Consider the following 71,266-nt stretch of genomic DNA (forward strand, 5'->3'; position numbering starts at 1 on the left):
AAAAGCAAAGATTAATAAAAAGTACTGGCATTAATACCAGAAACTAGGAGGATTAGGTTGACCAAGGAGAAGGGAACTAGCACCTCATGGGATTTGGAGACTCTTCCTCTCTTAATGCAGCCTAAATAGAACTGGTCTTTTTTGCAGCCACATCACACTATTGGCTCATCTTCAACTTGTGATCTAAGACGATTCCAAGGTCCTTCTCGCTCCTAGTAATGCTGAGCAAGGTATCGCCCGTCTTGTAATGGTGTGAAATAGTACGGGAAACCATGGAACCCAGAGATACTCCAGAGGCCAAGAGGTCAAGGAGTGGAGCAGGACTCACCCCGCAACCACTACCGTTCACTAAGCGACATCCCACAAGGGGAAATCCCAGAAGCTGACAGTCTGACAATCCACCGCTTCTCTCACAAACTGAAGGCAAAGGTCAGGGCTGTTTTTCAGCAAGTGTGGATGGCAGTGGATGGCAGGGAGCAGAAGAGAGGGTGTCCTGGGTAGACCATCTTCACTGCTCCCAGTCCTGCTGTCAATATTCAGGCTGCCCTTTCCTATGGGGAGCCTGGCAACGTTTTCTCCTGCTGGCAACACATGTGACCTTTTTTTCGAATTGTGGCTACAGAAGCACAATATCCCACATTCAGACTGTCGGGTTATATAAAATAAGCCAAATAAAACAGAACCTGAATTTTACAGCCATGAACACTCGGTACAGAGACCATGTACACAGTGTCAGCAGGTGTGCCCGACAAGGACACGGGAATACACAATTTAAGGGTGACGATGATGTCAGGCCTCTGACCACCGGCTGGACAGTGTGGGATAATCTATATGGCCACTGGGTGATGACTTCTTTCTCTTGTCTCATCCAGAGGGTTGTGGACTTTTACGCTGTTGCTGCTGTATATGAATGGCAATAAACTTAATTGCTAGGGTTCTAGTGCCTCTGCCTGATTTTCTTGACTGCTGGGACTGGAACAAGGAGGTTTGGCAACAGGAGCTGCTGAAAAACAGCACCACTCTGACATAAGCACTACTGATGCTGATGAAGAGTTCTGGAGGTCTCCAAAGCTTACTCACCAGGCTGGAATTTCACAGTTGGCCCTAATGAAGGAAAGCTTACCCACACGACCACCAACTCCTATGTGCACAGAACAGACCTCCTTGGCCTTTCCTTTTTCATTTACTTTCTTCCCAAAGTAAAGATCACTTGGAATTTACAAGATGAAATTAAAATGAATTTGGATAGGTTGAGGAACGAGATAAGTCAAAAGATAAAGGAATACAATGGTGCCTCGCAAGACGGGCGCTCCGTTTTACGACGAAACTGCTTGACGTCGACTCTTTTGCAATCACAAAAGTGATCTCAAAACGATGTTTCCTATGGGGGAATTTCACTTGGCGATGATCGGTTCCCTGCTTTGGGAAACGATCTTCAAAAAGCGACAATTTTTCCACAGCTGATCAGCGGTTTCAAAATGGCTCCCCGCTGTTTTCTGGGACGGATTACTCAGAAGACAGCCACCAAAAATGGCCGCCCCTATGGAGGATCTTCGCTGGACAGTAAGTTTCCAGCCCATCAGAACACATTAACCGGGTTTTAATGAGTTTCTATGGGCTTTTAAATTTCACTTTACGATGTTTTTGTTCTACAGCGATTTCGCTGAAACGAATTAACATCGTAATGCGAGGCACCACTGTGTAAAACATGAAACATTTTGTGGTTTGGCTCTCCTCCATCTTTCCCTCTCCAACAATCCCCACATGCAGGAGTGAATTCTTCACTTCACCCTCTTGGATTCCAGAAAAAGAAAGGAGACATTCAGGGGAGGCCCCATGCTAGGCTGTCCAGGGTTGGAATCTCACTGACAGCACCTGCTCTTGGTGAACACAGGGTTGAGCCCAGCAGGACTGGGAACCAAAAAACCTCTGCACATGTTCATAGAGGAACTGCTGCAGACAGTAAAACTGGGACCCACGCAAGCCGGGTTCGAACCTGCACTCAGCCATAGAACTGACAGTGTGTGCTTCCTTTCACAGACCAGAGGTTGCCAGAACTGGGCAGGAAGTTGACAGAAGGAAGTTGACTGGCTGGAAGGAAGTTGACAGAAGAGACTCAAAGTGAACTTCAGAATATGGGGATTTCACACCAACTCAGTCTCCTTTGCACTGTCACGCCCCATCTCGGTGGCCCCTCTTGCCCTCACCAGGCACCATGGAAGGTCTGGTAGAAGACGCTCTCCGAACGCTCCCGATGCTTCCTGCAATTGGGCTACAATTCTCTGAAATACTGATGTAATTCAGGATTAGCGTCCTGCTAATGACAGGGTTACTGTTTAATAAATAAACAAACACAGTGATGTTTCTGTTCCCAAAGAATGAAAGAGATCTCACCTGCTATTCAGGTTTTCGGGGGGCTTCAGAATTGGATTCTTGTCTTTTAATCCAGAGAAACGCCGGAGAGCATTAGCTCAGTCTCAGTCTGTCCTTGGGAGAAAAGGGGAAAAAAAAAAACCCAATCATTCTGGAGCCTTCTCAGATGGATAAAACCAAAATCTTTCCCTTAGCATAGAAGCCTTTGTTTGTTTTTTGACAATCTGGAGAATTCAATTCTTCAAAAATTACCTCCAGGTTATGAGTTGGGGGGGCTGGAATTGTGTGCTTCTATACCCACGATTCCACAGATTCACACAAGGGGGGCCCCCGGGGGGGGGCGGTTGCTCGGGTCCTTCCTGCCCCTTCCGAGCCCTGACCTCCCGTCTCTCTTCCCACAAAGACACAGAGAGAGAAGGGGAAGAGGAACGGAAAGGCCCCTCCTGGGACCCCCCTCCCACCCCCGAGCGAGTGGGAACCTCTTTCTAGGGACCCCCCCAACCCCCACTGCTTTCTACTCCCTCCCCCCTCCCTCCCCCCCTTCAATAAAGGCCCCCAATCGCCCCCACCTCCCTCCAGATCCTGAAGTGGGAAAGGCTTGCGCGGGAAAAGAGAAAGCGGGGGAGGGAGGGAGGGGGCACGGCCGCCACTTCCGGTTCCGGTGGGGGGGGGGACGCAGCCCCGGAAGCAGCCCCTTCTCCCACTCCTCTACCATTTTCGTAGCTCCACGTTCTCCCCTTCCAAGGATGGAGACTAAAAGTGACCGATTCTGTGCCCCGCCCTCCCGTCCCCTGGTTAGGAGGGGGAGAACGTAGAGCTATGAAAGTGAGAGATGAGTGGGGGAGAAGGAGGGGCTGCTTTCTTCTCTCTCCCCCCCCCCCCCACAAGGGTCTTCTCCTTCCGCCTTCTCCTCTCCTGACCCTCCATCGAGGTGAGAAAGGAGGGGAGGGAGGCCCCCCTCGATCTCCCGCAAGGAAAGGTTTTTTCCATTCGCTTTATCCATAAAAGCCTCCAGGATGATCTTTTCTCTTTCCTCCTAGGAAGGGGGCGAGACTGAGCTGAATTCCCTTTGCCTTTTTTTTTGGGGGGGGGGGCGAAAACAAAGAACCAAATCCAGGATCCCTCCAACGTTTGCAAGGTCAGTGAGATTTCAAGAGGTGGCTGAAGTAGCCTTGCCCCCCCCCCCCCCACTCACTCTCCTCTCAGTTTCCCTGGCCCGGCAGGGATTTGAATCCAGGTCTCCTGGTTTCCCGTCTGGGACTCCATCCATGACACCACAGTTCTTCTTTGAACATGTGCAAAGTGCGGGTGTTTGGGGGTACGGTTTTCTTTGTATCGCATTTAGGTGTATTATTTATAAATGAAACCTCAGTCCTGCTCACCCCGACCTGATGCTCACCAAGGGCAGGTCCTCTTGGCAAGAGGCAAACCTTGGTCGTCCTGAGTTGGGGTGTGTATGTGTGTGTGGGGGGTGTTCCCCTTCAAGGCTCCCTTCTTCTTCCCCCTCGACAGACAAGCCAGACTGGGGGGTTTGGCTTTGCACCCTCCACCTGTACTTTGAACCCCGATGACAATTGATGAACAGGGAACGTCATTTCTGTGCCCACCTTCTCCTTCATTGGGAGGGGGGAAAGGGACAATAGACCAAGGCTGAACCCAAAGAAGATGGGGGGGGGTTCCTCCATCTGGGTGCCCCTGACGTCTGTGACTTGGGTGGTTCCCAACGCTTGCTGGGCCTCCTTCTGGACACGAGGCTGCCAGTGGACAACCCGGTGGCGTCTGCGGTCCGATCCGCCTGCATCCCTCTTAGAGCGGTTGCGCAGCTGCTCCCCTGCCAGGACGCCCTGTCACTCCCCGGATTGGTCCAGGCACGGATATTCTCAAGATTAGACTCCCGTAATCCTCTTTCTGTGGGGCTTCCCTTGAGGCTGACACCGGCCGATGCAAGATGGTCTCCTAAGTCCACCGCTCTCCCACTCCAGCCGTCTCCTCTGGGAAGGCGATTCCACAATTCTGCGTGGATGATGGTTATTCCGTTCAACATTCTCTTTTTCCTCCTCTGCTATTTGCATCCACTCTTCCTATATATTCCGGCTCCATCCTCTACTCTCCCGTTTGCCCCAGTAGAAAGATTGAGCGAGGGTTCCTTCCCCTTTCTACCTCTTCTCTTGGTCTCATCATCCTCCCCCAGATAGGAATCCACGGGTTCTCCATCTAGAAACCTTCCCACCCTTCTAGCAAGAGCTTGCTCTGTTCCCATCTACCGTTCTGGCCTCTCACTTCTCTCTCTCACTCGCTCGCTCTCTCTCTGCTCCTCGTCCTTCTGACTCCTCGTCTCCTTCCATTTCTCTTCCCCTCATGTCCGACGGGGGTGGGTGAGTTTCCCCTTTTCCTCTTTGTCCCCTTTCCCTTCTTTGCTGGCTTGGGCTCCCTCCACTTTCTTTGGGTCGGGGGGGTAGGACCGTCTTGCCCCCTTTCTCCCAATGGGGCTCTTGTGAGTCTCTTCTTCCCCCTTTTGGGATCCTGAAGAGGGAACTGAAGAAGGAACTTCTGCTTTGGGGAACCAAAGTAAGGATTTAAAAGTTACGTAAGAAAGGGAGGTGAACGTTTCAGCCTGGACTTCTCAGGACTTCACTCCCAAGCCTGGAACAGAAGTCAGCAGATGGGAGTGAGGCAGAGCGATGCCTCCAGCTCCCTTCTGGGTTTTCTGTTTCGCCTATTTTGGAGTGCTCCGACCCTGGAGGCATTCAAGGAAAACTTAGGCCATCCCCTGGCAGATCTGCTTTGACAGTATTCCTGCCTTGAGCAGGGGGCTGGACTTGGTGGCCTTCTGGGCCCCTTCCAACTTCACTGTTCCATGATTCTATGGTTCTACGTGTGTTTGGCCTCTTGGCGGCATTCCTAAATAGGCCACCTGCTAATGAAATTTAACAAGGAGAAGGGAAACGTCCTGCACCTTGAAAAAAAGAAACCCATCACCCAGTTACATGATGGGGTATCCTTGTCTCAGCAACACTATAAGCAAAAAAAAAAAAAAAAGAGAGAGAGAGAGAGAGAGAGAGAGAGAGAGACATCTTGGAATCATCACAGATGACAAGCTGAATAGGAGACAGCATGTGATGCAGCTACAAAAAAAAAAGGGTAAATGCTATTTTAGGCTGCAGTAACAGAAATATAGTTTTGAAATCCTGCAAGGTGCTAGTCCTCAATTCAGCACAGTTTTGGCGTCGCCTTGAGTATTGCGTCCAGGTGTAGATACCACCCTTCAAGAAGGATGGTGACAAATTGAAAAAAATGGAGTGGTGGGGCTGCTAGAGAACACGTCAATGTAACTGTTTAAGTTACATTGGCTACCAGTTGCTGCCCGGGCCCAATTCAAAGTGCTTGTTTTGACATATAAAGCCCTAAACGGCTTGGGCCCTGGATACCTGAAGGACCGCCTCCTTCCATATGAGCCTACCCGGCAGTTAAGATCTAGCCAGGGGGCCCTTTTGAAAGAGCCATCCCTCAAGGAGGTAAGAGGAAGGGCTTGTAGACAAAGGGCCTTCTCAGCAGCTTCCCCCAGACTATGGAATGCCCTCCCAACTGAGATTCATCTGGCGCCGATTTTTTTTTTTTTTGGACTTATATACCGCCCCATAGTGCTACAAGCACTCTCCGGGCGGTTTACAATTTAATTATACAGGCTACACATTGCCCCCCCAGCAAGCTGGGTCCTCATTTTACCGACCTCGGAAGGATGGAAGGCTGAGTCAACCTTGAGCCGGCTACCTGGGATTTGAACCCCAGGTCGTGAGCACAGTTTTAGCTGCAGTACAGCGTTTTAACCACTGCGCCACGAGGCTCTTGTTGATGACATTTCGGCGCCAGGTTAAAACCTTCCTGTTCCAGAAGGCTTTTAATTGAAATAATATGAACTGTGGGTCCTGATGGCAATTTTTAGAGTATTTATTTTAATTGTATTTTAATCATCTTATCTTTTATTGTATTTTAATTGAATTTTAATTATGTAAGCCACCTAGAAACCTTTGGATAGAGTGGGCGGCATATAAGTCAAATAAATAAATACATAAATAAAATGTCAGGTCTTTACCTGCAACCTTATTTCAGGGATTTTCCCACAGGAAACACTTGTAGTCCAGGTAGACAAGGTAGGAGATGAAGCTTAGGAAGAGGGTGAAATGGGTTGTCTGGAATCATGGGATCACCATCCATTGTTTTTTTCTTTCTTTAAATCATTAGCTAGCCTAATCAAAAAAGGACAGAAAGAAGACCTAGCTGCCCAAATGGGAATCCAGCACCATTTTGCTAAAAATGCTGTAGGTGGAAGTGAACTTGATCTGAGGAAGCTCTTGAAATTCAATACTGGGGAACCCTTACAGACGTCCCTAATGATAGGTGATCATTTTGTTAATTGCCATAATGTTCTTACCTTGTGACTCTTCTAACGAGCAAACACTTTCAATATTTGATTTGCATACAGTGGCAGGATGTGACTAATCTTCAGAAAAGCAGACGCAGATTCCAATTTGTCTCCTAATTCGATATTTATTTATTTATTGTATTTATACCCCGCCTATCTAGTCATTTCGACCACTCTAGGCGGCTTACAACATAAAGCATAGTAAGTTTTAAAAAAAATTATAACAATTAATTAATTAAATGATTCAGCAAGATGGCAAAAATACAAAATAAATCAAATAAAGAGAGAAAAAAGGAAAGAGGACAGGAATTAACTGGCAGGGAAGGCCTGCCTAAACATCCACGTTTTTAATTGGTTTTTAAAAGTACCTAGCGAGGGTGCAGCGCGAATCTCCGGAGGCAGGTTATTCCAGAGACGAGGAGCCACTGCCGAGAAGGCCCGGTTTCTAGTTCTTCCCTTCCGGGCCTCCCTCGGCGTCAAGCTCCTCAGCCTCACCTCCTGGCTCACACGAGCGACACGGGTAGAACTAGTTGGGAGTAAGCGTTCCGCCAAGTATCGAGGTCCCAAACCGTTTAGGGCTTTATAAGTAAGCATTAACACTTTGAAGTTGATGCGGAAACAGATGGGCAGCCAGTGCAGCATGGCCAGAGTAGGAGAGATATGTTGGTGTTTTTTCACTCCAGTAAGGAGTCTGGCCGCCGCACTCTGCACCACTTGAAGTTTCCGCATCAGCTTCAAAGGAAGCCCCACGTAGAGCGTGTCACAGTAGTCTAATCTAGAAATTACGAGCGCATGTACTAAGGTAGTGAGCGCCCCCATGTCTAGGTAAGGTCGCAGCCGGGCAATCCGCCAAAAGTGGAAAAAGGCGGTGTGGACTACCGATGCCACCTGCGTTTCCATGGTGAGCATCGGGTCCAGGTGTACCCCCAGGCTGCGGATCCCACTCTTCATGGCCAGGGCCACCCCCCCCAAACATGAGGGAGTTTCCCAAGCCACCATCCACAGGGCCACCCACCCTCAGAACTTCCGTCTTGTCCGGGTTCAGCCTCAGCCCGTTCTGCATCCATTGCTGTACGGCCCCCAGGCAGCGCTGGAGGGACAGGACGGCATCACCTGCAGTTGGTGAAAAGGAAATATAGAGCTGGGTGTCATCAGCATATTGATGACATGATACTCCACACCCCCTGATGACCCCACCCAGCGGCCTCATATAGATGTTAAACAGCATTGGGGAGATGATCGACCCCTGTGGAACCCCACAACTGAGATTCCACGGGGCCAAAATACTCTCCCCAAGCTGCACTCTCTGGGGGCGGTCCTCCAAGAAGGAACGGAAGCAGGCCAGAGCCAAGCCACCGATACCCAACTCAGCGAGCCTCCCCAGGAGGATACCGTGGTCAACGGTATCGAAGGCCGCTGAGATGTCGAGGAGGACCATATGGCTGAAATGGAGGATTATACAACGCTGGGCATCACTCACCAAGAAGTGCCCGTGTCCTTTACTCTCATGGCCTGAGCTTGGCATGAGTGGCACCATTTTGAATGGAGCAGAATATTTTCCTAGAAAGCACCAGAATCTGTTAATTTGCAAATGCTTGCCATGCCTTTCTGCTCCTCTTTCTTCTCTTTCCCAAAGAACTGGAAAAAAAAGAATTGAGTGGCTAAAGGTCACCTGTTTTTTCTCCCCTCCTGCTCCTTTCTTTGCCCCCAACTCCACCACCTTGTCTTCTGCCCCACTGATGACCCCTTGCCATAATTCCTGGTCTCTTTGCAGAGATGGGGGGAAAGGGACCCCCTTTTTATGGGTGGATTGGTCTTCTAGAAGGAGTCGTCCAAGTCCCATGTTTGAGTCAAAGTCCTTGAATCCAAAGTCTGAGTCCTTGGAAACAAGTTTGGGGCCCTATTAAAAAAAGTTTTTTTTTTCCTCAGAAAAAGGGGAGAGGTTGGGTGAGTTCTGAGTTGAGCTTGAATGATTGGGAAAGAAACCGCCCAGAAACCCGGTCCAGTTTGAGTGGAGTCAGTGGTCCTTCTCCACAGTGAGTTCCCTCTCCACTCCTGGCCTCCTTTCTGGGGGGGGGGCTTTTCCCCCCAAACTCCTAGATGTCAATGCCCCCCCCAAAGCCCAGGGCTGGCCCACGTCTCCTTCGTACCACAACTCTCCCGCCCAGCCTCGTCCCTGGGGGAGAGGGATTTGTTCTCTTGCCCCATTCAAACGTGTGGGGAAAGAGGAGACGGTTGGGACCGGAGGAAAAGCCCCGCCCTGTTGAACTTCTGCCTGTCACGGAAGCCTTTAGAAGGGCAGGGTGTGGACAGGAGGACACACAGGTAAGAGGCGGGCACGAGTGAACCCCTGAACCCCACGGAGAACAACAGCGCATCCCCCCCCGTTTCTTTCTCTTTCTCTCTCTGTCTCCTGAGGGAGGAATTTTTCAAAAATGAGCGGTTACTAAAACTCGCCCAACCGCCTTCCTGAGGCGAGACGTTCTGGCCGCCTTCTCCACTGCGCAGGCGCCACAGCCCCTCCCCCGCCCCACTCCGAGTCCGTCTGCAGCCTCTGGCTCCGCCCAGGGAAGAACAATGGGGACCTTCATGGATTGCTGCCTTGTCGTGGCGAAGGGGCTTGAGTAACTCAGAGAAACTATGGGCTATGCCGTGCAGGGACACCCAAGACGGACAGGACATAGTGGAGAGTTCCGACTAAACGCAATCCACCTGGAGTAGGAAATGGCAAGCCACTCCAGTATCTTTGCCAAGAACGCCCCATGATCAGAAACAAAAGGCTAAAAGATATGACGCTGGAAGATGGGCCCCTCAGGTCGGAAGGCGTCAAACATGCTACTGAGGAAGAGCGGAGGACAAGTACAAGTAGCTCCAGAGCTAATGAAGTGGTTGGGCCAAAGCCGAAAGGACGCTCAGCTGTGGACGTGCCTGGAAGTGAAAGGAAAATCCAATGCTGCAAAGAAAAATACTGCATAGGAACCTGGAATGTAAGATCTATGAACACTGGGAAGCTGGAGGTGGTCAAACAGGAGATGGCAAGAATAAACATCGACATCCTGGGCATCAGTGAACTAAAATGGACAGGAATGGGCGAATTCAGCTCAGATGATTATCATATCTACTATTGTGGACAAGAATCCCGTAGAAGGAATGGAGTAGCCGTCATAATCAACAAAAGAGTGGGAAAAGCTGTAATGGGATACAATCTCAAAAATGATAGAATGATGTCAATACGAATCCAAGGCAGACCATTCAACATCACAATAATCCAAGTTTATGCACCAACCAGCATTGCTGAGGAGACTGAAATTGAACAATTCTATGAAGATCTACAACACCTTCTAGAACTGACACCAAAGAAAGATGTTCTTCTCATTCTAGGGGACTGGAATGCTAAAGTAGGGAGCCAAGAGATAAAAGGAACAACAGGGAAGTTTGGCCTTGGAGTTCAGAACGAAGCAGGACAAAGGCTAATAGAGTTTTGTCAAGAGAATAAGCTGGTCATCACAAACACTCTTTTCCAACAACACAAGAGGCGACTCTATACATGGAAATCACCAGATGGGCAATATCGAAATCAGATTGATTATATTCTCTGCAGCCAAAGATGGAGAAGCTCTATACAGTCAGCAAAAACAAGACCTGGAGCTGACTGCGGTTCTGATCATCAGCTTCTCATAGCAAAATTCAAGCTTAGACTGAAGAGATTAGGAAAAACCACTGGGCCACTCAGGTATAATCTAAACCAAATCCCTTATGAATACACAGTGGAAGTAAAGAACAGATTTAAGGAACTAGATTTGGTGGACAGAGTGCCTGAAGAACTTTGGATAGAGGCTCGTAACATTGTCCAGGAGGCAGCAACGAAAACCATCCCAAAGAAAAGGAAATGCAAGAAAGCAAAGTGGCTGTCCAACGAGGCCTTAGAAATAGCAGAGAGGAGAAGGGAAGCAAAATGCAAGGGAGATAGGGAAAGTTACAGAAACTTGAATGCAGACTTCCAAAGAATAGCAAGGAGAGACAAGAGGGCCTTCTTAAATGAACAATGCAAAGAAATAGAGGAAGATAACAGAAAAGGAAAGACCAGAGATCTGTTCAGGAAAATTGGACATATTAGAGGAACATTTTGCGCAAAGATGAACATGATAAAAGACAAAAATGGGAGGGACCTAACAGAAGCAGAAGACGTCAAGAAGAGGTGGCAAGAATACACGGAGGAATTATATCAGAAAGATGTGGATATCCCGGACAACCCAGACAATGTAGTTGCTGACCTTGAGCCAGACATCCTGGAGAGCGAAGTCAAGTGGGCCTTAGAAAGCCTGGCTAACAACAAGGCCAGTGGAGGTGATGGCATTCCAGTTGAACTATTTAAAATCTTGAAAGATGATGCTGTTAAGGTGCTACATTCAATATGCCAGCAAGTTTGGAAAACTCAACAGTGGCCAGAGGATTGGAAAAGATCAGTCTACATCCCAATCCCAAAGAAAGGCAGTGCCAAAGAATGCTCCAACTACCGTACAATTGCACTCATTTCACACGCTAGCAAGGTTATGCTCAAAATCCTCCAAGGTAGGCTTCAGCAGTATGTGGACCGAGAACTCCCAGAAGTACAAGCTGGATTCCGAAGAGGCAGAGGAACTCGAGACCAAATTGCTAACTTGCGCTGGATTATGGAGAAAGCCAGAGAGTTCCAGAAAAATATCTACTTCTGCTTCATTGACTATGCGAAAGCCTTTGACTGTGTGGACCACAGCAAACTATGGCAAGTTCTTAAAGAAATGGGAGTGCCTGACCACTTTATCTGTCTCCTGAGAAACCTATATGTGGGACAGGAAGCAACAGTTAGAACTGGTCATGGAACAACTGAGTGGTTCAAAATTGGGAAAGGAGTACGGCAAGGCTGTATATTGTCCCCCAGCTTATTTAACTTATATGCAGAATACATCATGCGGAAGGCTGGACTGGAAGAAACCCAAGCCGGAATTAAGATTGCCGGAAGAAATATCAACAACCTCCGATATGCAGATGATACCACTCTGATGGCAGAAAGTGAGGAGGAATTAAAGAACCTTGTAATGAGAGTGAAAGAGGAGAGTGCAAAAAACGGTCTGAAACTCAACATCAAAAAAACTAAGATCATGGCCACTGGTCCCATCACCTCCTGGGAAATAGAAGGGGAAGATATGGAGGCAGTGTCAAATTTTATCTTCCTGGGCTCCATGATCACTGCAGATGGAGACAGCAGCCCTGAAATTAAAAGGCGCCTTCTTCTTGGGAGGAAAGCGATGACAAATCTGGACAGCATCTTGAAAAGCAGAGACATCACCTTGCCAACAAAAGTCCGAATAGTCAAAGCTATGGTTTTTCCTGTCGTGATGTATGGAAGTGAGAGCTGGACCATAAAGAAAGCTGACCGCCGAAGAATTGATGCCTTTGAATTGTGGTGTTGGAAGAGGCGCTTGAGAGTCCCCTGGACTGCAAGGAGAACAAACCTCTCTGTTCTGAAGGAAATCAACCCTGAGTGCTCACTGGAAGGACAGATCCTGAAGCTGAGGCTCCAGTACTTTGGCCATCTCATGAGAAGAAAAGAGTCCTTGGAAAAAACCTTGATGTTAGGAAGGTGTGATGGCAAGAGGAGAAGGGGACGACCGAGGATGAGATGGCTGGACAGTGTCTGCGAAGCAACCAACATGAACCTGACACAACTCCGGGAGGCAGTAGAAGACAGGAGGGCCTGGCGTGCTCTGGTCCATGGGGTCACGAAGAGTCGGACACGACTAAACGACTAAACACACACAACACACACAATGAGAACGCGGTCCTCCTGCGTGTCACCCGTTGCTGGGCTCAAGCAATTCCGCGTCCCCCTGCGTTATTATGCCGTCCATGAAGGGGGTTGCCCGGCAACCCAGCGACGGTCAGGGGAGAGATTCTGGCTCCGCCCAGAGTACAATGGAGGCCCAATGAGAGCTCGCTCCTCCTCCTGCTCCTTTCGCGTCACCTGTCTCCGAGCAGAAGCCCCTCCCTCTGGAAGGCCTGGAGGGCTGGCTGGGCAAAAAAACCCGTTTCCCCCTCACCCCCTTTCTTCCCCGTCGAGTGGCTGACAGGCTGCCCTCCAAGCCCCACCCAGGGCTCGGTCTGCGCACGCGCGAGATCCTCTCACTGGCGGCTCGGCTCTTACTCCTGCGCATGCGCTCTTCTTCCCCACGGGGGGCGTGGTTTAGCCAGTGAGGGAGGGGGTCTGTGGCGCGTGCGCAGTGGAGAAGGCGGCCATAAGGTCTTCCCCTCAGGAAGGCGGTTGGGCGAGTTTTAGCGGCCGTTGATTTTTTTAAAAAATTCCTCTCTCAAGAGAGACAGAAAAATATCTTTTCTGCCCCCCCCCCCGTTTCAGGCTCCGCCCCTTCTGCTCCGCCCCCCTCCCCCCACCCACTTCGTCCTCCCCCTCCCCTCCCCCCATCGCCCCCCCCTTTCCATTCAGGGGAAAAACAGGAAGAGGAAGAAGAAGAAGAGGAGCGGCGTCGAAGGGGAACCGGAGGTGGGGAGCCCCGCTCTCTGCCCCCCCACCCTCTAGGATCCGGGGGGGGGGAAGAAGAGGCCGCTTTGCAAGGGGGGAGGGGAGGGGATTCCTCGCGAGTTTCCCGCCAGAGGACCGGGAAGGAGGGGAGCCATCTTCGGTCGGGGGGGGGGGAAATGCAGGACCGCTGTTTTTTTTTGGGGGGGGGGGGTTCAGAAGTAGCCTCTTCTCCCCCCCCCTGCCAACCCCGGAGACCCCCCACAATCCGCTCGGTCTGCGAAGCACGAAAGGCCTTGAGGGGGAGGGGAGGGGGAGGGGAGGGGGGTCCCTTTGTTTCTCTCCCTGCCCTCCTCCTCCTCCTCCTCCTCTTCCTCTTCCTCCTCGTATGGAGGCGGGGCTACATTGGGAGGGGGGGCCGAATGGGAAGTCTGGGAGGGGCCTCGATCCCACCGTGTCCCCCCCCCCCGAGCGAGACACCCGGGCCCTTCTCGCTGTGCGGGTCGGGGGGGGGGGTCCTCCTCGACCCCCGTCTTTCCCCAGATCCTGCAGGCAGCCTCTTTTGGGAGGGGGTGGCGGATATGGGGAAAGGTGGGGATCGGTCCCCCTTGCTGTTTCTCTTCCCTCCAATGTCTCCTTCCTCCAGGAACCCCCTCCCCCAAACTTCACCCCCCCCCCCCCAGATCGGAAGCGGGATGCAGTGGGGAGGAGAGGGGGGGTCTGCAAAGGGAGGACACGAGGGGGGGGTCCCAGAAATGGGGCTTTGGGGGTGAAGAGGGGGGTCAGCTGGGGGCGATGGGGCTCCCCTCCTTCCCCCCCCATGCCTGGCCTGCTATCCTGAGTGTCCTCTGGATTCCCCCCCAAGTCTCGGGTGTTTGAAGGGGGCTCCTCAGAACAGTCTCTACGGTGCCCCATGGTTTTGTCTGTTTTCGTTTTGTCTCCTTTTGCCTTGTTTTATTCCTCTGGATTTCCCCCAGCGTGCTTGCAGAGACGAAGTCGGCTCCCTCTTCTCAAAGGGCGAGGGTGGGCAGTGAGTGAGTCGCCTTGCTTTCTGCTCTCCTCTGGAGGGAGTCGGGGAGCTTTCGCTGCCCTTTGGCGGCGGTGGTTGTCAATCGCAGGCACACTCAGTCTCTTACAGTGGTTGCGGTTGTTGTACTGCGCTCGCTGTGCTAGACTAGTTTCCTTTTGCGTGTTGCTTGGGATTGTTCTGATGGCAACATTTGCATGAGTGAGTAGATCTTTTACGGGTTGACTCTCTGGGAGGGGAGAGGGGGGCGGCATCTCCGGACATGGCCGAGGTTTCCTCCTGTGGTTGCAAGGCCGTTTTCCTTCTGGGTCTCCTCGAGGGGGAGGGGGATTCAAAGGGGGAGGAAGAGGGGATCTCTGGGGTCCAGATCTGGGACCCCCCCCATGGGTAGGGAGACCCCACCCACCGCTGCAAGGCCCTAGTATTTATTTATTTATTTATTTATTTAATATCCCGCCTATCTAGCCAGAGGAGGGCTTCATCATCCACTGGGTGGGTGGAGTTTCCTTCCCTGCGAGGAGACCCTCCCCTTCCCCCCTGAATCCTGCCAGCAACCGCCCCGGTGGGTGGGGAGAGAGGAACGTGGGAGAAAGTAACTTGCCTCCCATCTCTTTGCCCCCCCCCCCCGCGTGCCTCCCTCTCATGACGTGGGATGCCCCCCTCCCTCCCTCCCTTAAAGTCCTAGGTGGGGCTGGGGAGGAAAATGGGAGGCGGTGCTGGGGGGGCAGGAGGGAGGAGGCCCCATCCCTGGCAACATGAGGGAAAAGGGGGTTGCTGAGTGAAAGGGAGGAAGGGGAGAAAAACGTCTGTCGGACCTCTTGCTCTTTTGCGCGCGCGCGCACACACACACACACACAGAGAGAGAGAGAGAGAGAGAGAGAGGGATCTTTCTGGAGCGGAGGCTGAAAGGGAGATCCATCTCCCCAGGAATGGTCTTTTCTTCGAAGTTGTTCTCCCCCCCCCCCCCCAAAAAACGCTTCAGGAATTTGGTTCCTGAAGGCGCTATCGAGGGCCGTCGGCTCTGCAAAAGACCTGCCCCCTCACTCCTCCTCCCAGGGGATTCGCCCTCCTGCCTCCAGTTCCTGGCTCTCCGTGGGGTGGAGCAGAAAAGGGGCTTTGGAAAGAGGCCGCAAGAGGCTCTGGTCCTTCCACACGGAGGGCAGGAGGAAGGAAGGACCAGAAAAGGCAGCCCAGCCTCTCCTTCTGGGGCGTCTCTTTCTCCTGGCGGGTCTTTTGTGGAGTGAATGGCTCTGAAGGGTCCGTTCCAGACCAAGTGACCACAAAACGCTTTCGTTTACTGCAGGGGCAACTGACACCAAGACCACCCCCACCCTCAGTGGCCGCCGTTCTCAACCCCGTGAGGTGACAAGAAGTAACAACTGGTCCCCTGAGAACAGAGGTCCACCACATCACACGGGCTCTGGTGATTTCTAGATGTTGATTTTGTTTACCATTTTTAGTGTAGCTTTGGTTTGATTCTCTTTAAGGTTTGTAGACTTGCTGTTTTCAAGAACGTTCAAATCTTGTGTTTTAAAGATTTACATTAGCTGCATTGTGACCTTTTTCTAAGGAGAAAGGTGGGGTAAAATATTTCAAATAAATAGTGGGAGAAATACCATCTTGTATGCTGGTGCTTTCATCGCAGGTGTCCGCGGGAAGCATGGTTCCTGTTGCTCTCTGGTTCCCGCCTGTTGCCCCCCTTCCTCCCTGGGTTGGTGGAGGTTTTATCTCGGAGCCCGGCATGAGATCTTCCTTCCTTCCTTCCTTCCTCCCTCCCTCCCTCCCTCCCTCCTTTCTTTCTTTCTTCCTTCCTTCCTTCCTTCCTTCCTTCCTTCCTTCCTTCCTTCCTTCCTTCCTTCCTTCCTCCCTTCCTCCCTTCCTCCCTTCCTCCCTCCTTTCTTTCTTTCTTTCTTTCTTTCTTTCTTTCTTTCTTTCTTTCTTTCTTTCTTTCTTTCCAATAGAAACATGAGGAAGGCACATCCCGGAATGAAATGTTTTTGATTTGCTTTATCCGTAAAGCCTCCCGGATGATCTTTTCTGTTTTTCTTTTCTCCTAGGAAGGGGCGAGACTGAACAAAAACCAAAAACAAAGAACCACATTCCAGATCCCTCCATCGTTTGCAAGGTCAGTGAGATTTCAAGAGGAGGCTTAAGTAGCCCTGCCCCACGCACACTCTCTAGTGTCTCAGTTTCCCTGACCCAGCAGGGATTTGAATCCAGGTCTCCTGGTTTCCCGTCTGGTACTCCATCCATGACACCACAGTTCTTCTTTGAACATGTGCCCAGCGGTGATTTTGGGGGTACGGTTTTCTTTTTATCTTTTTTAGGTGTATTATTTAAAATAAAATCTCAGTCCTGCTCACCCCAACCCCATGCTCACCAAGGGCAGGTCCTCTTGACAAGAGGCAAGCCTTGGTCGTCCTGATTTGGGGTGTGTGTGTGTGTGTGGGGGGGTTCCCCTTCAAGGCTCCCTCCTTCTTCTCCCTGAACAGACAAGGCAGAGTGGGGGGATTTTGCTTTGCGCCGTCAACTTTTGCTTAAAACTCTTAGGATAGTCGATCAACAGGGAACCTCAGTTCTGTGCCCACCTTCTCCTTCGATGGGAGGATAAAAGGGACGGTAGACGGAGGCTGAATGGGGGTTCAGCCCCCATTCAGGATGGGGGGGGGCTTCCGACTGGGTGCCCCTGATGTATGTGATTTGCAGGGTTCCCAACACTCGCTGGGCGTCCTTCTGGACCCAACGCTGTCAATGTTGAACCAGGTGGTGCCGGCGGTCCGATCTGCTCACTTCCCTCTCAGACGAATTGCCCAGCTGGGTCCCTGCCTGGATGCCCTGTGGCTCCCCGGATGGGTCCACACACAGAGAGTCTCTAAAGAAGCCAGAAAGGTTGACTAAAGAGCTTTCAACTCAGCTAAGTGTAAAAAAAAAGTACAAGAAAAAAAAAAGACCCAAAGGACTATTGCCCTGTCAGTCTGACATCAATTCCTGGAAAGAGTCTAGAATTGATCATTAAGCAGACAGTTTGCATTTACTTAGAAAGCAATGCTGTCATTACTAGAAGTCAACACGGGTTTTTCAAAAAACAAGTCATGCCAGACTAATTCAATCTCCTTTTTTTTTTTTCAAAATTTCTATATCCTTTATTTTTAAGCAACAATCCAGCTTTATCAAGATACAACACACAATTAGAAGGATGAGATTCTCACCTCATGGTCAAGCACTAGCATGATCATGCATAGCACTGGAGTCATTTGGACTAGAATGTCCCTTCTGAGATTTGTCTCCACCCAAAGCTAACTTCCATGTGGTCCATTCCACCATCGCTTAAAGGGGACCGATACTCAAGGAACAGAACAGCAGGCTCATGTCACCAGTCATAACTGGCACTGGCCGCATTTTCTCATGGCTGAATCAAGAGTCTTCTTAAGACAGCATGGTTGATTACTAGCACCACAACTCTACTGTTCTGTAGTGCACAACAGGGCTTCAGACATTTGCCAGTTATTGAACAATACCTTGGATAACCAACCAGCATGTGTTGCAGAAATGGGTAAGGGAGAAAGAGGAAAAAGAACATTTGTTACCCACCTTCTGATATGTACACCCCCAACTTTCAGTCCTCCTAAGCCAACTGAGGGGTTTCTATGTGTTTCAAGACAAAAATGCCACCTAGCACACTTAGAACCAACCAGCCTAGTTGATAAAACACACCACTATAAGAGACCTTAGAAACCATTTGGTCAGCCACAGGCTGCATAATAAGTACCACTGCTCTACATCTACCACTGGGGGGGGGAGGAATCACACATGCTACTTCCATTAGACCCAAGGGGGACAATACAGAAGTTGGGAAAGAAAAAAAAACACCTTCCTTTAAAATAATAATAATAAAAAAGATGAAGTACATAAAGTGCTTCTTTAATGATAGCTTGAGAAGTACAGTCAGGCTCAAGTTGTGCAGTTCACAAGCATGGAAGAAAAAAAGAAAGAACGACAGACATGAGTTCCAAGTAATAAGAAGGAGCAAAGGAGGATGATTTTTAACCGAGGACTAGGCTGGATTTTCCGCCAGGTGGATTTCTCCTAGATGGTGCTGGTGCTGAGGCTACTGGGCTAGGCACTGGTGCAGCCGGCAGGGGCTTTTCTTCACTCAGGCCTGAAGCAGCTTCTATTTCAACTTCTGTGTTTTCAGGAGCCTCGCCTTCCCCGCTCTTTGGATCTACACAATCACCAGAATTTGCATCAGAAGAATTTATCCTGTCTGAGCCAAGTTCTTCAGGATTTTCACTGATATCACTGGACTTGGCTGTTGATCTAGCCCAGGAGGGTGGATTCTCTTCTGGGGTCCCAAAGATACTGGATGCCATCTTGCTCCTTCTTCCTCCTTGCTGTTCTTTTGGCAAATCAAATCCAAGGTTGAAATTGGAACCACCACCTGGCGGACGAAGAACCCTAGAGCTGCTACGTCCGCTGGGGTCCATCCCCTTAAATGTGGTTGTGGTTGTCATGGCGGGGAAGAGCCGGAATGAAGAAACCGCCCGAGTGACGAGGCTAGCGGAAGATGATATTCCCGCACCTCTCCCTCAGTTGCTGCCGGCGAAAACTGCAGTCTTCAATCTCCTTTTTTAATAGAGTTGCAGGGCTGGTGGATGAAGGGAATCCTGTGGATGTAGGATATCTTGAGTTCATTTTTTTTAAAAAAATATTTATTTTCCAAATCAAATGCAACAATACAAAATACTTACCAACAATCTAAAACCCAGTGCACCCCCATGCCCACGGGACCTTTTGGAGTAATTCTTTTATTACTTTCCTTTCACTAATTCACATTCAAGAAATCTACCCCAAATAGCATTAAAAATATTCAAACTTATTTCCCCTCTTTTCACCTTAATTTCAGTAGTCAATTTGTCATTTAACGAAATGTCCCTACTTCATTATACCAATCTTCTACTATGATATCATGTTTGTCTTTCCCGTGTCTAGCTACGTATTAATAATTTAGCACTTGTCATAAAATTATAAATCAATTCCTTTGAGTAATAATCAAGCTCTAATTTATCAAAAATTAACAACTAAGCAATTTTTGAGTTAAGGTCAATCTCTTTTCCAAATATATCATATATTTCCTTAAAAATCAATTTTCAAAATTTCTCAATCTATTTACACTCCCAACCACATATGATAATATGTGCCAATTTCTTCATCACATTTCCAACAGGCCTTAGAATATTCTGAATTTTTTCTGTTCAATTTCACTGGAGTAATGTACCACCTTAAACTAATTTTTTAAAAAATCTCCTTTATTTTAACGAACATTAATCTTAAAACTCTCGTCTTCCAGATTTTTTTTCCAATCTTCTATTCTGATTTCTGTCTTTAAATTATGTTCCCAAATTGATATCAATCCTTCTATTTCATTCTCTTTCTCCTCCTGATCCAAAATTAGGTTATCAATTTTACTTAGTACTGCCTTCCTCAAACCATCCTTCTCCATGTCTTCATGTGATGATAGAAATTGTTCATACTTAGTACATTCTCTACATTTGCCAATAATCCTCAACCATTCTTTAGTCCATCTGCCTAATTGGATATAATTGTACCATGACAGTTTATTAGTTTCAAGTTTAGCTATAATCTGATCCTTTGAGCTCATTTTAATCATCCAGCCCTTCAATCTGGCAACTTTTTATCCTTAAACAAATCAACAAATCCCTTCAAGTTTACTGGGAAATTTTCTATTCCAGTCACTAATTTTATTGGTGAAGTAAAAGGACAAAATTCTTTTGCATAGAAAAATTGTTTCAAAATGAGTGTTATTGTAGGAAATTGTCTCATAAAAAGCATAGCCCTAAAAGCTTACCAGACTCAAAAACAAAAGTAGTGTTCAACTCTAAACCAACACAGTCTTAAAAGAATTTAGCGACATGTACACATTCCTTATTTTTCGCTCCAAACGTTTTTGAAGAAAAACTCCATCTTCAAAAGGAAGAAATGCATTTAAAAAGTAGTTTTATATACCGGTGACATGGAGTTTTATTTCTTAGCTGCTCATCCCTCCCGAGCGGAAGTGACGTCCTAGCATATCTTGATTTCAGTAAGGCCTTCGACAAGGTTCCTCACAATATTCTTGCAAAGAAGCTGGTACAGTGTGGGACGGACAGTGCTACTGTTAGGTGGATTTGTAATTGGTGGACTGACCAAACCCAAAGGGTGACCACAAACGGCTCCCCTTCGTCCTTGAAAGAGGTGACTTGTGGGGTGCCACAGGTTTCTGTTCTGGGTCCCGTGTTATTCAACATATTTAGCAATTCCTTGGATGAAGGAATAGAGAGTATGCCGATTAAATTTGCAGATGATACCAAATTGGCAGGGGTTGCTAATTCCCCAGAGGACAGGATTAAAATTCAGAATGACCTTGACAGATTAGAGTTATGGACCAAAACTAACAAAATGAATTTTGACAGGGAGAAATGTAAGGTCCTACAGCAAGGCAGAAAAAATGATCTGCACAGATCTAGGATCTAGGATGGAAGACACCTGGCTAGAAAAACAGGACCCGTGAAAAGGATCCAGGAGTCTTGGTAAAGCGCAAGCCGAATATGAGTCAGCATTGTGATGCGGCTGCCAAGAAAGCCGATGCGATTCTTCATTGCATACATACAGTTGTGTTCAAAATTATTCAACCCCCAATGCTGTAAAGGGGTTTAGGGACTATAGTGTACATTTGGAATTGTATTCAGAATGAAATCCTACAAGGACGTTTTAAAGAACCAAATGCAACTAAAATAACATCAATTGTTTATGTAATACATTTATTTATTTATTTATTTATTTCATTTATACCCCGCCTATCTAGTCAATTGTGACCACTCTAGGCGGCTTACAACATACATTTAAAAAGAAACATATAACAAACCACATCACAAATAATAATTTACATAAATTAAGATAAAATAAAATTAAAAAATTTTTTTCCCAAAGATGGCGAGAAACGGGGTATATTATAACAGAAAAAGAAAGTGTTAGGTAGAAAGGGGGAAGGCCTGCCTAAACATCCATGTTTTCAGTTGTTTCTTGAAAATACCCAGCGAGGGAGCTGCGCGAATGTCAGGAGGTAAGTTGTTCCAGAGGCGAGGAGCCACCGCCGAGAAGGCCCGGTTTCTTGTCTTTTCCTCCCGGGCCTCCCTCGGCGTCAGGCTCCTCAGCCTCACCTCCTGACTCGCTCGGGTGACACGGGTAGAACTGGGTGGGAGTAAGCGTTCCGCCAAGTATCGAGGCCCTAAACCGTTTAGGGCTTTAAACGTAAGCGTCAGAACTTTGAAGTCAACGCGGAACCGAATGGGCAGCCAATGCAGCGCGGCCAGAATAGGAGAAATGTGATGGTATCTTCGAGCTCCACTTAGTAGTCTGGCCGCCGCATTCTGCACCACTTGGAGTTTCCGCGTCAGCCTCAAAGGTAGCCCCACGTAGAGCACATTACAGTGGTCTAATCTTGAGATTACGAGCGCATGGACCAGGGTGGTGAGCGCCCCCACATTGAGATAGGGTCGCAGCCGGGCTATCCGCCAAAGATGAAAAAAGGCGGTGCGGACCACGGACGCCACCTGAGTCTCCATGGAGAGCGCCGGGTCCAGGTGGATCCCCAGACTGCGAACCCCACTCTTTGCGGCAAGAGTCACCCCCCCAAATGAGAGGGAGTCACCCAAGCCGCCAACAGTGGGGGCACCCACCCTCAAGACCTCCGTCTTGTCCGGGTTCAGCCTCAGCCCGTTCTCCTGCATCCATTCCAGTACGGCCCCCAGGCAGCGCTGGAGGGACAGGACGACATCACCTGCAGTTGGAGTAAAGGAGATGTAGAGCTGGGTGTCATCCGCATACTGATGACACGATGCTCCACATCCCCTGATGACCCCACCCAGCGGCCTCATAAAGATATTAAACAGCATTGGGGAGATGATCGACCCCTGTGGAACCCCACAATTGAGGCTCCACGGGGCCGAGACACTCTCCCCAAGCTGTACTCTCTGGGGACGGTCCTCCAAGAAGGAACGGAGCCAGGCAAGCGCCAGGCCACCAATTCCCAGCTCGGAGAGCCTCCCCAGGAGGATACCGTGGTCGACGGTATCGAAGGCCGCTGAGATGTCGAGAAGGACTAACAGAGAAATTTTTCCCCTGTCAGCCTCCCTCAGTAGGTCATCGTACAGGGCGACCAATGCCGTCTCTGTTCCGTGGCGCGGCCTGAAGCCCGACTGAAATGGATCCAGGGCATCCGTTTCTTCCAAGTGAGCTTGAAGCTGGTCGGCCACCACCCTCTCCACCACCTTGCTCATGAAAGAAACGTTGGCGACGGGCCTATAATTGCCAATTTCGTCCGCCGCCAAACTAGGTTTCTTTCTTATGGGCCTAATGAGTGTTTCCTTGAGGGCAGAAGGAAACCTGCCCTCAAGGAAAGACCCATTTATTATTACAGTGGCCCATTCAGTTGTTATCGGCCTGGCTGCTTTGATTAGCCAGGCCGGGCAAGGATCAAGGGAGGAGGTGGTGGCACGGCAGCGATCAAGCACCTTGGCCACTGAATCAGGCGTGACAGGCTGAAAGGTGTCAAAAATCACCGGGCAAGACGGAGCGCTGGACATCTCTGCTCGACTCACTGTGTTCAAAAAAGGAGAGAGGTCCCGGCGGATGGCCTCCACTTTAGATTTAAAAAAGGCTGCAAACTGGTCAGGTGAGAAACTAGGGGGAGGCCTATCACCAAGACCCGTTCCGGATAGGTTGCGCACTATACGGAATAACTCTGCCTGCTGATTGGACGCTTCGCTTATCCGGTTAGCGAAGTAAGTTCGACAAGCAGCCTTCACCTTAGAGAGGTAAAGGTTAGTTGCGACCCTGACAGCTATCCAATTATAATCCGTCGGGTCCTTCCTCCACTTACGCTCTAGCCTTCTCCTATGTCGCTTCAGCGCTCGGAGCTCCTGGTTAAACCAAGGCGCCGGGCGCATTCTGCAACGGAGAGGGCGTTTAGGCGCGATCATGTCTACGGCCCTGGTGGCAGCCATGGTCCAGCTGTCAACCAGAGCGTCAACAGGAGCGCTAGCCAGGTCAGCCGTGACCCCTCTCATGGCATCCTGGAATCCAACCGGATCCAATAGCCTTCGAGGGCGGACCAAGAAAATAGGTCCCTGCTCCCTGCGAGGGGGGAGAGCCACGGAAACCTTACATTTTACCAGATGGTGATCTGACCATGACAAGGGGAGCGACACAAGGTCGGTCACCACCAGACCACACTCGCTCCAATTGGTGGAAAAGACCAGGTCCAACATATGGCCACCCACGTGGGTGGGGCCGTTTACATGTTGGGACATGTTCAAGGAAGCCATGGTTTCCAGGAACTCAAGAGCTGGCCCGGTAACCTCTGCCCCCGCATGCACGTTGAAATCACCCAAGACCAGAAGCCTTGGGGATCCCAACAGTGCCGCGGAGACAAAGTCGGCCAGCTCCGGAAGGGAAATCGCTGGGTTACAGGGAGCGCGATAACACAGCAAAATCCCAATTCCATCCCTGGCCCCAACCGACACGTGGAGTGCCTCTAGACCCGGCCTTACCACCGAGGAGCGTCTGGTAACCTGTAAGCTGGATTTATACACAATGGCTACTCCCCCCCCTCGCCCCTCCAGTCTACCCTGGTGCTGGACGGCATAACCGGGCGGACAGATGAGAGCCAGGGGAGGACCCCCCTCCCCGCCAATCCACGTCTCGGTTATGCATGCCAGGTCTGCGTCCTCCTCCCGGATAAGGTCACAAATTACCTGGGATTTATTGGACACAGACCTGGCATTCAACAGCAGCAGGGATAGAGTGGAAGGCTGGCTGAACTGGTTACCTCGATATTGGGGGTTGGTCACAGTCTCAGAACAATGAACAGCCTTCAAACATCTGTTCCATGTTCTTCTAACACGAGTAGGGACTGCGCCGACGCTATACTTCCCATTACCCGTTGTCACAGAGATCTTAAAAGGCCCCTCGCTGGGGGGGCAGGCCTTCCGAACCATATCAGGGAAAAAAAGGGAAAAAGAACAAAGAAAAGAAGAAAAGGGGAAAAATAGAAGAGAAAAAACAATTAAGAAATAAATACAAAATCAAAATATCAAAATTAACAGAAAATGATGCAATCAAATTATACAAATTACTTAATAAGCATATAATAAAAATGCATAACCCAATTGTAATATAAACTTAATACCAATTAAATTAAAGGATTACATATTAACAATAAAAGGAAGAGAAAAAGGGAAAAAGAATTATAAAAATCCGACAGTGATTGTCCCCCAACATATATTTCTGAACTGTCCTCCTTTACTATGTAATCTTGTCCTTTTTGATGTTAATTGTCCTGGTGGTATTAATAGTGGTGTTAGTATACGAGTCTTAGAGCAAGAGCAAGGCTCCCAGATCTTAATGGTGGATACAGCGTTCGCAGAGAAACTCATAGACAGAATCAAAGTCACTACTGCCGCAGCTGGAAGAAAGCCTGCCATTGTCCAACCTTGAGAGCCAGCTGTGATAACTTCGTCATTGAGGCACCAAAAACAGATTGAGGAAAGGGAAGGTGAAGAAAGGGTTACTCTCCGGGTGTTAAACATGGCGCAGCGCTCTAACGCTCCTCGCAGACGCCCTCAGCAACCACAGTTTCCAGGCATACAGTCCAGACCCACTGCAGCAGTCTCCAGTCCTCAGTTCACAGAAACTCCTCTAAGTTACCTCCAGATGAAACAAGGTTAGTCGGAGTCTCTGCAAAGGTGCCTCCAGATGGAAATAAAGCTGAAGCGATAGCCTCTGAGCACTGACGAGCAGTCTAGAAGCGACCCCCGCCTTCTGGGCTCCGGCTCCGCCTGACTCAGCTCACCGCGTTTGCTCTTGTGTCGGTCGGCTGATATAGCTCTCTCTCTCCGCAGCCCTCTCTCACTCCACAGGAGGTTTCCAAGCTTCCAAACTCCCTCTCAGTGCCGTAAATAAGGGAGGGAGGGAGACAGTTCAGAAGGGGGAGGTAATTTAAATTTGAAAAGAACAAAAACAGGCAGAAAAGTGTGAGGGAAAGAAAGGAATGTAGGAAAAACAAACCGGGGCTGCGGGAGTAAAATCACTATCCATGTGCCACCGGCGCCATCTTGGGGGAAAAAAATACAGTAGTAAATGTTTCTTTTGTGGTTTCTTCATTGCCACAATTATTCAACCCCTTAAAGACTACCACTCTGAAGAAGAGAGGTTCATTCAGGTGTTTTCAATCAGGTATTGAAAACACCTGTGGATGTCACCGAGCACCAATCAAGCATAATAAGCACCAATTAGGCAGCTTTAAAATGACTGTGATACTCAGCTCCTTCTAGACATTTACTGGTGTGGTTACAAACATGGTGAAGTCAAGAGAATGGTCCAGGAAGACAAGAGAAGAGGTGATTTGTCTTCACAGGAAGGGCAATGGCTATAAGAAGATTGCAAAGAAGTTAAACATACCAAGAGACACCATAGGAAGCATCATTCGCAAATTCAAGGCAAAGGGCACTGTTGAAATGCTACCTGGTCGTGGAAGAAAGAAGATGCTGACTTTGACTGCTGTGCGCTACCTAAAGCGTAGAGTGGTGAAAAGTCCCCGTGTGACTGCTGAGGAACTGAGAAAAGATTTGTCAGATGTGGGTATAGAAGTTTCAGCTCAGACAATAAGGCGCACACTGCGTAATGAAGGTCTCCATGCCAGAACCCCCAGGCGCACCCCCTTGCTGTCTCCCAAGAATAAGAAGAGTCGACTGCAGTATGCCAAAAGTCATGTGGGCAAACCACAAAAGTTGTGGGATAGTGTTCTGTGGACTGATGAAACAAAATTAGAACTGTTTGGGCCCATGGATCAAAGCTATGTTTGGAGGAGGAAGAACAAGGCATATGACGAAAAGAACACCTTGCCTACTGTGAAGCATGGCGGAGGGTCAATAATGCTTTGGGGCTGTTTTGCTTCTGCAGGTACAGGGAAGCTTCAGCGTGTACAAGGTACCATGAATTCTCTTCAGTACCAGGAGATATTGGATGAAAATGTGATGCAATCCGTCACACACCTGAGGCTTGGGCGACGTTGGACCTTTCAACAGGACAATGATCCCAAGCATACCTCCAAGTCCACTAGAGCATGGTTGCAGAGGAAAGGCTGGAACATTTTGGAGTGGCCATCGCAGTCACCAGACTTAAATCCGATTGAGAACCTCTGGTGGGACTTAAAGAAAGCACTTGCAGTGCGCAAGCCTAAGAATTTGACTGAACTGGAGGCTTTTGCCCATGAAGAATGGGCGAAGATACCCGTAGATCGCTGCAAGACACTTGTGTCAAGCTATGCTTCACGTTTAAAAGCTGTTATAACTGTAAAAGGATGTTGTACTAAGTACTAAGATTGAATGTCACTTGGGGGTTGAATAAAAACTAATAATGATGTGAGCACAGAAAAGACATTTGTGGTTATTTCATTATAAACTTAATTTCATATTTCTCTGACCTACAAGTGCCTCTTTCATGTAAATGTAAGCAAGATGACTGAATGATCAAAATCAATGTCAAAATGGCCAAAACATTCAATTTCAGTGGGGGTTGAATAATTTTGAACACAACTGTAGGTGTATATTGACTAGATCAAGGGAAGTGATAGTACCACTCTATTCTGCTTTGGTCAGACCTCACCTGGAGTCTTGTATCCAGTTCTGGGCACCTCAATTCCAAAAGGATGTTGACAACCTGGAACGTGTCCAGAGGAGGGCCACCAAAATGGATAAAGGTCTGGAAGCCATGTCGTATGACGAGCAGTTTAGGAAGCCGGGAATGCTTAGCCTTACAAAAAGAAGGTTGAGAGAGGAAATGATAGCTGTGTTTAAATATTTGAAAGGGTGTCATGTTGAAGAGGAGACAGGTTTATTTTCCAGGGCTCCAGAGACTAGGATGCGGAGCAATGGTTTCAAACTACAGGAAAAAATATTCCATCTGAACATTAGGAATAACTTCCTAACAATCAGAGCTGTCCAGCCGTGGAAGAGGCTGCCTCGAAGGGTGGTGGAGTCTCCTTCTTTGGAGGTTTTTAAGCAGAGGCTGGATGGGCATCTGTCGGGAGTAATTTGATGGATGTTCCTGCATGGCAGGGGGTCAGACTGGATGGCCTCCGTGTTCTCTTCCAACTCTATGTCTCTAAGAATACAGTAATTCTCTTTAGGTGGGGCTTCCCTTGAGGTGGACACCAGGAGATGCAAGAGGGGCAGGGCCTCCTCAGTCCACCAATCTCCCCCTCCAGTCGTCTCCTCTGGGGAGGCGATTCCATAGCCCCGTGTGGGTGATGGTTCTTCCGTTCTACATTTTCTTTTTTCCTTTGCTATTTGCATCCACGCTCCCCTTCCATCCTGTACTCTCCCATTTGCCACAGTAGAAAAGTTTTCTGGCTGAGTGATCATTCCTTCACCTTTCTACCTCTTCTCTTTATATAATCATCCTCTCCCAGATATAAATCCATGCTTTCTCCATCCAGAAACCTTCCCACCCTTCTAGCAATACCTTACTCTCTTCACCTCCACCGTACCGGCCTCCACTTCTCTCTAACTCTCTGCTCCTGGTCCTTCTTATTTCTGGTCTCCTTCCTTCTCTCTTCCCTTCACATCCTACGTGGGGGGGATGGCGTTTCCCCTTTTCTCTTTTGGCCCATTTCCTCTTTTTGCTGGCTGGACGCTCCTCGCGGATACAATGGAATCGTGGATCAAGACTCCACACTCACTTTGTGTCCAAGACACATCTAACACACTCTGTCAATCAGTCCCGATCCCAGCCACCAAGGCAGTACTTAACAGTCCACTCTTCTTACCTTGTTCCGTGCACGGAGTTGCCTGGTTGTTAGATTTGTGCCCAACAAAATTTCCCTATCTCCTTCACCGTGGTGGAGACAGCATGGTCACTATTCCCTAGCAACTCAGTAACATTCCTGTCCCTAACCAGGTCCTGAGTCACCTGTCCTCCGTTGGGATCCATGAGAAATTTGTTTGTTTGTTTGTTTGTTTGATTTATATCCCGCCCATCTGGTATATTCTACCACTCTGGGAGGCTACCAACAAACATATATTCATTAAATAATACAAAGCCATTGACATATCCATAATAAAAACGGTGCAAAATATAATAAATGATAGACAGCAAAAGGAGAAAGAATTAAGTGCTGGCAGGAGGGAAGGCCTGGATGTACATCCATGTTTTTAGTTGGGTTTTAAATATACCCAGCATAGGGGCCTCACAAATCTCCGGAGGAAGGTTGTTCCAGAGGCGAGGAGCCACAGCCGAGAAGGCCCGGTTTCGTGTCTTTTCCTTCCGTGCCTCCCTCGGTATCAGGCTCCTCCACCTCACCTCCTGGCTCGCGTGGGTGATCTGGGTAGATCTTGGTGGGAGCACGCGTTCCGCCAAGTATTGAGGTCCCAAACCGTTTAGGGCTTTATAGGTACGGGTTAGGACTTTGAAGTCAACGTGGAAACGGATGGGCAGCCAGTGCAGCAATGCCAGAATAGGAGAAATGTGCTGATGTTTTCTCACTCCAGTAAGGAGTCTGGCTGCTGCATTCTGCACCACTTGAAGTTTTCGCATCAACCTCAAAGGCAGCCCCACGTAGAGTGCATTACAGTGGTCTAATTTTGACATTACGAGCACATGCACCAAGGTAATGAGCGCCCCCGTGTCAAGGTAGGGCCGCAGCCGGGCTATCCACCAAAGGTGGGAAAAGGCAGTATGGACTACCGATGCCACCTGTGTTTCCATGGTAAGCGCCGGGTCCAAATGCACACCCAAGCTGCGGACCCCGCTCTTTGCAGACAGGGCCACCCCCCCTAAACGAGAGAGAGAGAGTCGCCCAGGCCACCAGCTATGGGGGCCCCCACCCTCAGAACTTCCATCTTGTCCGGGTTCAGCCTCAGCCCATTTTCCTGTATCCATTGCAGTACGGTCCCCAGGCAGCACTGAAGGGACAGGACAGCATCACCTGCAGTTGGTGAAAAGGAGATGTAGAGCTGGGTGTCATCTGCATACTGATGACACAATGCTCCACACCCCCTGATGACCCCACCCAGCGGCCTCATGTAGATGTTAAACAGCATTGGGGAAATAATCAACCCCTGTGGAACCCCGCAATTGGAACTCCACGGGGCTGAAACACTCTCCCCAAGCTGTGCTCTCTGGGGCTGGTCCCCCAAGAAGGAACGGAGCCAGGCAAGCGCCAGGCCACCAATTCCCAAATTGGAGAGCCTCCCCAGGAGGATATCGTGGTCGACGATATCGAAGGCCACCGAGATGTCGAGGAGGACCAGCAGAGACATTTTGCCACTGTTGGCCTCCCTCAACAGGTCATCGTACAGGGCAACCAATGCAGTTTCTGTACCGTGGCGTGGCCTGAAGCCTGACTGAAATGGGTCCGGGGTATCTGTTTCCTCCAAGAGAGCCTGAAGTTGGTCTGCCACCACCCTCTCGACCACTTTGCTCATGAAAGAAACATTGGCGATGGGCCTGTAATTGCCAATTTCGTCCACTGCTAAGTTCAGTTTCTTTCTTATGGGCCTAATGAGTGTCTCCTTGAGGGCAGATGGAAACCTGCCCTCAAGGAAAGACCCATTTATTATTGCAGTGGCCCATTCTGTTGTTATCGGCCTGGTTGCTTTGATTAGTCAGGCCAGGCAAGGGTCCAAGGAGGAGGTGGTGGCTCGACAGAGGTCAAGCACCTTGGCTACAGAATCAGGCGTGACAGGCTGAAAGGTGTTGAAAGTTACCGGGCAAGACGGAGCGCTGGACATCTCTGCTCGACTCACTGTATTTAAAAAAGGAGAGAGCTCCCGGCGGATGGCCTCCACTTTAGATTTTAAAAAGCCTGCAAACTGGTCAGGTGAGAAACTAGGGGGAGGCCTATAACCTGGACCCGTTCCGGATAGGTCGCGCACTATACGGAATAACTCCGCCTGCTGGTTGGACACTTCGCTTATCCGCTTAGCGAAGAATGATCGACATGCAGCCTTTACCTTATTCAGGTAAAGGTTAGTTGCGACCTTAACAGCTATCCAGTTATGGTCCATCGGGTTCTTCCTCCATCTACGCTCTAGCCTTCTCCTTATTCGCTTAATCACTCGAAGCTCCTGGTTGAACCAGGGCGCCGGGTGGGTTCTGCGCCAGAGAGGGCATTTGGGTGCGATCGTGTCTATGGCCCTGACAGGAGCGCTTGCCAGGTCAGGCATAACACCTCTCATGACATCCTGGAATCCAACCGGATCCAGGAGCCTTCGAGGACGGACCATGACAATAGGTCCCTGCTTCCTGCAATGGGGGAGAGCCACTGTGAAGTTACATTTTACCAGATGGTGATCTGACCATGGCAAGGGGACCAACACGAGGTCAGTCACCATCAGACCACACTCCCTCCAATTGGTGGAAAAAACCAGGTCCAGCGTATGGCCACCCACGTGGGTGGGGCCCTTGACATGTTGGAACATGTTCAAGGAAGCCATGGTTTCCAAGAACTCAAGAGCTGGCCCAGAGGCCTCTGCCCCTGCATGCAGGAAGGGAAGTGGCTGGGTTGCAGAGAGCGCGGTAGCCCAGCAAAATCCCAATACCATCCCTGGCCCCAGCTGACACGTGGAGTGCCTCTAGACCCGGCTTTACCACCGAGGAGCACCTAGTAACCTGTAAGCTGGATTTATAAACAATGGCTACTCCCCTCCGCCCCTCCAGTCTACCCTGGTGCTGGACGGCATAACCGGGTAGAGAGATGAGAGCCAGGGGAGGACCCCCTCCCCGCCAGTCCACGTCTCGGTTATGTATGCCAGGTCTGCATCCTCCTCCAGGATAAAGTCGTGGATCACCTGGGTTTTGTTGGATACAGACCTGGCATTCAACAGTACCAGATTTAGAGTGGAAGGTTGGCTGGACTGGCTACCTCGATACTGGGGGTTGGTCACAGTCTCAGAACAATGAACAGCCTTCAAGCATCTGTTCATTGTTCTTCTGACACAAGTAGGGACTGTGCCAACACCATATCTCCCTCTGCCCATGACCACAGGGATGTTAAAAGGACCCTCACTGGGTAAGCAAGCCTCCCACTCCATGCCAGATAAAAAGAAAAAGAAAAAAATAAATAAAATAGAAAAGCAGAATCCTAAATAATACCACAATTTAACAAAGTGCAAAGACAAATACAATATGGTTCAAAATTATACAGTGTTATAATTAAAAATCCCGAATAGAAAAAATATTATTTTTTAAATTGCATTTTTAATTATTTTTTAAACTACAAACACATATCTAACATACATTACAAACACCCCAAACCCTCCCCCCCTTTGAGGACAGGGATCCAGACCTCATTACTTTCCCACTTTCCCAAAACTCCAGAGAGCATTGAAGAAGAAAAAACTAAATAAGAAAACAAAGCCCATCAATCATTTTGCCCTATCTTCAAGTTCGACCTTGGGCCCAAGCATGTATTAAGTTCCAACTTTGTTTTTCATGGTCTCTTGGTTGATCTGGTAGCGCTTCTGATAGTGTGTCCAGTTCTATAATGTCCAGCATCTTCTTCAGGAGCTCCTCCATTGTAGGTACATCTTCACTTTTCCATTTTTGGGCCCAGAGTAACCTAGCTGCTATCAATATATGCATCAAACAATATTTAATTTTCTTGTCAGTAGTTTCTGGCATAATGTTTAATAATGCTATTTCAGGTTTAAGGTTTAATTTCTTTTGAACAATTTCTTTTATCATTTCCCACAACTGTAACCAATAGCCCCTAGCTTTTTCACATGACCACCACATATGATAATAAGTCCCCACCTTTTTTTTACATTTCCAACAGATATTGCTGCTACCTTCTGACATTTTTGCCAATTTTATAGGAGTATAATGCCATCTGTAAAACATTTTGAGGGTATTTTCTCTTAGATTTACTGGCTTAATCATTTTATAACAGTCTTTCCACATCATCGTCCAGTGATCAATGTCAGTGTTATAACCGAAATCCCTTGCCCATTTTACCATTGTCTCCGAATACAAAAAATAGTATTAAGTTTTTTAAAAAGTACCCAAGAAGTTACCGCCTCATCTAGTCCAGAGACCTTTGGGTAGTGTGGGCGGCATATAAATTAAATAAATAATAATAATAAATAAGTCTGTCCTCCTCCGCCTCGCAGCTTTGTCCCTTTAGGTTTTACCGGTCTTAGTGTTTTTATTATTTCAGAGGTTGTTAATATAGATGTTAATGGCAAGGGAAATGTCGGAGTGAGGATGTTACGAGTTCCATTACAGTGATGAGCGTGGGCAGCGTCAAAAGCAATAAAGTCCAGGCAAACAAGTTCTCAGTCCCTGGCTTTCCCTTTTCCCTTCCTCGAAAGGGAGGTAAGGGTTCTTTGTGACCAGACCGGGAAGGGCAGAGTGAACAGTCCGATCCAGGAAAGGAGGCTGCTGTCAGGAAGACCAACATGGCGGCCACCTGGCAGGTCGGCTCTCTCCTCCCCACAGCCGCCCAGGGTCTTCCCCCCGCCGTCTCACCACCGGTGCCTGGGATGGTCCACCTCTCCACCACAGCAACACGAGGCACACGGAGCTCCTGGGCAACACAGCCACCTCCTTTAGCTACAGGAAACCCAGCAGTCCTGGCTCCAGCCTCAGCCATGCAGTCAAGACAGAGCTCGTCAGGAAGAGGCGGGCGCCGAGTCATGAGGCTCCAGGTCTTCTCCCCTCCAAGGCAGCCGCCGATGTCAGCCTGGGTCGGAGAGCCCATTCCCCCGCAGCGCTCAAACGCCACCTCCTGCGGGCTGGCGAGGGCTTCCGAGCCTCCGAGCTCTGCTGACAAGCCGGAAGGCTCCAATCGAGCCCCAGCTCCGGCCCCGCGTTAGAGCTCTGGCTCCAGCCCCACAACCCCGTGCTCAGTCAGTCATCAGGGAGGCGAGGAGGAGGAGGACCAAGAAAAGAATGGGGGGGGAAGAAGGAAAGGGGAGAAAAAGGAAAGAAAAAACAAAATAGTGAGGAAAATCCAAGAGGCAAGCCGTTGCGGCGGAGAGAAGCACTAGCTGCCCACCTCTGGCGCCATCTTGGGGGAAAAGGTTCTACAGCGATCTGCTCCAAGATGTAGTCATTTAGCATGTCAAGAAACCCGGTCTCTCTTTCTTGACCCGAGCATACCTTGGCCCAGTCGATGTGAGGATAATTGAAGTTCCCAATGTTTACGATCTTGTGCCTTTGGGACACCTCCCTGATTTCTATCCACTTATCAAATTTTCCTGCTCAAGTTTTTCCCAACATTTTCCCCTCAAGTTTTTGATCTGGAGGATGATAGCAAGCCCTCCAACCCACTATCACATTGTTCCTTGGGGCTGGCAGTTTAACCCACAGTGATTCTATGATGGAGTCAGATCCGCCGTCCATCGCCATTCTGCTGGATTCTACCCCTTCTTTGACCTAGATGGCAACCCCACCTCCCACACGCCCCTCCCTGTCCCTCCTCTAGAGTTTATCGTCTTGGATTGTGGTATCCCACTGGTTCTCCGAATCCCACCAGGTTTCTGTTATGGCCATTCTATCAATCTTATATCTACCCTCCAAATAGAAGTTAAGTAAATAAAAAAGTTATATAAATAGCATGCACCAGTTCTCTCATCTTTGCTCAGACGCTTTGGAGATTTGCATAAAAGCACCTGCGTACGGGGTCCCCCAAGAAGGGTGGCTTGTTTGCTTCTCCTTCCAGTGGACCAACAATCCCATCCCATCATGCTCCCAGGCCTAATTCCTACACTGTCATCACTTTGCTTTTTTCTGTCCTCCCCATCCTCATTCCACAAGGATGAGGAGTCCCGAAATGAACGCCTCTCAGCTCCTGTCTGCTTTCCCCTGGGATTCAGTTTAAACGCTGCTCTGCCACCTTTTAAAAGTTACGCGAGAGCAGTTCAGTTCCATGTTCAATCAAGTGAAGCCCGTCCCTCTTATACAAGCCCGGCTTGTCCCAAAACATTAATGAGTGCCAAATGAATCTGAACTCCTCTCCTTGACACCACCGTCTCATTCACGCATTCAGACCCCTGAGCTCGCGGAACAGGTACCACTTCCGAGAGCGCTACCTTTGAGGTCCTGGCTCTGAGCTCCCTCCCTAACCACCTAAATTTGGCTTCCAGGACCTCGTGGCTACATTTCCCGAAGTTGTTGGTAGCGACATATGTAATGATCTCGTGTCTGTAAAGAGACAATGATCCTGATCAGGGAGTCTGTCTGGGAACAAAAACTACTACCTTGATTCCCTGAGGTTAGTCCTATAAGCTTCAGAAGTGTGTAATGTGTGCCACATAGACGAGCCTGGTCCACACGTTGAGACCCCTAGCTGGCCCTGTGCGTGGAACAGATAGAGCAGTTCTGAGAACACTGCCTTTCAGGTACAGTAATAACTTGGTTTATGTATGCCTCAGTTTACGTAACTTCTGATTTATGAATGGAAATCAGTTCAAAATAATGCTTCGGTCTACGTTTCTTTCCCCCCGTTTCTTTCACTTTGTGAAGGAAGTTTCCGTGCACCTGGAGGTTTGTAGCGCTGCCACCATCGCTATGGCCACCCGCATTGCGGTTTATATATTTTTCGCATGACATGACGTCCTGGAGGGCACATTGATTTCATAAACCAAGGTACTACTGTAATATGCAGCATTTAGAATTTGTAATATTTAATTTAGCTGGGGTCAAATACCTTCTGAATGTCAGTGTTTAAATTTTTGCTTTTATTCTCACAGATGTGGTTTATCAAATTCCTTCTCCTCCACCCTTTCTTGTGCATTGGTTTAGGTATCTAACTCTGGAGCCAGAGTTTGGGAGTTCACTTCCCTTCTAGCTCTGCAGTTCTAAGATTCTATTAACTCAGTACCTATTTCCCTGGCCATCTCTGCTTCCTGTCCTGTTTCCAGAAATGCCTCATGATTCTCTACCCGTAATAACATTTTATAAATTCTACATCCCATCCCTTTTGTGCACCTGTCTTTTCTCCCTCTGAATAATAATCTTTGCAGACTTTTGACAGTTCCCAGCATTGACCACTAACTGCTCTTTACTCATTCTTGAGTCCAGTGATCTAGCTGCATTCATCCACTTTTACGCTTCCTTTCTAACACTATCCTTCCCCCCCTTGTTATTCATTTTTGCTAAACAATCCTTAAATTCAAATATTTGTTTCCTCTTTAATCAACTTTGAGAAATTCCTTTCTAAGTTCCTGGAAACTTAAGTACAATCAAATTTATTGCGGTCAAAGACCCAGTAAAACTAAACAAAGTATACAAAGATATGGTACACATTTTTAAAAGGACATGCTCCAATAAATTGGGAACATTTACATTAAAACTGAATCCTTACTATGTGACCGTTGATTAGCTCATCAGCCTTAGAATCTCTTCTTAAGACTTAAAAGGGCTTTATGAGTTTTACAGACTGCTGCCAAGAAACTGGCACACTGCTTTGTGGGTTGGATCCCAGAAGCAGCAGCTTGGCCCTTTCTGTATCTGTTTCGTTTCGTTTAGTCGTTTAGTCGTGTCCGACTCTTCGTGACCCCATGGACCAGAGCACGCCAGGCCCTCCTGTCTTCCACTGCCTCCCGGAGTTGGGTCAGATTCATGTTGGTTGCTTCGGTGACATTGTCCAGCCATCTCATACTCGGTCGTCCCCTTCTCCTCTTGCCTTCACGCTTTCCCAACATCAAGGTCTTTTCCAGGGAGTCCTCTCTTCTCATCAGATGGCCAAAGTAATGGAGCCGAGCTTCAGGATCTGTCCTTCCAGGGAGCACTCAGGGTTGATTTCCTTTAGAATTGATAGGTTTGTTCTCCTTGCAGTCCAGGGGACTCTCAAGAGCCTCCTCCAGCACCACAATTCAAAGGCATCAATTCTTCGGCGGTCAGCTTTCTTTATGGTCCAGCTCTCACTTCCATACATCACTACAGGAAAAACCATAGCTTTGACTATTCGGACTTTTGTTGGCAATGTGATGTCTCTGCTTTTTAAGATGCTGTCAAGGTTTGTCATTGCTTTCCTCCCAAGAAGAAGGCGTCTTTTAATTTCGTGGCTGCTGTCTCCATCTGCAGTGATCATGGAGCCCAAGAAGGTAAAATCTGTCACTGCCTCCATATCTTCCCCTTCTATTTGCCAGGACGTGATGGGGCCAGTGGCCATGATCTTAGTTTTTTTGATGTTGAGTTTCAGACCGTTTTTTGCACTCTCCTCTTTCACCCTCATTACAAGGTTCTTTAGTTCCTCCTCACTTTCTGCCATCAGAGTGGTATCATCTGCATATCGGAGGTTGTTGATATTTCTTCCAGCAATCTTGATTCCAGCTTGGGATTCCTCCAGTCCAGCCTTTCGCATGATGTATTCTGCATATAAGTTAAATAAGCAGGGAGACAATATACAGTCTTGTCGTACTCCTTTCCCAATTTTGAACCAATCAGTTGTTCCATATCCAGTTCTAACTGTTGCTTCCTGTCCCACATATAGGTTTCCCAGGAGATGGATAAGGTGGTCAGGCACGCCCATTTCTTTAAGGACTTGCCATAGTTTGCTGTGGTCCACACAGTCAAAGGCTTTTGCATAATCAATGAAGCAGAAGTTGATGTTTTTCTGGAACTCTCTGGCTTTCTCCATAATCCAGCGCATGTTAGCAATTTGGTCTCGAGTTCCTCTGCCCCTTCGGAATCCCGCTTGTACTTCTGGGAGTTCTCGGTCCACATATTGCTGAAGCCTACCTTGGAGGATTTTGAGCATAACCTTGCTAGCGTGTGAAATTGTGCAATTGTGCGGTAGTTGGAGCATTCTTTCGCACTTCCCTTCTTTGGCATTGGGATGTAGACTGATCTTTTCCAGTCCTCTAGCCACTGTTGAGTTTTCCAAACTTGCTGGCATATTGAATGTAGCACCTTAACAGCATCATCTTTTAAGATTTTAAATAGTTCAGCTGGAATGCCATCACCTCCACTGGCCTTGTTGTTAGCCAGGCTTTCTAAGGCCCACTTGACTTCACTCTCCAGGATGTCTGGCTCTAGGTCAGCAACTACATTCTCTGGGTTGTCCGGGATATCCAAATCTTTCTGATATAATTCCTCTGTGTATTCTTGCCACCTCTTCTTGATGTCTTCTGCTTCTGTGAGGTCGTTCCATTTTTGTCCTTTATCATGTCCATCCTTGCACAAAAGGTTCCTCTGATATCTCCAATTTTCCTGAACAGATCTCTGGTTTTTCCTTTTCTGTTATTTTCCTCTATTTCTTTGCATTGTTCATTTAAGAAGGCTCTCTTGTCCCTCCTTGCTATTCTTTGGAAGTCTGCATTCAATTTTCTGTAACTTTCCCTATCTCCCCTGCATTTTGTTTCCCTTCTCCTCTCTGCTATTTGTAAGGCTTCCTTGGACAGCCACTTTGCTTTCTTGCATTTCCTTTTCTTTGGGATGTTTTTTGTTGCTCTCTCCTGTACAATGTTACGAGCCTCTGTCCAAAGTTCTTCAGGCACTCTGTCCACCAAATCGAGTTCCTTAAATCTGTTCTTCACTTCCACTGTGTATTCATAAGGGATTTGATTTAGATTATACCTGAGTAGCCCAGTGGTTTTTCCTACTCTCTTCAGTTTAAGCTTGAATTTTGGTATGAGAAGCTGATGATCAGAGCCCCAATCAGCTCCAGGTCTTGTTTTTGCTGACTGTATAGAGCTTCTCCATCTTTGGCTGCAGAGAATATAATCAATCTGATTTCGATATTGCCCATCTGGTGATTTCCACGTGTAGAGTCGCCTCTTGTGTTGTTGGAAGAGAGTGTTTGTGATGACCAGCTTGTTCTCTTGACAGAACTCTATTAGCCTTTGCCCTGCTTCATTTTGAACTCCAAGGCCAAACTTCCCTGTTGTTCCTTTTATCTCTTGACTCCCTACTTTGGCATTCCAGTCCCCTAGAATGAGAAGAACATCTTTCTTTGGGGTCAGTTCTAGAAGGTGTTGTAAATCTTCAAGAAATTGTTCAATTTCAGTCTCCTCAGCAATGGAGGTTGGTGCATTAACTTGGATTATTGTGATGTTGAAAGGTCTGCCTTGGATTCGTATTGACATCATTCTATCATTTTTGAGATTGTATCCCATTACAGCTTTACCCACTCTTTTGTTGACTATGAGGGCTACTCCATTCTTTCTACGGGATTCGTGCCCACAATAGTAGACATGTAAATCATCTGATTTGAATTCACCCATTCCTGTCCATTTTAGTTCACTGAGGCCAGGATGTCAATGTTTATTCTTGCCATCTCCTGTTTGACCACCTCCAGCTTCCCAAGGTTCATAGATCTTACATTCCAGGTTCCTATGCAATATTTTTCTTTGCAGTATCGGACTTTCCTTTCACTTCCAGGCACGTCCACAGCTGAGCGTCCTTTCGGCTTTGGCCCAACCACTTCATTAGCTCTGGGGCTACTTGTACTTGTCCTCCGCTCTTCCTCAGTAGCATGTTGGACGCCTTCCGACCTGAGGGGCCCATCTTCCAGCGTCATATCTTTTAGCCTTTTGTTTCTGATCATGGGGCGTTCTTGGCAAAGATACTGGAGTGGAATTGCCGGTTCCTACTCCAGGTGGATTGCATTTAGTCGGAACTCTCCACTATGACCTGTCCGTCTTGGGTGGCCCTGCACGGCATAGCCCATAGCTTCTCTGAATTGCTCAAGCCCCTTCACCATGACAAGGCAGCAATCCATGTATCTGTAGGGCCCAACATTTTCCCGCTTAGGGGTGAAATATATTTCTGCCGTATGCCCTTCTACTGTGGGCACTGGGACAGAACGTGCTCTGTTGACTCAACCTCCCCCGAGCCACACGGCATACCCGTTCTGAAAGGGGTGTCCTTTTAAAATGGCCTTCAAGCATGGCTGAGGGGAGCACTCACCATCTGGCTAGGAAGAAGGCTGTCCTGTGGTGTGGGATTTCTAAGCATGAGAGGTATGTGGCTTGCTCAGCTGCCTACTTATCCTCTGCTGCTAAGAAGTTGGGGCATTGATTAATATCGCTCTGTATGTGTGTGTGTGTGTCCCATGCTCTTTGTCTTGGGTCAGTTTTTGTGTGGTTTATGTCCATAACCAGAACAGCCAGGTGTCTCAGCTTTTCTTGTGCCATCTTAGTCCAGGAAGATTGGAAGTTGTCACGTAGGACCAAGGATGCTGAATCTGATGTTGGCGGGATTGAGTTTGAGCTAGAGGTTAATAGAGGAAAGAGGTGGAGCAAAAGAGAGATGCCACACCCACCTTGAGGCTCCCAACAGACATCCCGGAAAAATGGCCCGGCTCAGAGGCTGAAACCTCTGCCTGAGCAGGCAGCTCTCCCTCCCCCCCACCCCACCCCACTTTCAGAGATTACAACCTCAGTGTTAATTAATTGTTCATCAGCCTCCGGCTGCCCATCAGTCCTTCAGCATGTTTTGAAGGCAAGGAACTCCACTTCTCCAGCTCAGCAATTTTCCTGTTTTTAAACATTCTGTGCAGCCTAAGCAATCGGGCTAAGCAAACATACCTGTTTCTTTCTTCAGGATTTAGGAATTCTCATTGGTAGCCCCCTTTTCTCCTGGTCAGAGGGCCTCAGGCCGCCCAGAATGTTAAAAACAATCGTATGGGTTTTAAAAGGCAAATGGGCCGAAGTGTGTGGAAGTGCTGGTTTAAAAAATAGGAGAAAACAGCTTCTCCCGTGCGACATGGCGGTCCTGGCAAAAGAGCCACAGAGCAGATGGGTGTTGGAGAAATCAGCTTTCCCGAGGTTGACCTCCCTTTCCTTCATTCAGCCTAAACAGGCAGTGACTCGGGTTCAGCAATGAATGACGGCGGCTTCCCTTGAGCTACAGAAATCATCCTGTCAGAATGCAGAACGAAGAACTCTGGTGACCTGGAAGGGTATCTCTTCACCAGAATAGCCTCGTTCTCTCATTTCTCCCCCCAAAATGTGCTAGCTGGTTGCAGAAAGAGTCGCCACCCGAAACGCACCGACTCTCACAGTTACTGAAGCTTGGCAGACCCCGAGGGAGGTTGAAAGAACTCCCCCCGACACAAAATGGCTTGTTTCAAAGAGCCTTTCCTGACACGTCTCGCCCGCCCGGTTCCTCATATGTCCTGTCATGATCTCAACTCCTTCCCCCCCCAGGCTGGACACTGCCTGCCCCCCCGGACACTGATCCTCTCCACCCACCGCCTGGGATCGGGGCCCCAGAGACCCTGCCCTCCCTCCTTGGCCTTGGCCTGTTCGTGCTTTTGTTGGAGGGGACCCAGAAGAAGGGAAAAGCCAGCCTTGACCGAAGGGAGGGAGGGTGTGTGTGAGTGTGGGTGTGTTTTGGGGGTCAGATTTGCCATCTGGGTTCCTTTCCACTGTTTTTGGAAATGACCCCCCCTCTCTGTCTCTGCTTCCCCCACCCCACATACAGCTTATGCCACGTCCCGTTCTTCCCTCCCTCCTCGCCCCCCCACGTTTCCCACCTCCTGCCCAGACCTGATGGGGGGGAAGATCCTCGGAGCCCCATAGAGGTGGGGGGGAGAGGGAGGCAGGAGGGGGGGCGACCTCTGGCGGGGCTTCCGCTTCCTGTTAGAGCAGCGCCTCTTCCGCCTTCATAGTTCTAGGTTCCTCTCTCTTTCCCCCGCTTTCTCCCCCCCAAGAATGGAGAGAGACAGAGAGAGAGAGAAGGAGGCAGAGGGTCATGAGGGGCCAGCGACCTCTTCACCCCCCCAATTTGTGCATACCTGAGGCCAAGAAGGAGAGACAGGGTGGGTATCGTCGCTGAGGGAGGGGGGCAGGGACTTCCGAGGGGGGGGATTGTGAGGCGCCTCTCCTCTTTTCTCTCTCCAGAGCCACCCCACCTTCCTTCCTTCCTTCCGGGCTTCCCTCCAACCGCCGGCCTTGAGGGGGGGAGGGGAGGAGAAAAAGGGCGGGAAGGAAGAGAAAGCCCCAAAGGGCGCAGGCGCGCCAGGGACCAACTGTCCTCTGGTGGGGGGGAAAGAAGGGGCAGGGCCTGGAAGGGGGGTTGGTCACTATTTCCCCCCCTCAGGAGGGGATACTGAGGCGAGCGGGGGTGGATGGGTGGTTCTCCCTTCCCTTCCCTTTGAAGGCTCTCCCCGTTCGGAGCCTCCTCTGAGGGGATTCGCCGGAGATTGTTTCCCTTCAGGAGCTTAAAGAGGCGCTTCCTTTGCCAAGGGAGGGGTTTCTCTGCTCTCACCGTCAACCTTTTGGTTTTGTATATATATATATATATATATATATATATATATATATATATATATATATATATATATATATATATATATATATGGTGAACGTAGAGCGTAGAACTAACAACACAACAAATATATATATATATAGAGAGAGAGAGAGAGAGAGAGAAGCGGGATATTCTCTTCCCTTTACATTCCTTTCTGACTGGGAAAAGTTCCACAGGAACTTTGTTTGAAAACAAAGGAGACCACCACCACCATCTCTTTCCCTAGAACAGTGGTCAGGCAACAGGGGTAAATTACCAAAATAGAGTAAAAATGAAAATCCTGGGGGTAATGAGGATGCGACCATAACCCCCTTCGCTCCTCTTCTGCCTGGAGGGGGTGTAAGCAGCCCCTTATCTCCAAAGAGATTTATGGGGGTGCCGGAGATTGGGATGAGTCCGAAATCCAGACAAACCTCTGACTGCTGAGCAGAGCCACTTAGGTCTCAGCAAGGTCCTGTCTAAACTTCTTCCTCAAAAGCCAATCCCCTTTATTAAGAAAGCAACACACACAGACAAATCCATGAGTTATACTCAGAATAATCTGGCTCTAAATCTTTGGCAGTAAACACACATGGCCAATTAGACATTCAGCTAGTCTGTACAAGAACCAATGCATGCAGATCAAATCATTACTGCTTTATTGAAAAGAATTGCTTTAGTAAAGGTTTCAGTTGATGGTAAAATAGTTCAGTAGGTACATTTTCATATCAAGACAAACGGAATACTCCCCTCCCTACTCCAGCTGGAAAAATAAAGAAATAGAATTATGCTAACTAATAAAAAGCATAACACAGTCCATCTCACGTGTCTTGGGTCTTCACAGGCTGATGCTAGATGAAATCCAGTTGACTTGTATTAGTCCATGGTAGGAAAAATAGTCCATAGCAAAGCTACAAACCATTATAGGAAAAAGCACGTGTCTGGCCTTTCTCAGTCCAACTCCATCTTTTTTCTTCTCCCTCTCAACTTCCTTCTTCTTCCCAGAATTCTTCATAAGGAACACCCCCTCCTGGGTCTTGTTGTCCCGCCTAACTTTCTCATGGAGCTTCAGTTGTTATCATACTTTGTGGCAGAATTATTTTGACTACGAAAGTCTCTGCTCTCTACTCATCTTAGCAACGAGATAATCAGAGAGCGAAGCTTCTCTGAAACAGCATGAAAAACTTTCCTACTACAGAACAAACTTTAAATCAAGATGGATGCTATTGGGACAATCTTAGGACTACATATCCCATTCTAATACACATAAAAACACAAATCATCACAGGGGGGTCCCCGGTTTCCCCCTTCCCGCCCCCTTCTCCAGCCCAGCTGCAACCAAGCCACGGCAGATGGCGGCCGGCGACGGGCCCTGTAGGAGTCTGTTGGGCGCCAGCGGCAGCGCTTGCCCGGTTGCGTGGCTTCCTTCGGCAGTGCCTCCGCGCCGGCCAGGCCTGGTGGAGCCTCTTCCCCTCCATGCGGCAGCTGTCGCAGCGCTTCGATGCCAAGGCCTGCAGGAGCCCTGACGCCGAGGCCCAACACGGCCACCGCGGCGAGCAGCTGCCAGAGCCAGTGCGAGAGCGGGAGGTGGCCCCGGAGGGCGAGCCACCTGCTGCTCTTCAACATCCGCCCAGGAGCCACCAGCGGGCGGAGAAGGGGAGCTGCCCCCATGGGGCCAAGGACTGAGCGCGGCCTCGCCAGGCGGCAGCAACGGAGGCCTGGGCGTGGGTGGCGAGGCTTCAGCGGTGGTGCTTGACTGACCGCGCGTGACCGAGATCCTTCCTTTCAAATCAAGGGGGTAATGTCGGCATATATACATTTTTTAGGGGGTAAAAGGTGAAAAAGTTCCCTGACCCCTGCCCTAGGAATGACCAAGGTCTTAATTAAGCTCATTACTCCTCAAACCTTCTCTCACACTTTCTTCCAGGCTCAGAGGACAGAAGCTCTCCTCAAAAGGGACGTGTTTTTGGAAGGAGGAAAGGGGGATTTCTTCCATTCTTTCCTCTTGAGAGAATTTTTTAAATTCCCCCCGTGAGGGAGGCTCTTCTTCCCTCAGGATTATCTCATAAATCTGAGCAAAAGTTCAGCTTCTATGTCTTTGAATTCAATTTTTCCCCACTGGGGCTCCTTGGTCTCTGTGGCAATTTCTTCCAGCCCTCCTTAGGGTATCCTACGGAGCTCACTTTCCAGCTTTTAGATTTCTTTAAAGCGGGCTTTGTGACTTCTTGGTGTCCGCGTGTGGTGGACACCTGGGCAGGCCTTCCATGCCACCCTGTTTAGACACCCACCGTGCCTCACGTGGAAATCCAGAGGAGTCTTGGAAAGAGAGCTGGATTCTGGCACAGAAAAATGGCTCCTGGTTGTGTGTTTTTCCGCTTGCTTTCCTCCCTGCAGTCAGGTGGGAGAAGAGCTCGGAGGCGGTTTTTGTGTGTGAATATTCATTCTTTGCATTCATGCCATTCTTCCAGGTGGTCCTTGAATCCCACCCCATCCCAAGGCTCACCCCGCTCACCCACCAAGGAGATTCAGGATCAAAATGGCATTACACCAACATGCAGGCCTTTAGGGTTGCCACTTGTGTGCCTCACTCGGCTTCCAGTCCACGGGTGATCTTACGCTCTACTCAGGGGTTGTGGACATAATGCTTCCACATCCCACCCTCCATGTCCTCACAAATCAATTACAGGTGTGGCCAACTTGGCTTCTCGCCCACTGGGGGGGTGAAGAGGTCGCCGGCCCCTCATGACCCCCTGCCCCCTTCTCTCTCTCTCTCTCCATTTTTTCCCCGTTCCCTCAGCAGGGATCTGGGAGAGGCAACCCATTTAATCAGCACTGGGGCCCTCCTATAGTGGAACAGACTGGGATTTTCTCTCCTGTATTGGAGGTGTGTAAAGAGAGGAGCTATTGCTTCTACCCAGGGATGACTTGGGGTGGATTTGTCACCTTTCGATTAGGCATCCTTCAGTCTCGAGAGACTACAGTAACGTGCTCTGTATGGAGGACTTGGAACAGCATCTAGTCTGGCTGAGAAGGCCAATTCGAGAGTGACAATCTCTTCCACACTGAAGACAAATCCAATTTGTCCCCTGAAAAGCTTCCTGATTTGGCTGCTTTCGGGACTGCCTCTTTGCCTCGGCCTGCTGAACAATTGGGAGAGGCCATGATGCACCGCCTGCCTCCAGGCTGAACGCTCAGAGGTCAGGGTTTCCCATCTGTTGAGGTCCATTCAGTTCGCACTTGCAGATATCCTTGTATCACAGCTGTGGTCTCCCTCTGGGGCAATTTCCCTGCACTAATTCTCTGTACAGGAGATCTTTTGGAATCCAGCCGTCAGCCATTCTTACAACATGCCCAAGCCAACATAGACGTTGTTGTTTCAGTAATGTATGCATGCTGAAAATTCCAGCTCGTTCTAGGACTACTCTATTTGGAACTTTGTCCTGCCAGGTGATACCAAAAATCCATCGGAGACGACACATATGGAACGTGTTCAGCTTCCTCTCCTGCTGAGCCCAAAGGGTCCAGGACTCACTGCAGTACAGGAGTGTACTCGGGACACAGGTTCTATACACCTGGATCTTGGTATATGCCGTCAGCTTCTTATTGAGCCATACTCTCTTTGTGAGTCTTGAGAACATGGTAGCTGCTTTGCCAGTGCGTTTATCCAGCTCGACATCTAGGGAGAGAGTGTCAAAGATCATTGAGCCGAGGTACACAAAGTCACGAAGAACCTCCAATTCTTGTGTGGAGATGGTAAAAGATGGTCACCTCCCTCCTATATGCTGTAGACATATTCTTTGTTATCTTCAGTATAGCTTTTGACCAAGTGGTCCACAATCTTCTAATTAATACACAGTTGGCTACATAATCGTACTCAGAGGATGATGATTAATGGCTCCTTCACTAATTGGGAGGAGGTCACAAGTGGGTTACCCAAGGCTCAGTCCTCAGCCCGGTGCCCTTCAACATTTTTATTAATGATGTGGATTGGGGATGCAGGGGATGCTAATCAAACTTGCAAATGCTGTATCACAAAATTGGGTGGAGTAGCTAATACACTGGACGACAGAAGAAATTCAAAATGAACTTGAAAGGCTGGAGCCCTGGGCCGAAAGCAACAGAAGAATATTGGACCAGGAGAAGTGCAAAGTCCTGCACAACAGAAAGAGAAACCAATTGCACGCTTACAAGATGGGGGATACAGGGCTCAGCAAAACTATGAACGAGAAGGATCTGGGAATTGTCGTGGATCGCAAGCTCAATAAGAGCCAACAGTCGGATGTGGCTACCAAAAAGGCCAATGCATTTTAGGCTCACCGTGAGTTCTTTGATGGGAACTCGGGGAACTGTTCTGACTGAAGCTCTTTCCCCCCCTCCCTCCCTCTCCCTCTCCCTCTCCCCCCCTCCCCCCCTCTCCCCTCCTGCTCATCGTGAGAAGAGAGCGGGGTTGGGGGGGCTCATTGGGTGCCCCTCTTTCTGGGGGGGGAAGAAGAGGCGCTGGAGGGGGGGAGGGTTTCCCAGCCCTCTTTGGGGGGGTTCTCTCGGCGGGGGGGGAGGGCTTGGAGAGGAGGAAGGGGGCGGGGGGCTCTCTTCCCATCATCCTGAGAAGCCGGGAGAGGATTTGGGGGGAGGGGAGGGGAGGGCTGTCCATGGGCTCTTCTCTCTCTCTCTCTATCACACACACACAGGCACACCATCTCCTGGGGGGGCCCCTCTCCCGGCGCCCCCCCTCGTGGACTAAACAGGGGATGGACGGGCAGGACGAGCTACGAAAGTGGGCAAGAAGGAAGAGGAGGAGGAGGGGCTGCTTCCGGCACTGTGTCCTTCCCCCACCGGAACTGGAAGTGGGGCCGCGTCCCCCTCCCTCCTTCCCTCCCCTCTTTTTCCCCCTCTCTCGATGTTCCTTCCGCCCTGTTTCCCGCCCGAGGATCCGGACGGAGGTGGGGGCGATTGGGGGGCCTTTATTTTGGAGGGGGGCAGAAGGAGGGAGGGGGGAGAGCAGTGGGGCGAGGTTGGGGCGCCGGAGCAAGATATTCCCCACCAAAAGTAGAAAAATAGCCGCCCCCTCCCCCCACTCCTCGGGGGGGGCTGGCGGGCAGGTGGGCCTTTCCGTTCCTTCTCTCTCTCTGTGTTTGTGTGTGTGTGGTTTTTTCCCCCCCCGGAGTCCCCTCAGGCTCGCCTCTCCTTCCCCCCCCCGTTGTTGTGGTTGTTCCCCCCCCCGGACCTTCTCCAGCCAAAGTCTGAACTTGAGGCCCCCCCGGAACCCTCTTTTGTTGGAAAGCTTGGGGGGGGGGAAGTTCCTGGAAAGTCCCAAGTGGGAATTGGGGGCCTTTTCTGGGGGGGGGAAGAGAAGGGGAAAGGGGGGGGCTGCAAGGGGGTGGGGGATAGGAGGGGGCCCAAAGAAATGGGGCTTGGAGGGAGGGATGCTGATGATGGTGATTCATTTCTATGCGGCCCATCTGGCAGCCAAGGCAGTTGATGCCCCTGCAAAGGAGGGAAGATCCCGGCCAAAGAACCAGGCCCTGACCTGAACCCAGACCCTCAACCCAGACCCTCTTCCCACTCAGGAAATTGTCTGAATCTTCCTCTTGGTTTCCAGGAAGAGACTTTCTTAGAGACAGGAAATTCAGTCATTAGATTCTTAATTAGCTTGGAATTCATTCATTCTTTCATGCCTTCATTCAAAATTACTTTCCTCCTGTTTGCTTGTTTATGACTTACTGCTTTCGTTGGCGCAGGGGACGGTGGTCGGCTGGATGGCCGGACCTTGGGGGCCGGAGGGGCTGAGCGAAGGGCCTCCTGGAAGGTGTTAAAAAGCAGGCGGACGTCGTGTGTCATCATCACACGGGGGGTGCCGGACTACCACATTCTTCCCCATAGCCTCTTTCCGGTTTTTCATGCCTCTGTGAAATAGTATGGGGAATTAATGGAAACCTGAAACACTCCACAAGCTAAGGGGTGGGAGGGGTTGAATAGGACTCTGTCCCCCCCCCCCAGCACCCCTGCCGTTCACAGAGTAACACCATGCGAGGGAACATCCCAGAAGCTGACTCCCCTTTTCATCAAGTGACCACTCCTCCCTGAGTGGGAAAAACGGGGGGTGTTGAGGTTCTGGATTCAGGTCAGGGCCTGGTTCGCGTTCCAGAAACTTCCTCCCTTGCAGGCTGCCATAGAAATGAAGCATCACCCTTATCATCCACATCCCTCCCTCCCAGCCGACCCACTATCTTCTCCCTTTTCAAAGCCCCATTTCTCTGGGACCCCTCCGATTCCCCACCCCACTCCCTGCACCCACCCCTTGCAGCCCCCCTCTCCCCCTTCTCCTCCCCCGCCAAAAGGAGCCCTTCCCCAAAGCTTTCCAACAAAAGTGATTTCGGGAGGGGGGTTGTGTCCAGACTTTGGTTGGAGAAGGTTGGGGGGGAGGGGCAGAGGCGAGCCTGAGGGGACTCCGCAAGAAGCACACACACACACAAAGGGTGTAGCGGGTACCCCAGTCAGCACCTGTCCGTCACCAGGGAACCTTGGCAGGAGAGCCAATGAGGAGGACAGAAGGCGGGAGCAGGAGAGAAGAAGGGGGGCACAAAAGCAGGGGTCCGGGGGGGGAGAGAGAGAGAGAAAAGGAGGTGTGAGGGTGAGGAGAGAGAGAGAGGAAAGTGAGAGGATTGAAAAGAGATTGAGATCAGAGGTTCAAAGGGGGACTGATTGAGGTAGATGAGAGATCAGAGACTGGGAAATATATTGAAGTAATAGAAGGAGTTAAATACATCAGTGATCCCCAACCTTGGGCCTCCAGATGTTCTTGGACTACAACTCCCAGAAGCCTTCACCACCCCCTCTGCTGGCCAGGATTTCTGGGAGTGGAAGTCCAAGAACATCCGGAGGCCCAAGGTTGGGGGGACCCCCTGCTTTAGACCCTCTGGGCGGCTGCCTTGGGTGTGGCCACCCCTCAGCCGCCCTTTGCTCTGTCTGGCTCGGCCTCCTTTCTCCTGCTGGCAAGGCGGGCACGAGATTGTGCAGCAGTTTTGGACTATTTCCTGGCTTTTGGAATCGTGGGCATAGAAGCACACCATCCCCACCACATTCATAAACCAGAGGATATTATTTAAAAGAATTGCATTCTCCAGATTGTCAGAAAGACAAAGGCTTCTATGCTAAGGGAAAGCTTTTAGTTTTGTCTATCCGAGAAGCCTCCAGAATGATTTTTTCCCCCTTTCTCCCAGGGACGGGGTGAGGTTCAGCTGATGCTCTCCCGACTTTTCTCTGGACGAAAAAGAGAAACCCAAAGCCCCCCCCCCCTTAAAGCAGGTAAGATCTCTTTCATTCTTTGAGATCAGATGCGACGCTGTGTTTGTTTATTCATTAAATTATAACCCTATGATTAGCAGGATGCGAGATGTTGTAAAGCTGACATCAGTATTTCAGAGAATTTTAGCCCAATCGCAGGAGGCATCGGGAGCGTTTGGAGGGCGCCTTCCACCAGACCTTCCGTGGCGCCTGGTGAGGGCAAGAGGGGCCACCGAGATGGGCGCGACAGTGCAAAGGAGACTGAGTTGGTGTGAAATGTCAGGATTTGAAGCGTTATTTAAATACATAAACGGTTGATCTCAATGGGATTTGCTTCCTGTGATGGACTCTGTTTATTCCCAACCAATCATTTAAGCCCGCCCTGATGAATGAACTGAATGCGTTTGTTCACTGGTCTGTCCCTGAATTGATTGGTGTTTAATTTAAAACATCTGGTGGCCTTTGGAGGAGGAGGAGGAGGAGGAGGAGGAGGAAGCAGCTGGCGTCTTTGTGAGGAACCGGAAAGAAAACAAAGGCCTCAAAGAAAGGCCTCAAAGACGGAGTCGTCTCAGGCTGGAGAAGGTGCGGGGGGGGCGGGGAGGAGGGAGAGGGGAGCCTGAGGGGACTCCGTGAGAAACACACGCAAAGGGGGCCCCCGGGGGGGCGTCCCTCCTGCCCCTTTGGCGTATTGGGATCTCGGACCCCACCCTGACTTCCTGCCCCTCTTTCCCCACACAAACACACGCACACAACACACACACACAAGCCCCACTAAAGATCCCCCCTCCCGCCGAAGATTCCACGGAAAGGCCCCCTCCGCCCCCCCCACCAAGTATTTTTCTCCCCTTCAGGGGGAATGTATTTCTAGGGACACCCCTTCCCCCTCCCTCTTCCCCCCCAAAAGGCCCCCAAATCGCCCCCCCTCCGTTGGGATCCTCAGGCGGGGAAAGAGGTCGGGGAGGGGGCAGAGCGAGAGAGGAAAAGTGGGGGCAGGGAGGGGGCACGGTGCCCCACTTCCGGTTCTATTGGGGGAACGCAGCGCCAGAAGCAGCCCCTCCTCCCCCTCCTCTAAAACTTTCGTAGCTCTACGTCCTTCCGGAGGATGGAGACTAAAAGTTACCGAATCTATGCCCCTCCCACTCCTGCTCCCCCCTCCTCTTCTCAACAGTGATTCGTTGAGAGGAAAGGGAGGGGGGAGAACGTAGAGCTACAAAAGCTGTGGAGGAGGGGCTGTTTCCGGGGCTTCGTCCCCACCACAAGAACTGGAAGCCGAGGCCGTGCCCCCTCCTCCCTCCCCTTTTTTGTCTCTCTCGCTGTTTCTTTCCGGCCTCTTTTCCCGCTTTAGGGTCTGGATGGAGGTGGGGGCGATTTGGGGCATTTTATTTGGGGGGGAGGGGGAGGCACTCCTCACACTCTGTGGAATCTTTTGTGTCTGTTTGTGGGGGAAAAGAGGCGGGAAGTCAGGGCGGGGCCGAGATCCCGGTACTCCGAAGGGGCAGGAGGGACACCGACCCCCCCTTGTTGTGGTTGTTTTCCCCCCCCGACCTTCTCCAGCTAAAGTCTCAGGGTGACCCCCCCCAGGAAACCACTTTTCTTGGGGGGAATTTCCTGGAAAGCCCCAAGTGGGAAATGGGGGCCATTTTGGTGGGTGGGGGTGCAAGGGAGTGGGAGGAGGGGGTGGGGGGAGGACGGGGCACAGAGAAATGGGGCTTGGAGGAGGGAGAAGGCAGGGGGTCAGCTGGGAGGGAGGGGTGTGGATGATGAGGATGATATTTCTATGGCAGCCAAGGCAGCTGCTGAAGCCCCTGCAAAGGAGGGAAGTTCCTGTCACGGGAACCAGGCCCTGACCTGAACCCAGACCCTCCACCCCCCCTTCCATGCTTTTCCCACCCACAGGAATGGGGGCAGGAGAGCCCCTGGGGGGGAGGGGCTGCACGATTCCTACACTGGGAAAAGTGTGTGTGTATGTGTGCGTGCGTGCATGGAGTCTTGTGTGAGGTTTGCTGATGATGATTTTGGGTTTATAAAAATATTCTCAGGAAATTGTCTGAATCTCCTCTTGGTTTCCAGGAAGAGACTTTCTTAGAGGCAGGAAATTCAGTCATTAGATTCTTAATTAGCTTAGAATTCATTCATTTATTCAAAATTACTTTTATCCTGCCTTTCCCCGCTTTGCTTCTTTATGTCTTAACTGTTTTCGTTGGCGCAAGGGATGGTGGTCGCCTGGATGGCCGGACCTTGGGGCTTGAGGGGCTGAGCAAAGGTCCTCCTGGAAGGTCTTAGAAAGCAGGCGGAAGTTGTGTGTCATCATCACACGGGGGCTGCCGGACCACCACATTCTTCTCCATAGCCTCTTTCCAGTTTTTCATACTTCTGTGCAATAGTACGGGGAATTAATGGAAACCTGAAACCCTCCACAGGCTGAGGGTTGAGGGGTTGAACAGGAGTCCCCCCCCAGCACCCCCGCCATTCCCAGAGTGACACCACGCGAGGGACCATCCCAGAAGCTGACTCCCCTTTTCATCAAGTGACCACTCCTCCCCCAGGCACAAAGGCATGGTCAGGGCTGTGAAGGGCAAAGAGCAGAAGAGGGTCTCCCGCAGAGTCCAGGGGGTCCCCAACCTCAGGCCTCCAGAGGTTCTTGGACTGCAACTCACAGAAGCCTCCACCACCCCCTTTATTGGACAGGATTTCTGGGAGCGGAAGTCCAAGAACATCCGGAGGCCCAAGGTTGGGGGGACCCCCTGCTGTAGACCTTCTGGGCGGCTGCCTTGGGTGTGGCCACCCTTCAGCCTCCCTTTGCTCTGTTAGGCTCGGCCTCCTTTTTCCTGCTGGCAAAGCGGGCACGAGATTGTGCAGCAGTTTTGGGCTATTTCCTGGCTTTTGGCATCTTGGGTATAGAAGCACACAACCCCCCTCACATACACATTCATAAACTAAAGGGTATTTTTGGAAGAATTGAATTCTCCAGCTTGTCAAAAAGACAAAGGCTTTTATGCTAAGGGAAGGCTTTTGGTTTTGTCCATCCGAGAAGGCTCCAGAATGATTTGTTTTTATTTTTCTCTCCCAAGGACGGGGTGAGACTCCGCTGATGCTCTCCGGCGTTTCTCTAGATGAAAAGACAAGAATCAAACTCCGAAGCCCCCCAAAAACTTGAATAGCAGGTGAGATCTCTTTCATTCTTTGGGACCAGAAGCACCACTGTGTTTGTTTATTTATGAAATGATAACCCTATGATTAACAGGATGCTAATCCTGAATTACATCAGTATTTCAGAGAATTTTAGCCCAATCACAGAAAGCATCAGGAGCGTTTGGAGGGCGCCTTCTACCAGACCTTCCATGGTGCCTGGTGAGTGCAAGAGTTGCCACCAAGATGGGCGTGACAGTGCAAAGGAGACTGAGTTGGTGGGTGTTTGTGCATTTATCGGGCCCCAGGCATGGATTTTAGAGAAGGTGCCACTTGCTTTAAGCAAGTGGTAGATGGAGCACATGCACACACAGGAACACACACACATACATGCATACGTACATAAATGTGGGTTGAGGATTTCTCCCCTAAGGTTCCCAAAGAGTTTTTTAAAAAAATTGTCAAGATCTTTGTCCACCATTTCCCCAAAACTTACTGAATCTGTGGCAGAAACGTCATTGAAATAAAGTTTGCGGATGATCTTTGGTCATAAGAGGACATCAAAAGAAAATGTTTCCATTTTGAATCCCAACATCAGATGAAGGGGTGAAATATAAATGGAGACAGAGAGTATAGGATCCGATGGACCTCTTCATTATTGAGGAAAAAAATGAGAGAAGGAAAATAAAATAGGATGCAAGTCATTTCATTTATGATCCCCTTTCTGTTTTTCATTGCCTCTAGCTTCAGTCTTTTTTCAATGGTCTCCTCATTTTTCCTAATTTTTTACCTTCTCCTTCCTTTCTTTACTATTCTTTTGCCCATTTTTCTAATTGAACTATGTTTAGTCATGACATCCTCTCTTCTCCCACTGTCTTTCCTATTTGCTTGCTATCTTGTATCTGTTTCATCCATTTTTTTATAAACCCATTTAAAATTTTCTGGATAATTTCTCAACCACTTTGGTCAGAGGGGAGATTGGTGGACTTAATACTTCCCTACCAACTTCCTAACATGCTGTAGTTTTCCGTGTATAAGATGGTATTTTATCCACACCTCACTGGTTACACAGAAGTAAGCTGAGAGGATGGAGAAAACAAAAAAGGGCACGTATGTTGCCTCTGTAAACAGGCTTCCTTCAATCATGAGGCTTAACTTCGTACAGTCAGTAAACTTAGCTTGATCCAATCACGAGTCTTGTGGAACTGACGTCAGCTGATGCTCTACAAACCGATTGGGACACACCTCATTGGAGGTGGAGACTGCAGGCTCAGAAGCAACAGGGATTACTCATGTCCGAGCATTCTGAACCCAGAGGCTGAATACTCAAAGCTATGTTTTCTTAATTTTTGGGTTAGAAAAGAGTCTGTGTGGGTCTTATGAACAAAGGTGTCTTATAAATGGAAAAATACAGTATTTTGTAAGAACAGGATTATCAGTCTTTTTAGCCAATTCCCCAATGTTTTCTTTGAAAAAAAAAATGTTATCCAAAATTCCCTCCCTTCCATGCGTTTCTAATTGTTTTCACATTAAATATTTATTGTTGGTTATAAGCCTAGAGTGGTCGTTTTGACCAGATAGGCGGGGTACAACTAGAACAAACAAACAAATAAATAAATAAATAAATAAATACATAAATAAATAAATAAATACATAAGTAAATAAATAAATAAATAAATAAATAAATACATCCTATTTGATTTGTTATATTTTATATCGGTTATCTGACAACCTTCTTTTTGTAATATTTACCAACATTTATTAATCCTAGCTTTCTTACTATTATTGCAATATGTATTAATCATCACTCGCCATTATTTTAACTACCGTATTTTTTGCTCCATAAGATGCACCTTTCCATAAGACGCACCAAATTTTTAGGAGAAGAAAACAGGAAAAAAACAATCTGTTTCCTTCTCCTAAAATTTGGTGAGCCTTATGGAGAGGTCCATCTTATGGAACACACCCTAGGGTCCTAGGGTGTGTTCCAGGACCCTTTGGAGACTCACCCTGCCCCCCCAGGGGCCAGAGGGGGCAAAATTGCCACCTTCTGGGACTCTTCTGAATCTTTCCAAGCCTCAGAAGAGCCCCAGAAGGTGGCAATTTTGCCCCCTCTGGTCCCCGGGGGGCGAGGGTGAGTCTCCAAAGGGTCCTAGGGTGTGTTCCAGGATCCCTTGGAGACTCGCCCTGCCCCCCTGGGGGCCAGAGGGGGCAAAATCGGCACCATTTGAGGCTCTTTTGAGAGTTGTGAAACTTCAGAAGAGCCCCAAAAGGTGGCAATTTCGCCGGCGCTGACCCTATGCGGGGGTGGGGGTAGCGTCGCAAGGGTCCTGGAAGGCTCACCCAGACCCTTGGGACGCTCCCGCCACACCCCCCACGGGGCCAGGGGGGTTGAAACTGCCAGGTTCTGGGAGTCTTTTGAAGCTTCCCAAGCCTCAAAAGACGCCCAGAATCTGGCGATTTCACTGGCGCTGGCCCCGTGCGGGGCTGGGGGTAGCATCGCAAGGGTCCTGGAAGGTTCACCCGGACCCTTGGGATGCTACCCCCACACCCCCCACGGGGCCGGGGGCATGAAACCATCAGGTTCTGGGAGTCTTTTGAGGCTTCCCAAGCCTCAAAAGACGCCCAGAATCTGGCAATTTCACCGGCACTGGGCCTGTGCGGGGGTGGGGGTAGCGTTGCAAGGGACCGGGTGAGCCTTCCAGGACCCTTGCGACGCTCCCCCCACCTGGAAGCTGGTGATTTTGCCCGCGCTGGCCCCGTGCGGGTGGGGGGAGCATCGCATGGGTCCTGGAAGGCTCACCCTTGCTACGCTCCCCCCCACGGGGCCAGCGGGGACGGAATTGCTGCCTTCGCTCCATAAGACGCACAGACTTTCCTCCCCACATTTTGGGGGGGAGTGCGTCTTATGGAGCAAAAAATACGGTACTTACGCAAAATCTTTATTGGTAACATCCAGAATAGGAAATATAATTTAGGGATCTATTTCATTTTAAATAATGCACTTCTGCCAAACCACAAAATGTTTCATGTTTTATATTCCTTTATCTTTTGACTTATCTTGTTCTTCAACCTATCCGAATTGATTTTAATTTCATCTTGTAATTTCCAAGTAACATTTACCCAAGTGTGCTAGGGAAGAAAATAAATAAATAAGGTCTGTTCCATGGACAGAGTGTTGGTGGTTGGTCGGGTAAGCTTTTCTTCATTCCAGCCTGGTGTGCAAGCTTTGGAGTCCTCCAGAACTCTTCATCAGCCTCAGTAGTGCTTATGTCAGAGTGTCGCAGTTTTTAGCAGTGACTGTTGCCGAAGCCCCATGTTGCAGTCCCAGAGACACTAGACTTCTAGCAACTAAGTCTATTGACATTTATATACAGCAGCAACAGCATAACAGTCCACAATCATCTGCATTAGCCAAGAGAAAGAAGTTATTACCCAGTGTCCATATAGACTATCACACTGCTACTTTTATTAACCCTACGTCTGTCTTACAAACTCTAAATCACAATCACTAGATGCAAATATATATAATCTATCCTAAAATAACATAGATGCTGATGAATAAAAAGTAAACTTATTTACATCTCCTTTCACTTCTCTCCAAAAATCCTGCATGTCAGTTCTATTTATCAGTTTATTTCATATGATAATATTATACCTTCTTTCATTCTTGGTAGGGTTTAATTTATCTTCCTCTTCATCCATTAACATTTATCTTTATTTATCAAGACTTTAAACCATTCCATTTTAGCATCCTATCTCCATTTGGTCCCATACTCTGATGACATACCCCAGCAAAGCAACACCCAATTTTCCTTTAAAAAAACCCTAATCCAAAAACCCTCACCCCAACATTTAATAATATTTCCCCTCTCTTTTTGGCAAGATCCTACCTGGCCACGGTCAAGTGCAAAGTCCTGCACCTTGGAAAAAGAAACCAATTGCAAGATGGGGGATACTTGGCTCAGCAAAACTACGAGCGAGAGGGATGTTGGAATTGTTGTAGATCTCAAGCTAAATATGAGCCAACAATGGCTTTTTATTAATCCAGGTTCTCCAGCTCTTCCTTCCGTTTCTCTTTTCATGGGTTCACCATCTTCAATATATTTATGGATTTGCAATGCCTTTAAATTAAGTACTGTACAGTGGAAGAAATTTGCAAGTAAACCATGGAACTTTTCCAGTAAAACCTCAATTCTAATCAAACCCCATCCTTGTATTTCTGAGTAAGCTGGCTGGATAGGTCAGTGGTTTAAATATCTGGTTGCAGAACCCAAGGTTCCCCGCTGTGTCTCCCATGGGCAAAGTCAGCCTGTGTGGCCTTCAGAAAACTGCAGGGTCCCAGAAGCAGGGAATGGGGAACGACTTTTGAGTATTCTCTACCTAGAAACCCCTGAAAAAAGGGTTGCCATCAGTCAGAATTGACTTGATGGCCCATGCTTAATATTTCGGATAGTGGTTCATATTAATCAACTATGTTTTCCCATCCCTGTCCCTTTGGAAGTATCAGTTCAGGCAAGGGGAGTCCATGTTGTTTGCACAATACGGCTAATTTTTCAAATGTTGCCAGTAAAGCCTTCAGGAGACATATGCCTTTCAAAGGAGTCAAAGACAACAAATTTTTGGTTTGACCTCCAGTTAGATTCTGCTCTGTGCTACATTCTCAAGACATCTCCTTTTTTCTCTATCAGGTAACACACGATGGCCAGAATTATACTTCTTCTGGCCCTGAAAACAGTCAAGTGTGAAGCTGGGAAGAAAAGCTTAGAAAAACCCATGAGCTAAATGAGAAATGGCTTAAACACCTGAAGTGTGGAGACAGCTTCAGACCAGTGCCACTAGTTCAGTTTCAAGAACTCACCCTGGGGAGAAATGATACAAAAACATGGAATGTGAAAAGAGTTTCAGCGGGAGAAGAAATCTGCGTTCACATCAAAGGACCCACACTGGGGAGGAACCACATAAATCCATGGAATGTGGAAAGAGCTTTAGTCACAACAATTCCCTGAGTTCATATCAAATAACTCACACCGGGGAGAAACCATGTAAATGCATGGAATGTGGAAAGAGCTTCAGGCAGAACAGTCACCTGAGTTCACATCAAAGAACTCACACTGGGGAGAAACCATATAAATGCATGGAATGTGTAAAGAGCTTTAGTCAGAGTTCTGGCCTTAGAACACATCAAAGAACTCACACTGGGGAGAAACCGTACAAATACATGGAATGTGGAAAGACTTTTAGTCTGAGTGGTCACCTTAGGTCACATCAAAGAACTCACACTGGGGAGAAACCATATAAATGCATGGAATGTGGAAAGAGTTTTAGTGACAGTGGTGACCTTAGGAAACATCAAAGAACAAACACTGGGGAGAAACCACATAAATGCATGGAATGTGGAAAGAGCTTTAGTCGCAGTGGTGACCTTACGTCACATCAAAGGACCCACACTGGGGAGAAACCACATAAATGCATGGAATGTGGAAAGAGCTTTAGTCGCAGTGGTAATCTTAGGTTACATCAAAGGACCCACACTGGGGAGAAACCACATAAATGCATGGAATGTGGAAAGAGCTTTAGTGAGAGTGGTAACCTTAGGGTACATCAAAGGACCCACACTGGGGAGAAACCATATAAATGCATGGAATGTGGAAAGAACTTTAGTCAGAGTGGTCAGCTTAGGAGACATCATAGGACCCACACTGGGGAGAAACCATATATATGCATGGAATGTGGAAAGAGCTTTAGTCTCAGTTATGCTCTTACGTCACATCAAAGGTCTCACACTGGGGAGAAACCACATAAATGCACGGAATGTGGAAAGAGCTTTAGTTACAGGGGTCAGCTTAGGATACATCAAAGGACCCACACTGGGGAGAAACCACATAAATGCATGGAATGTGGAAAGCGTTTTTGTCAGAGAGGTCAGCTTAGGGTACATCAAAGGACCCACACTGGGGAGAAACCATATAAATGCATGGAATGTGGAAAGAGTTTTAGTCGCAGTGGTGACCTTACGCCGCATCTAAGGATCCACACTTGGAAGAAACCACATAAATGCATGGAATGTGGAAAGAGCTTTAGTCGCAGTGGTAATCTTAGGTCACATCAAAGGACTCACACTGGGGAGAAACCACATAAATGCATGGAATGTGGAAAGAGCTTTATTCACAGTGGTCATCTTAGGTCACATCAAAGGACTCACACTGGGGAGAAACCACATAAATGCATGGAATGTGGAAAGAGCTTTAGTCACAGTGGTAATCTTAGGTTACATCAAAGGACGCACACTGGGGAGAAACCACATAAATGCATGGAATGTGGAAAGAGCTTTAGTCTCAGTGGTGTCCTTAGGTTACATCAAAGGACGCACACTGGGGAGAAACCACATAAATGCATGGAATGTGGAAAGAGCTTTAGTCAGAGTGGTAATCTTAGGTTACATCAAAGGACCCACACTGGGGAGAAACCACATAAATGCATTGAATGTGGAAAGAGCTTCAGTCAGAGTGGTAATCTTAGGTTACATCAAAGGACCCACACTGGAGAGAAACCACATAAATGCATGGAATGTGGAAAGAGCTTTAGTCTCAGTGGTTACCTTACGTCACATCAAAGAACCCACACTGGGGAGAAACCACATATATGCATGGAATGTGGAAAGAGCTTTAGTCGCAGTGGTTACCTTACGTCACATCAAAGAACCCACACTGGGGAGAAACCACATATATGCATGGAATGTGGAAAGAGCTTTAGTCGCAGTGGTTACCTTACGTCACATCAAAGAACCCACACTGGGGAGAAACCACATATATGCATGGAATGTGGAAAGAGCTTTAGTCTCAGTTATGCTCTTACGTCACATCAAAGGTCTCACACTGGGGAGAAACCACATAAATGCACGGAATGTGGAAAGAGCTTTAGTTACAGGGGTCAGCTTAGGATACATCAAAGGACCCACACTGGGGAGAAACCACATAAATGCATGGAATGTGGAAAGCGTTTTTGTCAGAGAGGTCAGCTTAGGGTACATCAAAGGACCCACACTGGGGAGAAACCATATAAATGCATGGAATGTGGAAAGAGTTTTAGTCGCAGTGGTGACCTTACGCCGCATCTAAGGATCCACACTTGGAAGAAACCACATAAATGCATGGAATGTGGAAAGAGCTTTAGTCAGAGTGGTAACCTTAGGGTACATCAAAGGACCCACACTGGGGAGAAACCACATAAATGCATGGAATGTGGAAAGAGCTTTATTCGCAGTGGTGACCTTACGTCACATCTAAGGACCCACACTGGGGAGAAACCATATAAATGCATGGAATGTGGAAAGAGCTTTAGTCGCAGTGATCAGCTTAGGGTACATCAAAGGACCCACACTGGGGAGAAACCACACAAATGCATGGAATGTGGAAAGAGCTTTAGTCGCAGTGGTGACCTTACGTCACATCAAAGGACCCACACTGGGGAGAAACCACATAAATGCATGGAATGTGGAAAGAGCTTTAGTGACAGGGGTCAGCTTAGGATACATCAAAGGATCCACACTGGGGAGAAACCACATAAATGCATGGAATGTGGAAAGCGTTTTTGTCAGAGAGGTCAGCTTAGGGTACATCAAAGGACCCACACTGGGGAGAAACCATATAAATGCATGGAATGTGGAAAGAGCTTTAGTCGCAGTTGTGACCTTACGCCGCATCTAAGGACCCACACTGGGAAGAAACCACATAAATGCATGGAATGTGGAAAGAGCTTTAGTCAGAGTGGTAACCTTAGGGTACATCAAAGGTCTCACACTCGGGAGAAACCACATAAATGAATGGAATGAGCTTTAGTCGCAGTGATGCCCTTAGGTTACATCAAGGAACCTGCACTGGGGAGAAACCACATGAATGCATGGAATGTGGAAAGAGCTTTGTCATGATTTACCTTTTTTTTAAAAAAAAACGCCGGTGCTTCATTTCAGAGGATAGACAAACTTTTGCATGGTCTTACATTTGCTAGTGCTTATCTTGATGATATTGCAGTTTTCAGTTCTGATTTTGAATCTCATATCACACATTGAAAGTGTGTTGTCTAGAATCCAGCAAGCAGGATTGACAGTCAAAGCGACTAAATGTCAGTGGATGCAGGGAAAAGTCATGTACTTGGGTCATTTAATTGGACAAGGAGAAATCCAGCCTTTGCAAGCCATAAGTGATTGGCCTATTCCTACAACTAAAAAGCAAGTTCAATCCTTTTTGGGCCTATTTGGCTATTAAAGAAAATTCATTCCTGATTTCAGTCATTTGGCAACGCCTTTGACGGAGCTATCTAAGAAAAGACAGCCTGTCAAGGTAAAATGGACACCTGAGTGTCAAGGTGCTTTTGAAGCCTTAAAGGCAAAGATTAGTGCTGCACCTATACTAAAATCCCCTGACTTTGACATACCATTCATTCTACAAGCAGATACTTCAGATTTGAGTCTTGGAGCTGTACTGTTATAGAAAGGGGAAGAGAAAGAAATTACTCAGTTCCAGAAAAAGAGTCCTTATCTATTATCTGGTCTCTTAATATTCTTAGGCCTTATCTGTGGGGATGTAAATTCACTCTGCAGACAGATCATAGAGCTTTGGTTTGGTTGCAGAAGATGAAATCTCACAATCAGAAATTGCTGAGATGGCATTTGGCATTACAAGATTTTGATTTTGAAGTTCAGCACATTGCTGGAAAGTTGAATGTTGTGGCAGATGGTCTTTCCAGAATGTATTGTGAAGATCAAGATGTGACAGACCGTTGAAACACTGTTAATGTTTCACTGTTTCACTGCTGATATGTTCCTGAGCACATGTAGAGTGCGTACTGGATTGAGTATTACTAACATGACTGTTTTTCTATTTTTCAGATAGTAGAAGCGCTTAACCTAAAGAATGTATTTACATGTTGCTGTTAGAATGTTTTTCTACCTCAATGCTTTGCTAGATTAAATGCTATTTTGAATGTGTTAAAGTTAATCATTAGTATTTGCACTATGTAACCAGCTAATTACTGCTTATTATTGTAATTAGTAGCCAAAAATGGAAACTAGATTTCCTGTTTCAGATTTTTGGAACTCCCAGAGGTGGCATGTCATGGTTTAGGTTATTTAGACTAAAATGTGATTTACTAATGGGATTTGAAGTCATGGAAGTTTGTAGAAGGAATCCATATTGGTCTGTGTTAGCATAACTGGATGCTTCGAGAAGCTGTTTCTCCTAGAGCTAACTGGAATTTTCCATGAAGCTGCCTTGGCCAGAGACAATAAGGAGCCAAGACACATCATCAGGACAAAGGACAACAACACCTGCACATCCCATGGGAAATGAAGGTGGAGTGTGAAGAGACAGCCGTTTATGCTGATTGGTTAACATCACAGAACAGTGGAGAAGAAGGGTGGTCCCAGCATGAAAGAAAAATGGCGAATGGAGACGGAGAGAGCTTGGATTTTTGGAATGATTTTAGTATTGATTTTAGGATGGAGTTTTGAGTTCCAAATGCTAGTTTTTGCTGTTATGCTAGGATGTAGTTCAGAGAAAGCATACAGAAAAGGGGACTGTCAACAGCCCCGCATCTCCAAAGAGATTTATGGGGGTGCAGGAAATCGGGACGAGTAAGAAAACCAGACAAACTTCTAACTGCTGAGCAGAGCCAATTGAACTCAGCTAAGTTCTGTCTAAATTTTCTTCCTCAGAGGCCAATCTCCTTATTAAGAAAGCAACACAGTCATAACCATGAAATATACTCAGAATGATTTGGCTCTGAAAGTTTGGTAGCAAACCCACGTGGCCAATTAGACATTCAGCTGGTCTGTTCAAGAAACAAAGCTTCTACATAGAAACCAATCATTACTGTTTTATTAAAAAGAATTACTTTAGAAAAGGTTTCAGTTGATAGTAACATAAGTCAGTAGGTACATTTTCATTCAAGACTAACGGAACACACCACTCCCCCACTCCATCTAAAAAAATAAAGAAATGAAACTATGCTAACTAACAAAAAGCATAAATCATCCATCTCACGTGTCTTGGGTCTTCAAAGGCTGATGCTAGATGAAAACCAGTCCATTATGGGAAAAGCACGTGTCTACCCCCTTTCTCAGGCAATCTCCATCTTTCTTCCTCTTCTCCTCACTCTTCAGTCTTCCTTCTTCTTCCCAGAATGCCTCCTGGGCCTTGTTGTCCCGCCTAACTTTCTCAGGGAGCTTCAGTTGTTATCATTCTTTGTGGCAGAATTATTTTGACTACGAAACTCTCTGCTCTCTGCTCATCTTAGCAACGAGATAACCAGAGAGCGAAGCTTCCCTGGAACAGCATGTAAAACTTTCCTACTACAGAACAGAATTTAAATCAAAATGGATGCTATTGGGACAATCTTAGTACTACATATCCCATTCTAATACACATAAAAACACAAATCATCACATGCCCCCCCTGATTATCGTTAAAATTCAGAGCAGTTAATCTGATCTAATTTTAAGAAATCAAGTAAAAGTAACTAGAAAGTAATTCAAAGTAATTAACTGGTTACATCTCAAAATTCAACTACAGATTAACTAGTACAATACTGAAACATAGCACACTGTTGAATACATTGTTTCAACGTTCAGGTTCATAAGAATCTTCACAGTACATTCTAGAAAGACCATCTGCCACTACATTCAATTTTCCAGGAATGTGTTGAACTTCAAAATCAAAATCTTGCAATGCTAGACTCCATCTCAACAATTTTTGGTTGTGAGATTTCATCTTCTGCAACCAAACTAAAGCTCTGTGATCTGTTTGGAGTGTAAACTTACGACCCCATAGGTAAGGTCGAAGTAAATTGAGAGACCAAAATATAGAAAGAGCTTCTTTTTCAGGTACTGCGTAACTTCTCTCTCTATCCAAGAGTTTTCTAGAGAAGTATGAGATAGGGTAAAGGTTCCCATCTTCTCCTTGCTGTAACAAAACGGCTCCCAGTCCTAATTCAGAAGCATCAGTTTGTAAAATGAATGGTTTGTCAAAATCAGGGGATTTCAGTATAGGTGCATCCATAATCTTAGCTTTTAAAGCTTCAAAGGCACCTTGACACTCTGGTGTCCACTTTACCTTGACAGGCTGTCTCTTCCTAGTGAGCTCTGTCAGAGGTGAAGCCAAATGACTGAAATCAGGAATGAATTTTCTGTAGTAGCCGACTAGGCCCAAAAATGAGCGTACCTGTTTCTTAGTTTTTGGAATAGGCCAATCATTAATAGATTGTACTTTAGCTTGCAAAGTCTGAATTTCTCCTTGCCCAATCAAATGACCTAAGTACATGACTTTTCCTTGCATCCACTGACACTTGCTGGCTTTGACTGTCAGTCCTGCTTGCTGAAGTCTGGACAAAACAGTTTCAATGTGAGATATGTGAGAATCAAAATCAGAACTGAAAATGGCAACATCATCAAGATAAGCACTTGCAAAAGGTAAACCTTGTAAAAGTTTATCTATCATCCTTTGAAATGACGCACCTGCATTCTTCAAACCAAATGGCAATCTGCGGAAACGGAAAGTTCCCACGTGCGTGATGAAAGCGGTCTTATCTCGTGAATCTTCAGCCAAATCTAACTGCCAATAAGCATTCTTTAGATCGAGAATGCTGATAAACTTAGCCTTTGAAAGATGTTCAATTAAATCATCCATTCTAGGCAATGGGTATGGATCTGGAACAGTAACACTGTTTAACTTTCTGTAATCAACACAAAATCTTACTTCCTCGAGAATTTCACCCAAAGCGTTACGTTTTGGCACCAGAACCACCGGAGAAGCCCAAGGGGAGAATGACGGTTCAATCACCCCCAAAGATAACATCTTTTGTATCTCTTGTTCAATTTGGATAGCATGATTACGAATTGCTCTATATGGGCTAGACCGTATGGGCTGGGCGTTGTTCTCAGTAGTTATCACATGACTGATCAATTTGGTGTAACCTGGTTTATCTGAAAACACATCTTGGTATTGTTCTAAAATTTGAAACAACCTTTCTTTCTGATCAACGGTACCTGTTAAAACAAGATTATCAGACCATGTACCTGCATCTTGCAATTCAGATAACATATCAATAGGTTCATTTGCAGCATGAAAATATTCAGCATGACATTGAAAAACCATTGCAGATCTGTCTTTGTACAGTTTCAAACTATTGACATGGTAAAGAACAGGTTTCTTATTAGAATCTAACATTTTAACAAGATAATTGACATTTCCCAGTTTTTGAACAATTTCACCTGGACCTTCCCAGACAACTTCTAGCTTAGAAGGTCTGAGTGGGTTCAGAACAAGTACCAAATCACCCACAGAAAATTCCCTGTGTCTGGATCTCTTGTCGTGGAAGAACTTCTGACTTGCTTGAGCGTCCAACAAATTGTCTCTGGCTAACTCCTGGACAGCCAAGAGTTTCTCTTGAAGTTTTCTAACAAAATCAGCAACTGGCACAGTACTACTTTTAACCACACCTTCCCAATTGGATTTCAGGAAGTCCAATGGTCCTTGTAGATTTCTTCCAAACACCACCTCACTTGGAGAAAAGCCACCTAGTGAAGAATGAGCTGAGCTACGGTAAGCAAACAAAGCAAAAGGCAAAAGCTCATCCCAAATGTTTCCATATTCTTGGGTCAAAGTTTTAATCATCCTAAGCAAAGTTTGTTGACCTCTTTCCACCATACCATGAGATTGAGGATGATGGGCCGTGGAAAAACTGATGGTTATTCCACTTATCTCGCAGATCTTACGCATAAGTTCACTTGTAAAGGCTCCTGCCTGATCACAAATTATTTTGGATGGTACTCCAATACGCGAGCACAAGTCCACAATAATTCTAGCTATGGTGGTAGCTGTCAGGTTGCTAATAGCGTAAGCCTCGATCCACCTACTGGCAGAACAGATGAAAGAAATGATGTATTTCTTCTTAGTTTTAGTAGGAACAAAAGGTCCTAGCACATCCATTTGCAAACACTGGAACACTTGGTCAGGAATTTCCATAATCTGCATTTCGGCCTTTACCTTGTCAGTTTGATGGCCTGTGCGTTGGCAATAGTCACAAGAACTGACATAGTCCTTTACAGTTTTTGAAATACCAGGCCAGTAAAAATGTTGAGAAATCCTCTTTAGGGTTTTTTGTATTCCCTGGTGCCCACTACTCGGATGGTCATGTGCCATTTCTAGTATTCTCAGTCTATATTCAGTAGGCACGACTAACTGTTGAACAGGTTGGGCATCCAAGTTGGATTTGGGGAAATATTCTCTGTACAAAAGTCCATTTTCTCCCCACAGGAAACTAACTTGCTGATGCGCAGGACGTTCAGTATAGTTGTCTGCTTGTGACCTCAAAGAAGCTAGAGAGGGATCATTAAGTTGCTTCAGTCTAAAGTCCTCTGATCCCTTGGGTATCACCTCCTCCATTTTAGTTTCTGTTGTAGCTGCATTATCAGGTTCGGTCACAAGAGGCTGCTGTTGGGTAAGGTCTCCATCTGAGCTATCCTCAGTGGATTCCTGCTCCCGTTCAGGATCATGCATCTCCCTACTTTGAGAACGCGTAACTACCGACATTGAAGTTGCATTTTGACTCTGCATGTGATCCAAAAAAGCAAGATCATTTCCAAGAAGAAAATCAGGTTTTCCCTCATGGGTTAAAATATGTTTTGCCCCTGACCAGCTCTTATACGAAATTTTGACATACGCTAAAGGAATGAAACGCTGATCAGTCTCTACAGATCCATAAGTTTTTACTGGACACCTCAGGTTGTTCAAGATTAAGGTGGGGTCTAGAAAACGTTTGCTTATCGAAGAAATGTCGGCACCCGAGTCACGAAAAGCACTTAAAGCCATATCACCTCCAGGTGTGTGAAGAAAAACCACCTCAGAAAATGTGCGGGTTGCCCAGTCCCTTTGCGCAGTTGGTACTATGCAATCAGGATCCATAACAGAAAACCTCTCTCCTGATGCAGTCTCTTTTACAATTTCTGAGGAAATTGAAGCAATTTGTAAGTCCAAAACTCTAGGCACATATTGGTTTACTGCTGCCTGCATTCCACTGGCTTGCGAAGGGGTTACAGTTAGGTTAACTCCTTCCTGACTCTGTGAAGGCACAATGCTTGACTGGTGAGGCACAGAAACTGCATTACTGGCAGCTGGCACTCGCTGAGTTCCTGCTGGCACAGAACTTACATACGCCATCTTGGGTGTGCCTGCTTTAGATCTGCGTGGAGCTGGCACAGGTGTTTTCCTAGCTGGCTCCTTAACTTGGCTAGCTGGCACATTCAACCTTGGGCAATCTCGTCGCAGATGAGAGCCACCACATTCAAAACATTTAAGAGGCGTTTTACTCTGGCTAGGAGCTAGACTCCTGCGTTGCTCAAATGAACTTTGCCTGGGCTCTTGAGGAAAAGACTTTCTAAATTCAGGCTGACTCTGTCTCTTAGGCGCTACTGGTGCAGTCTTTGGCCTAACAGCAGGTTCATGCGTTTTAAAGGAGAGAATTTCATCAGTCTTTAAAGCAAGGGTTTGCAAGTCTTTGTATCCTCTCTCCAACAAAGTACTCCTTATTTCTGAAGGCACTAAATTAAGAAAATGCTCCATGTACAACACAGTTCTTAAATCCGCAAAAGTACTGGCGCCCAAGGAGCTCAACCACTGATCACCTAGATGTTCTATTTTGTCAGCTAGTGCAGAATAACACTCATTAGGCTGCTTTTTCAGTTTTCTAAAGTTCTGCCTCAGTATTTCCGAAGTGAAACCAAATTTTCTCTTTACCACCTCTTTAAAAGTAGGCCAGTCAGGGTCCTCATCAGATAACTTGGCTACCAAGTTGGCAAGTTGCCCAGAACACTGAGTACGCAATAGCTTAAGGTGCCAGGCCTCCAGTATCTTAAGGTCTCGACACGCCTGTTCATATATCGATAAAAATGATAAGATATCATCGCCATCATGGTAGTAAGGTAGATTGCTTCTATCAACACTGGCTATTGAGTTCTTAAACTCTTCTTTTTCCTTCATCTCATTAACCAAACGCTCCACCTTTGCTTCTCTGTACTGCTTCAATAATTCATCAGCCATGCTCTGATTACGAATAGTTTGAGTGTGACAAGCAACAAAATCAGCAAACACCATGGCTAACTTATCCACTGGTGATAGACTCTTGTTAGGATCAGGACCCACAGCACCGGCTGCTGCTGCTGCTGCTGCTCCTGCTGTCCCATCAGAAATGCCTCTGCCTGGCACTCCCCTCCCTACTGGAGTGCTGGCACCCGCCATTTCCTCTGCCTGATCCATCTGTTGCAACTTAGTCCAAGTCTGATCTGAATCAGATCTAAGTAGATCCTGGACGTCCTGTGCTGGGAGTTTAGCCATTATATTTCCCTTTTGTAATTCCCTTCTCAGTTGTGAAGAATCATAAGTAATCCTTTGCTTAGCACCACTTGGAGTCAAGACGTCCTGTTCAAGAGCCTCCAAAAGCTCTTGGTGCCAGGGCTTCGTATCTGCACTACCAATCTTAACTTTTCTCTGAGTCACAAACAGCTCTCCAGGCAATTCCAAAAATTCTTCTCCTGCTAAGTGTTGATCCATATAAGCTTCAACCAACGCAAACACCGAGCTGACCCAAAAAGTAAAATCTCTCTCTGCCCATGTAGCCGAAACTGTAGGGCGAGAGCAAAGCCATAAAACACTCTGGCAGGAACAGCCCTAAACTGGAGTTTCAGAAGGGCGACCGTTTACTTGCATGAAAATGCCCACTCATTAAACAGCCCAATTAAACATAAGCGTTGTTTCTTATCAGACCTCACTGCAGCTAAGTCTTTCCGTAAGATCCTTAGCTGGAAAGAGAAAAGCAATTTGGCTAATTTACAGCCTGTCAGCATGCACGCACTCCCTCAGCCAAGGCTTCCGGAAGAATGCCTGCAGCTTCACTTACAAAGCAAGCACCATAAATCCATAAATCACACTAAAGCACGTGTTCCATCCCACCGCTGCCACCATGTCAACAGCCCCGCATCTCCAAAGAGATTTATGGGGGTGCAGGAAATCGGGACGAGTAAGAAAACCAGACAAACTTCTAACTGCTGAGCAGAGCCAATTGAACTCAGCCAAGTTCTGTCTAAATTTTCTTCCTCAGAGGCCAATCTCCTTATTAAGAAAGCAACACAGTCATAACCATGAAATATACTCAGAATGATTTGGCTCTGAAAGTTTGGTAGCAAACCCACGTGGCCAATTAGACATTCAGCTGGTCTGTTCAAGAAACAAAGCTTCTACATAGAAACCAATCATTACTGTTTTATTAAAAAGAATTACTTTAGAAAAGGTTTCAGTTGATAGTAACATAAGTCAGTAGGTACATTTTCATTCAAGACTAACGGAACACACCACTCCCCCACTCCATCTAAAAAAATAAAGAAATGAAACTATGCTAACTAACAAAAAGCATAAATCATCCATCTCACGTGTCTTGGGTCTTCAAAGGCTGATGCTAGATGAAAACCAGTCCATTATGGGAAAAGCACGTGTCTACCCCCTTTCTCAGGCAATCTCCATCTTTCTTCCTCTTCTCCTCACTCTTCAGTCTTCCTTCTTCTTCCCAGAATGCCTCCTGGGCCTTGTTGTCCCGCCTAACTTTCTCAGGGAGCTTCAGTTGTTATCATTCTTTGTGGCAGAATTATTTTGACTACGAAACTCTCTGCTCTCTGCTCATCTTAGCAACGAGATAACCAGAGAGCGAAGCTTCCCTGGAACAGCATGTAAAACTTTCCTACTACAGAACAAACTTTAAATCAAAATGGATGCTATTGGGACAATCTTAGTACTACATATCCCATTCTAATACACATAAAAACACAAATCATCACAGGGACTATGCCTAGCTTACTTTCTAAGCTATTTTTAGAGTTTTTTATTTTATTTTTGTAGCTGGAATTTGCTAAGATTCTAACTGTATTATTCATGGAAATGTACTGGAATGCTGTGCTTTTTCAACAAACTGAATATCTCTAAATTCTTATTTTTCTAATAAAACAATAATTCTTAAAATCCTAAATTTGGTCTCTTGAACAGCAAATCTGAAATACTAAGCGACAGGCCACAGAGATGCTACTTGAGTCCATTACTACTGTGAGTTTTGTTTGTCTTGACAGACTTTAAAACTCATGATTTCTAGCTTTGGTTGTTCTCAATTAATTGCTCATTAGAACAGACTTGGGAAAAGGGTAAGTGGTACTGCCTGGCTGGGTTGCCTGGACTCTGCTCAAATGTTTTAGGAGTACACTTACGCCTGGAATTCTCTGTTCAAGCATCAGGTGTTCTTTTAGAAGCCCCTGGGTGCTCGCAAGCTTTAGTCAGAGTGGTAAGCTTAGGTTACATCTGTTATGATATAGGTTATTGAAGCTAGAATGTAATTTCTAAATGGGATTTGTAGTCATGGAATGATGTAGAAGGAATCCATTTTGGGTCTGTGTCATTTTTACTAGAAGCATCAAGATGCTGTTTTTCTTCACAGCCAGCTAGCAATGTTATCTTGCAGTTAGCTTGGCCAAGGCCGAAGAAAGAGCCAAAACGTAGGGGAAATGTAAACAGCACCTGCAGTCCCATGCGAAAGGAAGGCGGAGAGAGAGACCAGCAGTCCTTTGTCCTGATTGGTGAACAGAGTGAAGAGAGAAGAAGGGGGGTTTCTTATGGGAGTTTCCAGTATTTTGCTAGGATGTAGTTCTTAGTAGGAGAATGGAAAGGAGGGCTCTGCCTTACCTATTCCTTATCTAGTGAGTATTTTTCTTAGATAGTGATTTTATTATTTTATTTTTGTAGCTGGAGTTTGCTAAGTTTCTAATTGCCTTAGTTATGGAAATGATTTTGAATGCTATGCTTTGCAATAAACTGAATTCAACTAAACCTTTATTTTTCTAATAAAACAATTATACTTAAGAACTTTTGTTTGTTGTCTTGAACAGACAACCTGTTACCATACTTCATTTGATTTTCTAACAGGCCACAAACTATGGTGCTTTGAGTCCAGTATTTTCTTGAGTTCTGGGAGTTCTGAATGACTCTAAGACTCATGATTATATTTTGGTTTCTCAATGATTTTAAATTGGGAATAGACTTGGTGTATGAGTGCCAGTGGGACGCCCTGGGTGAGACAAGGACTCATCTCAATCCAAATAGGGGTACATTGGACATATAACCTCTCTATTCCGGCTTTCAGATTCTCTTAGGAGGACTGTTGAAGCTTACAACATCAAAGAACCCGCATTGGGGCAAAACCACATAAATGCATGGAATGTGGAAAGAGCTTTAGTCAGAGCTCCTGATCAGTTAAGAAGGCATAAGGAGCTCATTCAATTTTGTGCTGGTTTCCACTGGAAAGAATAAACAACAAAATGCTGAAGTAATGCAAAACAGAGAGAAAAGAGAATAAATGGAGTACATTTTGAAGTGCCTCTTGTGATGTGTTTTACTTCCATCGTTAATTAACAGGGAGATATCACAAAATAGATGTGGAACCTTGTGCTAAAACATTAAAATAAGCATATATTGTGCAATGGAAGCTTTTACAAAATTAGTGTAAATAGAGAAAAGGATGGATTTTCTAAGGCTAACTGATGAAAGAAAAGCAAGTAGTGAAGAGAGAGAAGCTGTCATTTGTTTTATAAAGCTTTGCCCTCAAAAATAATAATAGTAATTGAGTTTTAAAGAGGGTACGAATGAGTCTGTACTCTCTATTTTATATATATATATATATACACACAGTGGTGCCTCGCTTAGCGAGCGCTTCGCTAAGCGATGAAACCGCTTAGCGAGGGGTCCGGGGCCATCGCTGGAGTGTTCGCTTAGCGATGGCCCCTATGGGCAAAAATCGCTGTGCGATGATCGGTAAGCGTTTTGCTTACCAATTTTTCGCATAGCGATGTCGGGGGAACAGTTGATCGGCGGTTCGAAAATGGCCACCAGACACCCAAAATGGCCATGCGCAGCGTTTTCGCGCCCTGCCCTCGTTTACCGAGGGTGTGAAAATGCCTGCGCTATGGAGGAACTTTGCTGAATGGTGAGTTTCGGGCCCATTGGAACACATTAAACAAAGTTTAATGCGTTCCAATGGGTTTTTCCGTTCCGTACAGCGATGTTTCACATAGCGAGGTTAATCCGGAACGGATTAACCTCGCTATGCAGGGCACCACTGTATAAAGTATGGT

General features: G+C 47.6%; 2 protein-coding genes and 1 long non-coding RNA gene across 4 annotated transcripts; 2 read left to right on the forward strand and 1 right to left on the reverse strand.

Moving 5' to 3' along the window:
• Nucleotides 1-12,953: 12,953 nt before the first annotated feature.
• On the forward strand, nucleotides 12,954-52,084 carry LOC144585023 (uncharacterized). Of its 2 annotated transcripts, XR_013539528.1 has the most exons (5): nucleotides 12,954-13,334; nucleotides 15,641-15,760; nucleotides 16,395-16,462; nucleotides 48,855-48,939; nucleotides 51,990-52,084. It is a non-coding gene; the product is annotated as an uncharacterized LOC144585023 (long non-coding RNA). The 2 variants fall into 2 exon arrangements; XR_013539527.1 differs by lacking the exon at nucleotides 12,954-13,334 and having other exon boundaries at nucleotides 15,315-15,760.
• LOC144585022 (jupiter microtubule associated homolog 1-like) lies at nucleotides 18,243-18,949 on the reverse strand. Its single transcript, XM_078382464.1, has one exon. It carries the CDS (start codon nucleotides 18,846-18,848, stop codon nucleotides 18,381-18,383), a length of 468 nt encoding a protein of 155 aa, XP_078238590.1. The 5' UTR covers nucleotides 18,849-18,949; the 3' UTR covers nucleotides 18,243-18,380.
• Nucleotides 52,085-56,738: 4,654 nt separating the features above from the next.
• Nucleotides 56,739-60,495, forward strand: LOC144585024 (uncharacterized). The gene has a single exon (XM_078382465.1). It carries the CDS (start codon nucleotides 56,933-56,935, stop codon nucleotides 59,870-59,872), a length of 2,940 nt encoding a protein of 979 aa, XP_078238591.1. The 5' UTR covers nucleotides 56,739-56,932; the 3' UTR covers nucleotides 59,873-60,495.
• The last annotated feature ends 10,771 nt before the right edge of the window (nucleotides 60,496-71,266 follow it).

The sequence above is a fragment of the Pogona vitticeps genome, chromosome W (assembly GCF_051106095.1).
Source record: "Pogona vitticeps strain Pit_001003342236 chromosome W, PviZW2.1, whole genome shotgun sequence".
Classification (NCBI taxonomy): domain Eukaryota; kingdom Metazoa; phylum Chordata; class Lepidosauria; order Squamata; family Agamidae; genus Pogona; species Pogona vitticeps.

Coding starts and splice junctions, on each gene's coding strand:
- LOC144585022 (XM_078382464.1), bottom strand. CDS start 18,848: ATGACAACCACAACCACATTTAAGGGGATGGACCCCAGCGGACGTAGC.
- LOC144585024 (XM_078382465.1), top strand. CDS start 56,933: ATGGAATGTGAAAAGAGTTTCAGCGGGAGAAGAAATCTGCGTTCACAT.